This window comes from Neomonachus schauinslandi, chromosome 1 (genome assembly GCF_002201575.2).
Source record: "Neomonachus schauinslandi chromosome 1, ASM220157v2, whole genome shotgun sequence".
Classification (NCBI taxonomy): Eukaryota; Metazoa; Chordata; class Mammalia; order Carnivora; family Phocidae; genus Neomonachus; species Neomonachus schauinslandi.
In genome coordinates this window covers 10,230,853-10,302,406 of record NC_058403.1, presented here as the reverse complement: position 1 = coordinate 10,302,406, position 71,554 = coordinate 10,230,853, and the positions used below count along the sequence as shown (strand labels likewise).

General features: G+C 46.4%; 1 protein-coding gene across 1 annotated transcript; it reads left to right on the top strand.

Annotated features, from left to right (window-relative positions):
• Positions 1-11,921: 11,921 nt before the first annotated feature.
• Positions 11,922-53,217, top strand: CLIC6 (chloride intracellular channel 6). The gene is made up of 6 exons (XM_021677975.1): positions 11,922-13,031; positions 46,665-46,774; positions 47,380-47,505; positions 48,133-48,239; positions 48,793-48,974; positions 52,716-53,217. The coding sequence occupies exons 1-6, from the start codon at positions 11,922-11,924 to the stop codon at positions 52,875-52,877; spliced, it is 1,797 nt and encodes a 598-aa protein (XP_021533650.1). The 3' UTR covers positions 52,878-53,217.
• Positions 53,218-71,554: the final 18,337 nt, after the last annotated feature.

Here is a 71,554-nt window from a genome sequence, read left to right as displayed (position 1 = left end):
TTTGTGAGCTCTGAGTTTTTATTGAAACATGAGCCAGTATGATTCTGGGAAAATTCAACTTCCTGGTGTAAAGACAGGCTTAGAAAACAGCTTTCAAGTTTGGTGTATATCGAATGCTCCGGCACTCACCCAGGTGGATTTTTTCAGATGTAATGCACATAAGTGCACCAGAGACATGGAGACCAGTAATGTCTTATAAACCACTGAGATTTACAAGGAAGAATAATTATATCCAAAAAATACAAAATCTTCTCCAAATAAGGTTGCTTTGAAATCTAGCTGTTTACCCTTTTTCTCACTCCTTCAAACAATCTAGAATTCCCTCTCCCTTTGACTGCCGTATGTCTACATTGCTTTCACACCCACCAAGTCCCTTATTCACTCCTTCACTATAAACATCCATATGACCAACATATACCTTCCTTTTATTCTTTCATCAAAGGTCCCAGGTGGGTTAACTTCAGGGAACTGTCAAAGACTCTCTACCTGAAAAATAGTTTCTCACTTGCTCTTAACATGTTCATGGGTGCAAAGCTTTTATTTCCCAAATAGAGGTAGGGACTTAAAGTGTAAATGCTCTTTGGTGTGGTAGCTCATTGACCCAAGTTCACACGAAGGAGTAGATGTGTGATCCTCAAGGCGGTCTTCCCAAACCTGGAAGAACGTGAGACATTCCTGCAGAAGGAATGGAACAGACACCAGGGCCTCCAGTCCGACCAGTTGGATAAATCATTTCTGGAGACAGGGCCAGGGGACCTTTCATTCTGACACACGCCCCGGGCACCCCTCCTATTGTGATGCACAGCTGGGGTTGGGCACCACTGCCTTTGAGCACTGATGGTCTGCTGTCAATGCTTTACCTTGGTTATGTCCACAGTTTCTGGTTTTTGTTCACACAAACTTCTTGTTTGGTCCCAAATAACCTTGTAAGGGCAGGGCAGGGACCACTTCCCAATAGTAAGGTTGGGAAACTTGTCCAAAGACACCCAGAAACCAAGCACAAGTAAAAGAGGAAGAAAGTAGAGCTGGTCTGCCCTTGGCTTATTTTGAAATTTTGTTTAAAGACAATCTTGTATGTTAATAAATGCCATGAGTGTCATCTGTGAAACCAGGGACTTAAATATGAAATGGGCTTTTAAGAAAAGCCTGCTTCCATTTGCAAATGGAGTCGGGAGCCCTCCAGAGGGAATCTTTCAGCTGGATGGTAAGGATATATTTCTTTTTCTTTCTTTCTTTCTTTTTTTTTTCTTGGCGAGAAAGTTGCCATCCTTGTCTCAGTAGAGAAAGGGCCGGTCAATTATCTTGGACTCTCTTGATTTTTGGGTTACAAATAATTACAAGTATAAATGGGGTTGCGAATGTATACAAATAAAGAAAAAAGTTTTACGAAGTATTTGAATCCTCAGATAATGAGGATCGGCTATACTTTGTACAGATTGACTCATAACACCCCTAGTAGAAGGACCCATTTTCTTGCCCCAAGTCAGAAAGCTAGGAAGAAGGAAGCCAGGGCTCCCCAGAGCCCCACCTGCTGCTTTCGGATATATGAAAAGTGCCAGGTGCCACGGAGACCCTCCACTCCGCCAAGAACACCTTGGGCACTGGGATCTTTCCAGAATATTTTATGGGTTTGGGGGCTACGGTACAGAGTCTGAGGAAGGCACTTGTGCCTCTCATCACTGCTTCTGGTGGGGCAATTGTTTATAAGCTAAAGAACAGGAAGGACCTCACATTCCCGGGCGCTAATTGGCCCTATTTTCAAGAAGAAATAAACAAGAGAACAGAGAACAAGATTTAGCAGCAGTGTTGGGAAGGCTGGTAGGAATAGGGGTGGGATTTGGGCAGCAACCTTCATGGCGAGCCTACAAGAAGGAGGCTGTGGCCTGAAGCCAGCCACCTGCATGGAGAGGGAAGCAGGTTCCCAAAATAGAGTTGCACATTAAGGAGGAGCACAACCTGACTGATACATAGAATCTACAAAAGCTGAACTCATTGAGACAGAGAAGACATTGGTGCTTCCCAGGGGCTGGGGGTGGAGAAATGGGGAGATAACTGATCATAGAGTACAAACTTACAGTGATGAGATCAGTAAGTTCTGCCAAGCTAACGTATAGCTGGGCGATTACAGTTAACAAAACTGAAATATACTTGAAAGTTGTTAAGAGAGTAGATCCTAAATGTTGCTCACCACACCAAAAAATGTTAATTAAGTGAAGTGGTGGAGGTATTAAGTATCCTTGTTGTGGTCATCATCTTGCCATATATATGTATGTGCATCAAATCATCATGTTGTACATCTTAAATCTTACACAATGCGATATGTCACTTAGATCTCAATAAAGCTGGCGAAAAAAGTGGAACACAATGTCTTATTTCACGACTGCCAAGGATGATTATTATGATTATATTTTTTATACAAGGGCCTGAAAGTGATCAAGCTATCCTCAGGGGAAATATTTCAGAAAAAAAAATCATTTTAAAGAGTCAAATTCACAACTCATAATTTAATCCAGTTCAATCCCATCTCATTTCACTCTGTGGCATCCCCTATTTCTACTCCGGGACAGTGACCACTTCTCATGGTTGATGAGATTATTAAGTGATTTAAAATAATGTATCGTGTATAAAGAATGCTCTGTATAGCGGCAGAATGCATAACAATCTATTTAGAAGAGGGAACTAGACAGAACAATCTTTAAGGTCTTTGATCTTGCTCTCAGTAACCATACTTGCAATAGAATTATGGAAGAATTTTAAACCTAATTTAGACAGTCATAAAGGAAGTATAAAGGGCAGAAATTACCGTGCCATGTAAATTTCTAGTTAAATTTCGAATTGGTACTATAATGCTTTATTTGCAAGATGGATAATTATATAATAAGTAGTTATATATAATGTATGTATATTAAATCACTGTACCTAAAATATTTAAATATGGGGCTTTTTTCCAATAATACTGTGCCATTTCATAAATAAATATAATAAAATAGAACCAAATATCTATATTGTTTTTCCCCAACACACGCAACCACCAGTCTGCTTTTGAGATTTTGGTTCACTATTCTGTACTATGTGCTAGGCATATAGGGCTCTTCCTTCCTTTCTTTCCTTCCTTTTCTCCCTCCCTTTCTCTTCCCTCCCCGTCCCCTTCCTTGGGTTCTTCCTTTCTTTCTTTCAATCAATAAGTCATTTTCTTGGTTCATTTGAAATAAGGAAGTAAACCTCATTGCTAACTAAGACTTAAAACTGTAAGCACTTTTTTGCTTTTAATTTAAGCATTTTGTTTTCATGAAGATGACTGCTTCAGCCTTCCTATTTTGCTGTTTGTGATGTGTTCTGGATCAAGACACCAGAAAATAGGTTAGATTGAATTTAGGATAGAATCATGGGCTTGGAATGAGAGCTCAGTTGCTCATCCTTGGGGAAACACTCACACTTTAAGAGGCAAACTCAGTTATATTGTTTTTGGCTCGGGGAGACCTTTTCTGCTCACTTCTTGATTCTCAGCTTTGTTCTGCTCTGATTAGTGATTTCCAAGTATGTGAGATGTTAGATCATAGATTACAGATTACAGAATTGGAGTACTGAAGTAACCCCACAATCATCTGATTCAAGGTTCTCATTCAGGATGATGTCCCATCAAGTGAAAGGGGCTTCCCAAGGTCACCGAATTCACCACTCTCCTGATCACACCCATGCACCTCTGGGGAGAGTGTGCCCACAGAGCTGAGGCTCAAGTAGACCCTCCTTCACAGGCTTTATCTCTTTCTGGTCCAATCAGATTAAACTCAACCAAATTAAAAAGGAAAGCTCAAATCTTGGTAAGATTTGGGGGGTGTAACAGTCATGAGCTAAATGATCTCATTCTAAGTGTGCTGAATAAATGAACAAAAATACATTTCAAACATTTGACTCCAAGTTTTTAAGAAATGTGTTTCAAAATATGAGCAGCAAAAATATTTTTACAAAGCATGGCCTTGGCATATTTGAGTTTATAGAGTGTGGTTAAAGATCTTCAAAATAAACAAATGCGTAATCAAAGTTATTGAGGAAGCATGGCATGAAACACCAGCAATGAGCCAGCATGAACATCAGCAGGTTTATACTGTAGTAAGGTTTTTCCACAGCAGGGTGGGACACTTGTTCCATTTGTGTTTATTTCTCCAACACTAGCTGAGTCTGTGCCACAGAAAGGTCCTCAGAAAAAAACTGTGGTGTGGTGGATGATGGATGGATGGATTGATGGATGGGTAGGTCTTCTCAAAGCTCACTGTGAGTAGAATGGAAATGGTTTTTCTAAAGGACAATTTCATGACTATATTATACAGAGATGATAACTTAATTTTGTGATGTGGTGCTCACTTTTTTTTTTTAAAGATTTATTTATTTATTTGAGAGAGCGAGAATGAGAGATAGAGAGAGTACATGAGAGGGGGAGGGTTAGAGGGAGAAGCAGTCTCCTTGCTGAGCAGGGAGCCCGATGCGGGACTCGATCCCAGGACTCCAGGATCATGACCTGAGCTGAAGGCAGTCGCTTAACCAACTGAGCCACCCAGGCACCCCCGCTTTTTTTGTTTAAAGATTTATTTATTTATTTGAGAGAGCGAGAATGAGAGAGAGAGAGAGTACATGAGGGGGGGGAAGGTTAGAGGGAGAAGATGTGGTGCTCACTTTTTCATGAACCTGTAGTTAGGTAAAATGATAAAAACAAAAGATTTGAAAGTCTCACAATGGCCAGCTTGTGCTTTACCTGGCCACTCAGAGCTTACCTGGTTCCCGGCAGATGAGAGGTATTTTTTGGATATGTGGGAACAAGGCTTGCTTTAGTATTATCTTTTCTCTTTACCTCCATCTTTTTTCACTCTGACAGATAACTTTTTCCCCCAATGTTTCCTATAAGGAATGGAAATTTAAGAAACTGAATTTTCTAAGCCCTTACGTGTCAATGGATGCCCAGGGCCATGAAAGCTGGCTTTTTGACAAATGTCAAGGGATTAATATTTTAGATAAATGTCCTGTGTTATAGAAGAAGTCCATTCCAATATCTGGACAGTGAAAAACAATCGGACCAGCCATTGGACCACCACCTGAAGGCAAATCAATATCACTTGGCGATTGTGCAGAAACATCCAAGTTTACAAAACACTTTACACATTATCACTTTCAATGCTCAGAGGAACCCAGGGTGGTAAGTTTATCACCAAGAAGTGGCTCGCACAATACAACACAGCCAGTTAGCAGCAGAATTAAGAGTTGAGCCTAGACTTCTAGATGCAAATCTCATAATCTCTCTATCCTTTCAAAGAGCTTCTCATCAGGATTCATTAGTAATCATCTGTGAGGAGATGTTTCGAGGAGTGAACACCCCCCCTGACACAACACAGCACCACCTCATCTACTGCCCCCAAGCTCCTGGTAGAGTCAATATAAGAGATGAAGTAATTTTCTATGGAAAATCCTGTAATTAGGGGGCCGGAGGGAGGCTGGTCTGCCTCTCACCCAACAATTGAGGTTATGAGCTGGTTAATTCCTGGTGGTTGGGGGGCCGTCCTGTGCGTGGGATGAGGTTTAGCAGCATCCCTGGCCTCTGTTCCCTAGATGCCAGGAGCAGCCTCCAATCAGGACAACCCAAAAGTGTGTCCAGACATTACCAGATGTCCCACGAGGGGCCTAATTGCTGCTATTTGAACCCAGTATTCACACACACCTCCATCCATTGCCGTAGATTCCAGGGTTCTGGAGGACTGGAGGGAGGAGAGAGAAAACTTGGGAGTTTAGAGTTAAAAGAAAAGTGAGTTTCTACAACATGTAGAGAGCAATACAGAAGATTGGACAGTTCGAGGAAAATGCGAAAATGCTTAGGAAAAAAAAACTTTAGAGATAGAAGTGGCAGGTTTAAAACTGGCTGTCAGTCTTGAGTTTTAGTATTGTTTTTATCTGCAGTGGGATTGTTACTGCTACTCCTGGGCTCAGAAGGGAAGGTGCTGTGAGAATAAGAGGCTCTGCTCCCAGGAGCCAGGTTGGCACAGGGGTCCGCACCCCTCCACCCCTATCCTTCTCCCCAGACTTACCATGAGGCCTGCAACACGGCTTCGTCTTTTCCCTCCCAGACTGTAAGCTGCCTTTCCAGAAGGGCTTTCAGAAAGTGGTTTGTAATACAATTTTGGAGGCTTCTCCCCTACTTTCCCTCCCACTCCTCCTACCCTTCCTTCCCCCCCTCTTTTTTGTCAAAAATCTCTTCTCTCATCCAACAGGTATTTGTTCCAAATCTCGTTTGTTTTGAGAACAGTGCAAGATCATGTGGAAAGAAAACAGAAAAAATCCTCACTAGCTAGGTGAGTTCATGGTAGGGTGACCATATGATTCATTGTCCAAACTAAGATGCGTTTGTGAGTGACAGGAGGTGCTTTTGTGATTATGCTCCTCAGTCAACAGGATAACCCAGGACTGTCATGGGCTAAGTGGGATGAAGTGTCGTGGTTTTTCCAACACTTTAATACACTGTTCTATCACGATGTGTCCTCTGAGACGATACTAACAGCGAGGTCACAGTGTCAACAACAATGCTGTGCTCAGTACGATACGAACATTGTCTGACTTATAATGGCCATGGTCCTATTACAACATCTTCTGTTCTGGATAGTATCTGTGCTCCAATCCTTGCCTTCTAGTTTAGGCTGATTTTCAGCAATAGCTGTCTTCTTTCTCTTCTTCTTTCTCTTCTTCTTCTCCTTCTCCTTCTTCTCCTCCTCCTCCTCCTCCTTCTCCTTCTTCCTTGTCTTCTAGATTTTATTTCTTTAAGTAACCCCTCACCCAACATGGGGCTTGAACTCACAACCCCGAGATCAAGGGTCGCATGCTCCACCGACTGAGCCAGCCAGGCGCCCCAGTGATAGCCTTCTTTTAACTGAAATATACCTTTGCAATTAACTGGGTAAATCCAGGGAAATTAAGGCAGGTTTGGGGCCACTCTAAGGTGAGGAGGAACAGTTGTTTGAAGAGAAATCAGCGCAAGGGGGACTTTCGCTCAGTCATAATGCATCCTGTGATCTGAATGTTATACATACATTGAAATCCCAAGGATCCTTCTGAATGGAACAGACACCTGCTAGAGAAAGAGGAGATCTCTATGGACGTGAGCCCATTCGTTCTGGAAAAACAGCAAAAGGACAAATCTTCACATTGTTAAGTTATAAGCCCTTGAGTTTTCCCTCGTTAATCCCTGAGTTATCCTACTTCGTGATTCCTAGTAATATATGGTAGGCAAGCTCTGTAATTACTAAGAACTACTTGATTACCTGTACATTTGTCTCTTGCATCCCAGCCTCGAATCTGTCACCTCTGTCTAACCCTCCTTGGTATTTAAATAGCTAATCTGGTGCCGACTGCTGAGTTAACGATGTGCCAACCTCTAAGCACCTTAACCTTGACCTTCACAATTGTGTTTCTTTGGTATTTCCTTTTGTGTTTCTGTGTATGAACTGACTTGGCCTTTGCTAATAATTAAAAGTATTCGCTGAAGTATTCACCAAAGTCAGTAGATAAGAATTTCTGTGGACAGTGTCTGTGACATTAGCTTGTCCCCCAAAGTATAAAACCAACTGAGGTGAGTATTTTTGAAAACTGGTTGGAGTCGATACATATGTATTTGAAAGCATCCATGTATTCATTACTCAGTAGGTATTAGGCTTCTGCTATGACGTGCTCAGTCCTGTCCTAGGCACTGACAACAAAAACCCCTGGCTCATGCACCAGCATCCTAGTGGGGTGGGACTGGGCAGACAGATAATAAAGAAGCAAAATACATTATATGTCATGGGGAGATAACAACTATGGGAAAAATAAGGCCGAAAAGGCTGACAGGGAGTAGGAATTGAGCTTTAAAATAGGATGCTTATCCATTACTCACAATAGTCAGGATATGGAAACAATGTGTATATCTCTTGATGGATGAACCGAGAAAGAAAACATGTTATATACACATGATGGAATATTATTCAGTTTTTAAAAAGAAGGGGAACCTGCCTTTTGTGACACCTATGGGACATTCTGTTAAGTGAAATAAGCCAGATACAGAAAGACAATACTGCATGACCTCACTTATATGTGGAATCTAAAGGGTCAAACTCATATAAACAGAGAGTAGAACGGTGGTTAGCAAAGGCTGGGGAGGGGAGGGCCAAGTAGGTAGAGGTTGGTCAATGGCACAAAGTTTCAGTGATGCCAGATGAATACGTTCTGGAGATCTAAGGTACCACAATGTCACCATAGTTAATATCGTATTGTATATTGCTAAAAGGGTAGATCCTAAATGTTATCACCACAAAAATAAGATAATAAAGTGAAATAGGGTGCTTAGAGGAAATAGCTTATGAAAATCTCAACAAGGTAAGGGGTGAGCTACACAGATGTAGGGAGCAACCAGGCAGACAAATGCCCAGCAAATTCTGGCAACAGCAGAAAGGCTGATGTGTAAGAAGCCAGTGAGACCAGAAAGAGATTGGGGTGCCTGATTTTATAGGATACATACTTGATGGATAAGGACTTGACTTTTTCTTGGTGTGAGACAGGAAGCCTTTGAAAGGTTTCAAGCATAGAGATGCCCAGCTTGCTCAGTCGGTAGAGCATGTGACTCTTGATCTCAGGGTTGTGAGTTTAAGCCCCATGTTGGGTGTAGGGATTACTTAAAAACAAAATCTTTAAAAAAAGAAATAAAAAATAAAAAAAGAAAGGATTCCAGCATAAAAGTGGCCTGGTGGACTCGTGATTTCGAGGGGGGTCATCTGATTGTGGGGTGGAGAACAGACAAGAAAAGCAAGGGGAAACCAGGACCAGATGGGAGGTAATGGTGGCTTGGTCCAGTGGGGAGCAGTGGGCGTAGAGAGAAGAGGTTAGAGTCTGGATATGTTTTAAAAAGCAGAGATAATAGGATTTATTGGCAGGTTGGATGAAGGGTGTGAGTGAAAGGAGTTAAGGTTTTCAGAATATGCATGTGTGAGTATAAGAGTGTAAGTCTATATAAAGCTGAACATTATCCAAAGGTGTCTGGCTTAATTGCTTGCTTATTTACTTTTGCTCCATCCCAAAGCCCTGCAAGGCTTTGTTCGTTGCTGTATGTCCAGTGTCCAGAATAGTCTCTCTCTCTCAAAAATGAAGAAACTATTTATTATGAGTAATGGAATTACAGAAAAATTGTAAAGAGCTCTGTTATTCTCTGTCTTTCCAATTTTTAGCTTGGAGTATTTAATGTATTTAAAAATAATACATTTGTTTAATTATAGAAAATAAAAGAAATTTGCAGAATTATGTGATGTAAACATTTAACAATTATTAAGATTATGATTAAAATGTGAAAGAGTCTACATTCTACAGATGGCCTGGTGTTATTTTGAAAGCCAATGTCAATGTGAGTAAATGAATCTAAACAGTATACAGGAATAAATCCTAATCCTAGAGAATAAAACAGCTTTGTTGGATGTGCAGGATCAGTTGCTAGGACAGAATAGACTTTTTTATTGCTGTTTTTTGACAAGGACACTATCTGGGGCTAGCCTTCAGCCAGCCAGTCAACTGTACTGAGTTTGTGTCCATGAGTTAATCGTCTCTTGATTATCGCTTGATTCAAAAGGAGGTTTTTTAGAGATGCCAACCTTCCCATAACCAGGACATTTCTATAAACCTTGCTTGAGTTAAGGCTCATGGAGTATTGTTACTCACATACGTAAGTGCCTTTAATTTGGTTCTTTGTGAAAACAGAGCACTGGAGACAGTTGGTTTGTTATTAAGAAGCAATGTATAGATGTAACTAATCTTGGATGTTTCCAAGTAGAGCAAATACACCTAGAGCCCTGCAGTGGGTCACAGGACCACACTGCATGTTTACATTCTGAAATCCAAAAAACTCTGAAAACTGCCAGCTTTTGGGGGGACCTCATCTGGAAGCAAAGCCAGACTGACCAGAACTCATTTGGTGGTGAACTTGAACTGCGGTCCCTGAAGCTATGTATGGTTTTTACATATTGCATCTAATGTGAATTGTGCCACTGCAGAAATAATAACATGTCTGATCACAGGGTCATGTACCGCGTTACATAATATACACTGGAAAGTATAATATACACTCTGCCATCTTTCTATTTCGAAGAATTCTGTTTTCTGAAACACATCTGGCCTCACAGGCTTTGCATTGTCCTGGACTGTGTTTGCTGTCTGGGGCTGATGGCGCTGACTTTGTCCTTCCTTAAGAAATAAGGCTGTCTCGCTTTGCAAATGCTGCAGGATTTTCCCGGCGACTGGAGCATTTGCAAAGCAGGGTCTGTGTCTGACAGTTCTTTCTAGTTTCTATGTGTGCATGCCGTGCTTTGTGGTGACGAAGCTGCCGGCCCCTTCCTTTCCCGATAGGGCACAACCTTGGAGAAAGGTAGCACGAATCTAGGTGACACTGGGCTCCTGTCTTGTCACCTGTCAGTGATGGAAAATGAGTATTAGAAGGAGGCATCCTGGTGGTTGGCTAAATGGGTGACTCCAAACCATATCAAAAGATACCATCTGATCTTTTAGTGATGACAGAGCCCTCTGTGGACGTGATAGACTAACGTGTCTCAGGGCAGTGTCAAAGCCATTAAAAGCCTGACAACTCAAATCAGTCTTGAGTTGGGCTCCCTGCTCCATCACATTTAGACTGGGTTTTCCCGGGGCAGTGGGGTCCTCTCTGTAACCCATGTGATTCAGCCTAACTCATAATAAACTTACTACATAATTTTCATCATAACTTCCTTTTCTTGGGGAAAAGGTGTCCAGTCTGGGATTCCGGGAGGTTCCTAACCTAGTGAATTCCACAGCTCCCCTCTTTAAATCTTGTATTTTCACCTCCCTATCCCCACCTCCCCAAGCCCTTAACACACACCTCAGGTTAAAACACTAGCCATGGGTTTAGAATACCTAGAATCTGAAAGATAGACTCTTAGAGTGAAGGATCTAACCTTTCCCCAGTATAACGCCCCCATACTTGTCATACCTTGAGGAGAGGGCCCCTCATGCACAACAGAGCCCATCTCTGGTCAGAGCAGCTCAACTGAACCCGACTCCTCTTGCTTCTATATGGGGGCCTCAGGAACTTGCAGGAAGGGCCTGCAAAAATTGGAAGGTGGTTTCCCTTTCTCCTTTCTTCCAGGATTTACCCCACTTGCTCTTGGACATTGAGGGAGCACATGGGCATCTGCATTGGGTACCAGCTGAGAAGCTTAACGCTTGGGTCCCTGGGGGAAAGTGGTGATTAGGTCTTTGGGTGTCCAGTGTGGGGTGTTTTGGGGGGGGGGTGATTTAAATGGCTCTGGAACTTGATGCTGTTACAGAAAACACCCAAGCTGCCAATAGAACCAGGATCTTTTCACTGAAATCCAAAGGGCCATGAGAAAGGCTGTCATTGGCCAGGCTCCCAGGCCACCCGAACAGGGAGGGAGGAGGGGGTGCAAACCCCGCCCAAGCCCCAGGGGGATGGCATTGGCACGGATGACTTCTGGTCAGCCCCAGGACGGCAGGCCAGGCATTTCAAAGGGTGCGGGAGCTAAGAGGCCTTCCCCAGCCACGCTCTGCTCCTCCGTGGCCCGCGCCACCAGGGAACCCGGGTCAGAATTAGAGTCCGGGTGGGAAGCAGACGTGTAACCGGGGAGACGCAGTTACGGTGGAGGAAGATACCAGAAAGCTTAAACCGGGCGAACGGGCGCAGTGTCTTGGGGTCGAGCCCATTTTGCCCCCAGCGCTCCGCCCCGCCGGGCGGCCCCCTTTCCCCGAGCCCAGAGCGGGGCGTCCTCCTGGAGCGGGCGCAGGGGGCGCCTGGCACCGAGCTCCTCGCCCAGGGCCACTGGCTCTATCAGCAGTGTCAAGGAAGGGTCTCCAGTGGAGGACAGGGATCTGCGGCCATGGCCGAGGCCGCGGAGCTGGAGGGGGCCTCCCCAGATCCCCAGGGGCCGCCTGAGGGCCCCGCGCCTCGGGCGGAGAAACCTGGCGAGCTGGGGGCCGCGGGCCAGGAGGCGGAGCGGGAGGAGGCCAGCGAGCGCGCCGCGGAGGCGCCGAGGAGCGAGGGGGCGGGCGCAGCCGCGACGGCCGCGGTGAACCCGGCGGAAGGCACCGATCCCGACGGAGGGTGCGCGGGCGAGCCGGAGCCGGGCGCGGACAGTGGCCCGGGGGCCGAGACGCAAGGCGCGAGGGCAGCGCAGGGCGAGGCGGAGGCCGAGGAGGACGCCCCAGGGTGCGCCGAGGTCCCCCAGGGAGAGGAGGCGAGTGGCGCCGAGCAGGTGGAGGAGGCGAGCCCCGGCTGCGGCGCGCAGGGCGAAGCCTCGAGGGAGGTTCAGGGGGAGCCCGGGGAGCCCGAGGCCCCCGGGGAGAAGGAGAAAGCGGAGCAAGGGCCGGAGGAACCCGGAGGCGGCACGCCGGGGGCCAGCATGGAAGCCGCGGGGCAGGCGGGAGGGGCGCACGGGGCCGAGGGTGAACCCCGGGACGGAGGGGACCCCAGCCCCCAGCTCCAGGCCGAGGCCACGGAGGCCGCAGCGGCGGAGATTGGGGGGTGCGGCCCCGGGGAGCTTGCAGGGGAGCCTCGGGGTGCAGCGGCGGGCGCCGCCGCCGACGAGGCGGGGGCCCCGGGGACAGAAGAGTCGGAGGAAGTGGCCCCGGGGGACGCGAGGGCGGAAGCTGTCGAGGACGGGGACCAGGGTGGACCCCAGGAGGAGATGGAGGAGGCAGAGGAGGAGAGGCAAGAGCGCGGCCCGGAGGAGTCAGGCGAGCAGGCCGCAGCCGGGGGCGAGGAGGAGCCCCCAGACAGCAGCAGCGCGCCGGCGGAGGCGGCCGCGCCAAGCGGGGCCGCGGAGCCGGAGGCCGAGCAGCCGGAGGCCGAACTCAGCAACCACCTGGCGGAGGAGGGCAGCGTCGAGGGCGGGGACGAGACCGCGCGGGTGAACGGCCGCGGGGAGGACGGCGAGGCGTCGGAGGAGGGGGCCCCGCGGCAGGAGCACGACATCACCCTCTTCGTGAAGGTAAATTGAGCCGTCCCCGCAACTCGTAGCGCTTTTTGAGCCTTGGTCTTCCAGGTGTCCTGATTGTCGCTTCTATTCACAGCCTGGGGGTCATGGGGGAGTTTCAGGAGCGTTTTGGGGAGACAGGATGGTTTGGAAACAAAGAGGTCGGGTAAGGGTCGTAGGGGAAGTGGGGGTGCGGGTCCAGCATCCCACTGTCCTTTGTTCTGAAAATCCTAACTGGCCCTTCTAGTCCGGAGATTACTGAAGAATCAATGAAAAAAAGCAAAAAAGAAGAAGAGAAAAAGTGACACGCCCTCTTGATGTTCAAAGCAATTCATGCCAAAGGAAGCTCTAATACTTGAAGTGGGAAAAAAAAATGCGAACAGGTTGTAATGTGAGAAGTCTCCCCAGGACTCAAATTTCAGAGGCCCACAGTTGGCCAATGTTTTCAGCTCCAAAAAAGTATCCCTCCTTAGTATTTGGAAGGAAAGTGGAAATTTATTTAAATATTATAATATTTGTTGAGCATTTTAACATTGGTTTTGGAAGAACACGAGATGCTGGGTGACTTGAACATCATCTGCCTTTATGTCATATTTCAACCTCGCTTCAAATGGGAAGAAAGCAATGGTTTTGTTAAAGAATCTGTAGGACACGACTGAGGAAGTTTGGAGTTTAAAGAGGCCTTTCTATAAGGCATCAAATATAAGGGGCAAGGTCCAGCTGTAGCTCACACACACGGGGATCTTTGTTTAAAAAAAAAAAAAGCGCTTTCTGAGGACCTTTGGCCAGACCAGGAGAGCAGCAGATAATAAGGTCAAGAATGTGCATTGCATGTTCAATCATAATCCTTTCAAAATACTTTCAGGCTTATAGAAGCCAGTTAGGACCTAAAGCTCCTTGACGGGAATGTAAGCAAATTCTAATAAGCAAAAAGAGAAAAGTTTCCAAAGTGATTAACACCAGAATTTCAAGAATCATTTGGGGGGCAAGGGAGTTAGGGAAGAGAGGGCATGCGTTTGTTTCTTCACTAGTGGGAAGGCGTTGTTCTGAGCATTTTTGAAGCCCCTGGAGCATATTAAGGTTAAGTGTTGGGATATAATCTAAGGGCACAGCCTCTAGGAAGGCCCCTGGGAGCTGGACGTCTGCAGGAAGGGCCAAGGGGAGTGGGAGGGGAGGAGGAAGGGCAGAGCTGAACACAGTGCTGCCTGTATGTACCCCAAATCTGCTCTTGATTTAAGCAATTCCCCGTTGCTTCGTCTCATGGCCACTTGCTTCCAGCACATCTTTGCAGTTTCTTGTTACGGTTTTTGAAATACAGTAACATCTTCCTACCTTGTCTTCTTGCTTCCATTTCCCAGCTCTCCTGGCTAGGCCCTCGGTGATAGCCAGTGAGGTAGGAAATGAGATCCGATCACTTTGTTTCTGAAAGTAAAATTGCACCAGTTGCTTATTGTAGACTTTCAAATGAGTCTACCCTCCTTAGCCAGGCCACAGGCCACTCACGATGGCATTTGTGCCTCTGCGGTATTGCCTGGGTGTCCGCCCCCGACTTTGTCACCCATGGTACCACCAGGCCAGCCATATTGAAGTAGTTATCATTCCTTGAGAGAACCACATTCTTGCCTGCCTGGAAATTGTGCAGGTGCTGTGCCCTCTGCCCGAATCGAGTTTCTTCCCCCCTCGCCCCACTCCCGGCCTCCTGCCTGGTTATCTCCTGTGTGTCTAGACTCAGCACAGGCCTCATCTCCTCTGGGGGGCCTTTGCCAACCCCAGGCCGGGTTGGGTGTCCCTCTGTTGAAGGTCCACTCACACATTGCATGTTTTATCTCTTCCCTTGACTGTGTGAAATTCATCTTCCATCCTCCATGTGGAGCCCAGGCTTGGAACATGATGGAGGTTTGAATGGGTGGCTGCTGGCACGAGGTGGTATATACCGTGGTAATCAATAGCAGGGACCTTAGAACCAGCGGGATCAAATCCTGGCTCTGCTACTTTCTTGCGGTGTGACCTTGGGCAAGCTACGTGACCTTTCTGTGCCTTTGTTGCTTATGGATAAAATGGGGATAATCATAGTACCTACCCCCCGAGGTTGTTGTGGGGATTCAAAAATTAGATTCCATAAAGCACTTAGAATAGTACCTGGCTTGAAATTAAGCATAGTGTAAATGCGCATTCTTGTCATTTTATCTGCTCAGCTCCCACAAACGTCCACTGATTTTGCACAGAAACAATCCCCTGCCCATTCCATCCCTGCCTCTTTTTTTTTTTTAAGATTTTATTTATTTACTTGACAGAGAGAGACACAGCGAGAGAGGGAACACAAGCAGGCGGAGTGGGAGAGGGAGAAGCAGGCTTCCCACTGAGCAGGGAGCCCAATGCGGGGCTCGATCCCAGGACCCTGGGATCTTGACCTGAGCTGAAGGCAGACGCTTAACCGGCTGAGCCACCCAGGTGCCCACCCCCCTTTTTTCTTAAGAGAAAATCTCTCTAGGTAGCTAATTGCCTCCATTCTCTGGGGATAGGAATGTTATGAAACGTAAAAATAAATTTTTTTCCTCAGATCCTGCTCAGGAGAAGTTTGTGTGGGCAGAGGCAAGGGGCTTGTCATGGACAGCGTATCCAGATTGTTCTTTTCTGACGTGATCCGCTTGGTGCTCAGTTGCCTGCTTCCACTCCGCCTTTTTTTTTTTTTTTCCTTTAAGAAAACAGATCTCCAAACAGGGAGACTGGTCTTTAAGCAACTGCTACTTGATATAAGGTCTGAGGGTCACTTAAGATGTACCTCGTCGGCTTGTTAAGGCACCTCACTTTCACTTTCTTTTTCTCCTACAAATCATTCCCCTTAAAATCAAAAAGACCCCAACGCCAAAATCAGGCAAAAACCCTTTAGACGCTTCTATCTTTTGCGTTTGTCGTACTTGATTTAAAATCCTTAAATTAGTTTAAAATAGGATTTCTTTGCCAAATTTAGCTTTCTTGAGGTTCCTTCTTTGGGCTCCACTTTATTTGGACCACACTCCAGAGTAGACATCTGACCTCCTGTGTTTTGTAAACATGTTGAATTTTTCTGTGCCATCTCTGGAGTGCAGAATTCACAGATTTGTTCTGTAAGGAGAAGTACTGCAAACATTCCAAACGTTCCCTTCGCCTTCATCTGACAGCCTAGTAAACACAGTTGTAACTAATTAGCCCCTATTTTATTTGTCAATTTTTAACTTTTACATTTCCCCCCTATTTTTTTAAATAAATACATCGGCCACAAATATACCACACAGTGATAACCTATGACCCAGCAACAGGTGCAAATCAAATCTGCTTCTACTTTTAGCCACCTGGTGGTTTATAGTCTCCATCTTTGTGGAAATTGTCATCTTACTAATTTGTCATTTTGTTTTATTCTGTAAGTATGCAAGAATGTATTCTTGTAAAAAAGTCAAGAACATACAGAATGCGCCGAGGAAAGCTTCCCTGGATTATTGTATGGGGAAATTAATTGCTAATCATGCTAATTCTTACTTTTGTTTTTTTATAAAGACGTATTAATTATTTGTCATCAAATTATAGGGTAACCCTGCAGTATATTGAGTAAGAAAGATTCTTCTTTACTCATAACAGGGGGTAACAACATAATAACATACCAACATAACAATAACAAACGACAAAATACTGACAACAAAGAATAAGGTAGGGACTTCACCAGCTGTGGGGATTCAGTCACTAAGGAAGTCTTGCTTACAGATTTGGTGCTTCTAATCCAAGAGTACCTGGTGATTGTGTATACTCTGAGGCAAGGTCTAGGGGTGGGATAGTCTAAGATATGGATTTCCTGGCAAGTTTCTCATGACCTAAAAAACTTCAGTGTGACCAATGAATAATCCTGGGCCAGAGTCTAAGAGTTTCTTAAACTAGGTTTTGGACACATTTAACTATTAACATGCAGCTACTGTGGAGCTCAAAAACTTGCATTTACCATCACATTTGGGTCTCTAGACAGGTGGAACTGGTGATGGAATGAAGTCCAACTCAGGAAAGACGTGACCTCTGAATAGGCATTGTCACTGAGAACTGCCCCCCAACGTAAATGAGTACATAAATGGAGCCAGCCAAGTAATGCCAGACCACGTGGCCATGGCAGGATGGGAGGGGTAGGTGTGTGTCCAGGAGCGGCAGCTGAGTGAATCCTGGTAGACCAGTTAGCTGCAGCAGTCCATGCACCATTCTCCAGGAGAGAGCATGCTGAGACCATTCTGTGGGGGCTTGGTGTCTGAGGAGCTTGTAAGGGAGGTGGTATTTTCATAACTATGTGTGGACTATGACCATGTGCTCTGAAGGGAAATGAGCAAAGATGCATTTCTATGACTTCTCTCCCTGCAAAATAACATTTTTTGTTATTTGTTTTCTGAGTGTCTTATACAACTTGCTTACAAACACATTTTTTAAATTTAAATTCGATTAGCCAACATATACTACATCATTAGTTTCAGATGTAGTGTTCAATAATTCATCAGTTGCGAATAACACCCAGTGCTCATCACATTACATGCCCTCCTTAATGCCCATCACCCAATTACTCCATCCCCCACCCACCTCCCTCCAGCAACCCTCAGTTTATTTCCTAGAGTTAAGAGTCTCTCATGGTTTTCTCCCTCTCTGATGACTTCCCATTCAGTTTTCTCTCCCTTCCTCTATGATCCTCCGCACAGTTTCTTATATTCCACATATGAATGAAACCATATGATAGTTGTCTTTCTCTGCTTGACTGATTTCGCTTAGCATAATCCCCTCCAGTTCCATCTAGGTCGATGTAAATCGTAAGTATTCATCCTTTCTGATGGCTGATCTTACAAACACATTTATGAAATCAGTAGAGTTAGTCGGGGTGGAAACTGAGGTCGAACACCATGTTCTGCTAACCTCTGACACACATGCGTACGCACATGCACACTGGGGGTCATGGTCCCTCTCTCCACGATGAGAGAGATCCACGTCGTAATTGCTTCTCCACATCGTGTCCTCCTTCTTTAGCATGGCGGTGGGTTTGTTCTAAGCTCTGTCAGTGCTTTTTGGTAATGATAGGTCAATAGCCAAATAGATGCATAGTCCAAGGTGACTCAGCTAGTGAGAAGCTGGACACAAACCTGTTTCCCACTGTCCCAGTCCAGCATCCCTTCTGAAAGGGCCTGAGCCATTCTCCTCCATGAAGATGTCTTGGCAGCAGGGCTGCACGATGCTGGAATTCCCTCAGGGCTGTGGGAATTTTTGGCTCTGCTTTGCTGGGTACACATATGCCACAGCTTCTGCCCCTCACTGGGCTGATGGGCCGTGTGCTCTAGACTCCTGGAAGTAAGTGAGCGATCATGCTTCACCCCCAGCATGAGCTCCTCCTCCTCACGGGGGGTCTCCTTTATAGCCTTGGTTTCTCAAGGTCAGCTGTTCTCCAGGAGGCCGCCTCTCAGATATCCTACCTCCCTGACTAGCTGGAGATCTGTAAGATACCTTCAGAAATACCACACTGGATTCTTTAAGCAGGTAAATTTACCCTTTAGTTTCATATACATAGAAAAATAAAACCTAGACTTTGAAGGAATGTATAAAGTACAAAGCTCTGAGCCATGGTTTAGGTTCAAGTGGGTCACAGGGCTGTAGATGAGTCTGTTAACTTAGCCCATGTGGATTTATCACCTCCTATGTGTTAGGCGCTGTGCTAGAGTTTGGGAACCCAATGTGAAGCAAGACAGACAGGGTCCTGGCCCTTACAGAGTTTACCATCTAGTGCAGAGGACGGAGACTGAGCACTGAAAGCGTGTGGTAGCAGAGACTGCAAAGATTTGCCCACCATTGTCCTCCCAACCCCCAGCCAGGGTCTGGCACATAGTAGGCACCTACTTAATGCTGGCAGGAAGGGGAGGAGGGAGCGAAGGTGAGTAGGAGGCTGTAGGAGTATATAGCAGAAGGACCTGCAGATACAGTGGTAGTCACTAAATTGTTATCAATTTGATTGTATTTGAGGAGACACAGAGAGTGGGACCCTCTGAGAGTCCCTAGTACATATTCTTCAAGATTTTTGAAAATAGGTTTCCTTTGCTCTAGCCACTCTCTGAGATCCTATGAGATTCAGCAAAGAAAAGTTTTCTCTGAGAGTTGGGGAGGTGGATGTTTAAATCTCCTAAACTCCTTTTCCATCATTAACGTCTGCTTTTTTTTTTTTTTTCCTGACAGAATGCTGATTCATAAACTAGGCTTTGTATTTGGGCATAGTTGGGGGTGGGGGAAGATTCTTTCTTCACAATATAGACAACTTCTAAAGACGTCAACATGTCTTCTGGCAACCCATTCTCCTCCCCATAGGGAGACAATATCCAATTCCATTTTCAGCTGGAGTCTGCAAACCTCAAATATTTATTGTCGGGCCCTTTAAGACAAGGTTTGCTGACCCATGGCTTAAACCTCCTTTGATTCATGACCTGGGACTAGATACATTGCCGCTGGCACAAAATTGGAGTTTTATTTAGCAAGGAAGAAGGGGAATGACTATTGAGGAAAGAATCAGCAGTGTCTATCACAGTGAAAAATATTTAAGACACTACACATCTTATACATGTTGTTGGAAATGTTATTTTTCTGTGCAGTCCCTGATCTTGATTTAGGTGAGATTGAAGTAAAATAGAGATTATAAATATAAAAAGATACAGTGCGGTGCAATGCAATGCAATGCAATGAAAAGGAAGTCTTTTTCTGCCCCTGAGGTCCATCCAGCCTCTCAGTTTTTCTTCCTGGAGACAGCCACTGCATATCTTTCCAGAGATATTCTGTGCATATGCAAGCTTACATGTAAATATTCTCACTGTATTAGTTATCTAACACTGTGTAATAAATTACTCTAAGACTTAGCACTCTAAAACAACAAACATTTGTTATTCACAGTTTCTCTGTGTTAGGAATTTGGGATCAGCTTGGTTGGGTAGTTCTGTCTCATGAGGTTGCAATCGAGATGTTGGCAGGGCTGTGGTCTCATCTGAAGGACTGGTTAGGGTGGTGGGGGGGGTCCACTTTTAACGTGGCTGACTCACATGTCTGTTGGCAAGAGGTTCAGTTCTTTACCACTTGGGGCTCTCTCCCTGGGCTGCTTTGGTGTGCTCACAACATGACATCTGGCTTTCCCCAGAGCACAGATCCAAGAGAGAAGAAACCACACACTGTCACTTCTGTCTTTTTTTTTTTAAAGATTTTATTTATTTATTTGAGAGAGAGAATGAGATAGAGAGAGCATGAGAGTGGGGAGGGTCAGGGGGAGAAGCAGACTCCCTGCCGAACAGGGAGCCTGATGCGGGACTCGATCCAGGGACTCCAGGATCATGACCTGAGCTGAAGGCAGTCGCTTAACCAACTGAGCCACCCAGGCGCCCCTGTCACTTCTGTCTTATTCACTAAGTCCAATACTCAAGGAGATCGAAATTAAACTCCACCTTTTAAAGGGAAAGTCAAAGGATTTGTGGACATATTTTTTTAAAATACCACACCCACCTTCTTTTTTTTTTTTCATATAAAGTAGTACACTGGAAATACACTGGGTTACATCTTGCTTTCTTTATTTAATAGTATATCTTAGAAATCATTCCCTATTGGTACCTGTAGCTCTATCAAATTCTTGTTAAAAATTTCACAGTTTTCTAGTGATGGGTATACTCTATAGTCAGTCTCCTACAGGTGGATGTTTAGGTGGTTTCCTCTTTTGGGTGTTAAACCATGCTGTAGTGAATATCCCTCAAACAGATATGTAATCACATATGGAAGCTCAGTTCTTAGAAATGACATTGCTATGGGAAAGGATATGCCTGTTTAAGATTTTGATAACCTTTACCAAATTTCCTCTTCAGAGGTTCCACCACATAATGTCCCCCTGACACAGTATGGAGGCCATGTTGATTTCCCCAACCTTCCCCACTCAGAGTTTTCTCAGAATTTTTGAAGCTGAGAGGTGAAAAATGATGCCCCTTGTCATTTAATTCACATCTCTTTTGGTGTGTGTGAGACTGAGTTTACTTTTATAGATCTAACAACTCTTGGTATCTTTTTTCCATGAGCAACTTGCTTATGTCCTTTGCCCATTTTTCAAATCTACGTTTGGCCTTATTCTCCCTGATTTTTATATTAAGGAAATTAGGCCATTGTCTGTCATGTGGGTTGCATATATTTTTATGGGACTATTTTGACTATTTGTACTGGAGTAATTTATCCTTTTAGTCTTAGTAACTTCTTGGAATTGATGCACGGGAAAACAAAACATAGGCTGTGACAGAGCTCTTAGAATCTCAAGCTTCGTTTACTAGAATCTTAAATGCTCTGTTTTACTTTATATTCTATAACTTCTTGAGTCCTGAGGGATCAGGTATTTCAAGTCTTGCCTTTCTCCTTTCCTTTTTAATTAGCAGGTAACATTTTTATCAAGCGCGTGCCCTTGGAGAGTTACATTCTTTCTTACATCGTAAGAATTCCTACTCAAAACAAGGTTTAAAATGTATAGATAGCAGGATCATTTCATGCCACTCTGCTCCATCTGAACAGGTAAGATATATCACTTTGATCTTGGTGTGCCATCTATTGGGATGAACTTGAGTCCCACAAATTAAAACTATGGTGAAAAGTAACCATATGTGGTGCAGTGATATCAAAATATTGCTTCTGAGGTTGTCTCTTAGCCAGATGTTCTACTTGTGCCCTCATCTGTTGAAAGAATCGACCAAAATTTATAGAGAATGATGACAAATCCTATTGTAGACATCCAGTGAATTGTGGAAGACTACCCAGAGTTTATATTTAATTAGTGGGAGGGTAACTGAAATACTCAAATACCAAAGATCATTTGGAGAGATACTTTGGCAGCTTCTCAGGGGATATTTCTATGGGCAACAGTTGATATATACTTATTCAGTCTGCAAAGGTGAGTCTAATATGATATGTGTGTGTAAGAAATCATCAGATTAGAAATAGTCTCTAATTCCAGATTTTTACTAGGTTTATGGACTCTACCCTCAACTCACTGTTTCTTCTCCCTTTTGGGCTTGGTTGGCCACATGAACGTTGAGTCTTTTGCTGTGGGGAGAAGTAAAAGCTGCATTTCAGTCTTCCAAACTCCTGAGCGATGTTTTGAACCCAAGTGGCTTCAAAACTCAATGTTGAGTTTTGAAGTGCCTGCCAAGTATCAGACATTGTGCTTGGGGCTGGGGTACAACAGTGACAAACAGTGATGAACACAGCCCCTGCTTTCCTAGAGCTTTCAGCCTACAGAGTGATCCAGAAGGAAATGGCTAGAGTGCATGGGGAGCACGGGGGTGGGGGTACTAGAATAGGTGGGGGGTGCACGATGGCAGGCTGTGCAGTGAGCCTTAAAGGGGGGAGGGGATTTGGCCTCTAGATCTCTGATAGCCTGGGCTCTGGCCTTCTGCTGCAGTCCCTTCCCTTTGGAAGATTGTGCCATATACAATGGATGGGAAAGTGAATGAGCAATGTACAAGCATGCCTACCGCATCAGGTAAAAAGAATTGGGTGGTCAGTTTTTAATGATGTATTTTGCAGAATGTAAATTTTATAATCTCATAAATTCTTTCCGTCTAAGTTAGCAATGCCTCACGCGTCATCACATTGCATTCACAGACCTTGGCTTGTGTCTGAGCACAGTAACTGAACAGCTGTTAAAGGTCTGAGCATGTTGCAAATCATCTTTGGTTTTCTGTTTCTATGGTGGAGACTGTAGTAAGGAATATAGTAGAAGAATAAAAAATGGGGGAGAGAGACAGAGGTCACTGAGTGGTGTTCAGCTGATGGATGGGCCCATCTGAGGGGTCCAAGGCAACTTCACGCGCTTGTCTAGGGTCTCGGCAGCATGGCTGCAAGGCTGGGCTCATCAGATGGAGCACCTACACATGGCCCCTCCAGCTGGTGGCCTCAAGAGGGTCAGTGAACAAGGCAGAGCTGCATAGCTTTTTATAGTGAAAACCACACAGCATCACTCCCACCATATTCTACTGGTGACCAGGCAGTCATGCGGGGTCTGGCCAGATTCGGAGGGAAGAGAGAGACTCAGACCCCATTTCTCAATGGGAGGAGGGTCAAAGAACTTGCAGCCACCTTTAACCCACCACATGATGATGGGATGTCAGGGTGTGCCGAAATGCTCCAATCGTCTGTTTATAGATCCAGTTCTTTACTAACTTGAGCTGATTTAAGAAAATTTTAGCAGTGCCTCAAAGCAGTGGAGTTATGTTTTTTATCCAGTGATGGGCAGAGCAGCATCTCTGCTGCATTTACCACAGCAAATGTCAATACCATATAATTACCGTAATTATAACACACGGGCAAGGAGGGCCTCGAGCTGAGATCTGGGCCACTCCATGTACCCTTTCTAGAGTCATTTCTCTGTCATCTCTACGAAGCAGCCATTTCTTCTTCTTCTTCTTCTTCTTCTTCTTTTTTAAAAGATATTATTTATTTGAGAGAGAGAGTGAGAGAGAGAGCACAAGAGGGGGTAGGGTCAGAGAGAGAAGCAGACTCCCCTCCGATCAGCAAGCCCAATGCAGGACGCGATGCGGGACTCAATCCCGGGACTCCGGGATCATGACCTGAGCCGAAGGCAGTCTCTTAACCAGCTGAGCCACCCAGGCACCCAGCAGCCATTTTTTCTTATGAAGGAGAAGAGACACTGTGCCAATTAAGTAGAGACTCGCCCCGGTGCCCCCTTTTGTTTCCGAGTGTGGGGGTCCAGAGCGGTCCCAGAGTCACAAGAGACTTGGGTCCCCTTTCACAAAGCTGTGTGATTCTGCTTTCTGGCCAGGAGGGCTCTCCCCTGGAGGGGTGGCCAGCCACTGTGGGAGGAGAAAACCCGGACCCATTCTGCCCAAGGCTTTATCTTTGTGTTTTTCTAACCTTCCTGGGGGGCTTAGGATGCTGCGGTCCAGTAGGAAGAACCTCCTTATGCACCCCCAGCAGCGCCCCCTGAGTGCCCCCAGCCCGGTCCCAGTGGGTGGGGGGAAGAGGACTCAGGGCAGGAGGTCATTGTGGGGGTTCTGATGGGGCCCTTCGGACAACAGCCACAGGCATGTCTGACGCACTCCGCACATCACAGACCTCATGTGCTTTAAAGGCCATGCAGAATAAAAGTGTTATTGGTTTGGAGATCCAGGGACACGGGGCTTTCTTCCTAAATGAGGGAAATTAACACTTTTTTTGGGTGCCTTGGGGTCAAGGAGGCAGTGAGTTCGAAGACTCTTGGACCGACTTATTCTCCACCCCAACTTTGTTCCCTTTGTTTGAGCTCCAGACGGGGATGCCTTTGACTCTGTTCCCATACATGGTCAGACTGGATGAAGTTTTGGGTTGCAACTCAATGGCTTCTTTGTGTCATTTAACTCTGCAGAGAATTTGATGCTTAAGAAAACTCAGAAGTATTAACACATCAGACATGAGCGGCACATTTTTTTGTTAACTGCCACTTTAAGCAATATATTATGACTCTGCGTCCTAAACATCAGCAATAAAGTAAGATTGCTCTGTCACTCTCCAGATATTGATATTTGCTGTAGAAAATGCCACGGAGATATCGCTCTGCCCATCACTGGATATAAAAAACATAACTCCACTGCTTTGAGGCACTGCTAAAATTTTCTTAAACCAGCTCAAGTTAGTAAAGAACTGGATCTATAAACAGACGATTGGAGCATTTCGGCACACCCTGACATCCCATCATCATGTGGTGGGTTAAAGGTGGCTGCAAGTTCTTTGACCCTCCTCCCATTGAGAAATGGGGTCTGAGTCTCTCTCTTCCCTCCGAATCTGGCCAGACCCCCCGTGACTGCCTGGTCACCAGTAGAATATGGTAAGAGTGAGTGATGCTGTGTGGTTTTCACTATAAAAAGCTATGCAGCTCTGCCTTGTTCACTGACCCTCTTGAGGCCACCAGCTGGAGGGGCCATGTGTAGGTGCTCCATCTGATGAGCCTAGCTGAGCCCAGCCTTCTAGCCATGCTGCCGAGACCCTAGACAAGCGCGTGAAGTTGCCTTGGACCCCTCAGATGGGCCCATTCACCAGCTGAACACCACTGAGGGACCTTTGTCAATGCCACGTGGAACAGAAGGGTCACCTAGTGGAAGGCCTTGTCCTGATTCCTGACTGATGAAATCAAGAGACATAAAAAAGCAGCACCCCCTACTACATTTGGGGTAATTTGTTACTTGGCAGTAGGTAACTGGGAGGTATGGCTTATGTCTCTTCTAATCTGAGTGGGTCAAAAGACAGGGCATGGTGAGAGGGACGGAAGGGTTTAAGGCCAGTCCAGGAGTGGGCAATACAAATGAAAGGAAGGCTCCCTGTGGCTGGTTCGTCTGTTTGCTGCATACATTTTTCCCCTCTGCGGTCACTATAGGGACTGGAATATTCTCAGCCTTTCAAGAACGCAAACCACCAGGGTATATAAAAACAGGCTGCATTATTAAGCAGGCTTTCCAGAACAAGATGTTCCTTTGTTGTAATAATTCCTTTTGAGAATTTTACAAGGAAATAAGCTTTTCATGTCCGTGTAAAAGCTTCAGTTGGTATCAGGCCATATTATTAAATAAGGATTAAAATAGCCCTGGAGTTTTTAAAGCATAATTCATACATGAGGATAAGTAGTAAGTTCCATTTTGTTCGTCTGTGTACTTCTTATGACTTGATTTCACCTACTGTGACGATGAATACTAACACAACTAAGCCTTTGGCCAGAATTTAAAGCTAAGAGCAGTTTGATTCGGTGATTAAGCTATGTGGGTCGGGGGGTGGTCAACCACCTAATCCATCTAATAATACATTGATTGTCATGACGGTTGGAAAGAATAAATACTATACATACTTGGGAATGTATTCAGGATGAATATTTTTTTGAAAAGTTCAGATCTATGTTTCAAAGTTTTAAGATCTAAAGTATATTTCTTAGGATGTAGTAGGTATAACGATGACTTAAATTGTTCTTAAGTTCAAATTATATGGAAGAGTGAGAAGCATGTTTCAAAATAGAGCATATATATATATATATGTATATATATATATATATATAGTGTGTGTGTGTGTGTGTGGCCTGGAGTGAGGGACTTCATAAACACAATATATTAATAAAGTACAGACAACGGGCCCATTTCTCCACTCCACTGGGGACGGACAGCCTAAACCATTGGATGGGCAAAGTCAATCTTGAAAGCGTTATCAATAGTGCAGGCTTGTATTTATTTAAGAAAAAAAAACACTCAATTTTTCTTTTCTAAACTAGGCTTTGCTGCACTTATGATACCTTTTTCCTTGAAAGGCTTACAAGAAGCGGGACACATAATCTTTGTGTCATATGCTAGTATAAAAATAAACTACCGGGGCGCCTGGGTGGCTCAGATGGTTAAGCGTCTGCCTTCGGCTCAGGTCATGATCCCAGGATCCTGGGATCGAGTCCCACATCGGGCTCCCGGCTCAGCGGGGAGCCTGCTTCTCCCTCTGACCCTCTCCCCTCTCATGCTGTTTCTCTCTCGCTCGCTCTCTAAAAAATAAATAAAATCTTTAAAAAAAAATAAACTACCAACAAAGATCTGAAAACGGGGGGCATAACGGTCTTTCTCTTCAGTCCTCAGAGGTGTGGGGAAAGAGAGTATCTCTCCGTTTGACTCCTGTTCTCCAAGGAACCTTACTTCTGTCCTAGGGTTTGTGGATTGTCGCTGTCCTCGCTGATCATCTTGCTGCTCCGCTAGATGGCAGAAGAGGGAAGGCACGAGACAAGACAATGGGCCGGAGGGCTGGTTTCCCGTCCAGTTAGCGTTCCCTCGGCCTTGGGAAAAGTTAAAGACCAGAAGCCTTGCAGATGGTCTCTACTACGCAGCAGTCATGGCAATGATACAGCTGGGATCATCGCAGTCATTGGCCTCTTGCCTGAAAGCTGCCGATACAGCCCTTTCTATTGACCTTGGCAGTTACCTTGGCACTGTAATCAGTGGTGATAACAGGATTCCAGCAGGGCACGGTCCGGCTTTCTGCTCCACTCCCCGTGGGCCCTCCTCCCTCCCATCTGCAGGTGGCCTGCTCCCCCGCCCCACGCTGCATGGCTCCATCCTGCACCAAGAGGTGGGGGAAGGACCAGTGCGGATTCTCCTTTGCTGGCACACGCTGTACAGGAAGACGGGAGGTGGTGATGCTGAGCTGAGAAAAGCTTGCACGGAATGTGCAGGCAACAAAATCGTCGGGCCTCCATAAAGGGCTTGTCTTGTGACTGAGATGCAGTAAGACTGGTTTCCCTTAGTTGAGGGGAGGCTCGAAAATAGGAATTCCAGCATTGGAGCTGGGGTATCAGATTTCTGATGGCTGCAGGGTCAGAATCTCCCCCAACGAAAGCAGCGTTCCTACTTCCCTTGCACCTTACAGAAATGGGGAAATGAGGCAAGAGCTTAGTGCATTAGGGACTGGTACTCTCTCTGTCGCATTTCTGTTGGTTTTCCCTCATGTCATCTCCGTCGCGCACTGAAGGGGCTTATATATCTTTTAGAATACTTTACCTTTCCTAGGATACTCCTTCCCCAATTTTGTGGTTGGTTGGGCATTTCTGTAGAAGTTGTTCCATTAGTTCTTGGCAAAGAAAATAATCTGTTGTATCATTGTTTCCATGGGAAAATCAGTCAATATATCAATTCAATTCACATCATCTTTCCCAGGAATGAAGTTTCCTTTTTTAAGAATGTCCTTCCTCCTAAAAGGAATTGGTGACTCCTATTTCAGTAATGAATTTTTTTTTTAAACGTGTAATCCAGATTTTCAGAACTACAAGCCTGTGACATTCCTTATTCTGACGAATTAGGTTGATGAGCTATTCAAGGTTTGTAGAGTATTATTAAGTTGTGACTTCCTGCGCCATAGCATCTGAATAAAAATGGAAAGAGTTAAAAATCCCCCTGAAATTATTCAACTCATTCCTCGAGAATAATGTGTGAAATGAGGTTAGAGCTCTGAATTTCTCACACACTAGCCATTGTAGGTGGAATTCCAGAATGTTCTCTCCACAATGGGTATCCAGAACTAGGTCAGGAGTAGGAGTCAAGCAAGCAACCCTCCAGAAGCTGACCCTACCCTGTTGGGCCTCTCTTCTCCCCCCATTGTCACTGTCCCCTAGACCTTGAGGATGTGTTGACAAGTTAAAGACACCGAATGCTTCTGTTCGCACTGTGGTGGGGTGCTGTCAGTGTGTTTGGGGGATCACTGATCTATGGATCGACTCCTGTGTTCATTCATTGGCTCAGCAAGCATTAAGCATCCCAAATTCCATAAAAGAAAATCTTCCTCTATTTTTTTTTTTCCGCAACTTTACCTTTTGGAAGGGGGTTTTGTGTTTTCTAGTTGAGGGCACACAGTGTTTGGTGCCATTTTTACCATTGAGCCTTACTTTGTCGAGTAGATCTTTCCTTTACTGAACAGACTGACGGGCAAGCCAGTGTGACATCAATCCCCTCGCGGGTCCCTCTTCTTCTGGCAAGAGTTGGAGGGTTGCTATGCCCGGGGTCCTGGGCAGTTAGTGTGGACTGGGAGAGAAATGGAGTCCAGGGAACCAGAGCAGGTCCAGTTTAGATGGTGCTCAAGGGTGAGCTGGGCAAGCTGGGGCATGTAGCCCACTTTGGGTCCCAGACCTAAGACCCAGCAAATCCTTCCCCACCTTTAATCCCCCGAATGCTCTTCTGTTTCTGTGTAGATTATTTCAGCAACAAGTGAGAGCCTACCCAGGGGCCTGAAAATAAGGCATCGGCTTTTATTGCCATAGGACCTTTCTTTCTGATAATTTCGGGCACTTTTATGTATTTATGTATTTATTTTAATTTTTGTTTTTTAATTTAAATTCAATTAATTAACATATAGTGTATTATTAGTTTCAGAGGTAGAGTTCAGTAATTCATCAGTTGTATATAACATCCAATGCTCATTCCATCATGTGCCCCCCTTAATGCGCATCGCCCAGTTACCCCAGCCCCCCCCCCCGCCCCTCCAGCAACCCTCAGTTTGTTTACTAGAGTTAAAGAGTCTTTTATGGTTTGTCTCCCTCTCTGATTTCATCTTGTTTTATTTTTCCTCCCTTCCCCTATGCTCCTCTGTTTTGTTTCCTAAATTCCACGTATGAGTGAAATCATATGATAATTGTCTTTCTCTGATTGACTTACTTTGCTCAGCATAATACCCTCAAGTTCTATCCATGTCATTGCAAATGGCAGGATTTCATTCTTTTGATGGCTGCGTAATTTCATTTATATATATATGACATCTTCTTTATTCATCTGTCGATGGACATCTTGGCTCTTTCCATAGTTTGGCTATTGTGGACATTGCTGCTATAAACATTGGGGTGCAGATGCCCCTTCGGATCACTACATTTGTATCTTTGGGGTAAATACCTAGTAGTACAATTGCTGGGTCATAGGGTAGTTCTATTTTTAACTTTTTTGAGGAACCTTCATACTGTTTTCCAGAGAGGCTGCCCAGCTTGCATTCCCACCAACAGTGTAGGAGGGTTCCCCTTTCCCCGCATCCTCAACCAACATCTGTCACTTCCTGACTTGTTAGTTTTAGCCATTCTGACTGGTGTGAGGTGGTATCTCATTGTGGTCTTGATTTGTATTTTCCTGATGCTGAGTGATGTGGAGCATTTTTTCATGTGTCTGTTGGCCATTTGTATGTCTTCTTTGATGAAATGTCTGTTCACGTGTTCTGCCCATTTCTTGATTGGATTATTTGTTCTTTGCGTGTGGAGTTTGATAAGTGCTTTATAGATTTTGGATACTAGCCTTTTATCTGATAAGACATTTGCAAATATCTTCTCCCATTCTGTCGGTTGTCTTTTGGTTTTGTTGACTCTTCCCTTTGCTGTGCAGAAGCGTTTTATCTTGATCCCAATAGTTCATTTTTGCCTTTGTTTCGCTTGCCTTTGGGGATGTGTCCATTTCTGCATTCTCCACCTCCACTTTGGTTTCCCGCCCCTCTAGTGGTCACGGTCAGACACACTCTTGGGAAGAAGTTGTCAGTACTCAGCACACAACCCAACACAGGTGTGTTGCAAGGAAGGCGGCTATCCGCAGGGAAGGCCAAATTAATTGGTGTTAGCAAGGATTTCACTGAAGAGGAATGGTTTTCCTTTGGGGATTGGGAGGTGGATGCAAAATAAAACCAGAGAGCGATTCCGAGGTCTTTATGTTTCAAAGCACATGCCTTGCATTGCACCATCCATTCTGAGTGTCGTTTTGTATGATCTTTTTCTGCCAATCCTCATTTCTGGCTCATTTTCTTCTATGGAAGGTGCACTTGCAAGCTTCTCATTTGGTGCATTGAGGGGTCTGAAGTTCTGCTACCTTTTTCTGCGAACTGTCTGGGGAGGGGATTGATGTTGGTGTCCCCTAGAGTTGGTTGGCACCACTCCAGGGGCACTAAACCCGCAGCATAGAGTATGGAGTGTGAATGTGTCCATAACTGCTGTGCTATGTGGCCGTCCACGGCCTTCTCTGGGGGTTGTGGCTACTAGAGATTTTTCTTTTGGGTCACTTCCCTGGGTTTGGCAAAAGCTTTTAGACCAGTCCGTTTGTTGGCTGCGGTGTTTCCCTAGTGCTTTTTGATTTTTGATTCACCTGCAGTGCACTGTAAAATGATGCTCCTTGGTCTCCCCCCACCCTCTGAACAGATGCCCATATCCCCTTTGAGCAGCCGCCCCGATTCATGACTCTGTGGTCATGGGGTGAGAGAAGCTTCTGCTTCCTTCTTCCTACAGAAGACTGTCCCCTTCTTTCCTATAAATGGATCATGGGAGCTTGTTTGGGGTTCCAGCGGGGGCATCTGGACCCTTGTTTGCTCCCAAAGGACAGACCTGGGGGCTGGAGCAGGGTGAGGGGCTACTCTGATCCTGCTCAAGCTTATGATGGGCGAGGGTGGAACATGCCTGGATATCCAGGGGCCCAGGATCGACTTCTGGTTGATGGGTGGCATCCGCCATATCACAGCCAGATCATCTTCCCACTCTGTATTCTTCCTGAAAGGGAGGGCACCTGTCTTCTTCTGTGTAGTTAATGAGCTGCAGACACCCTAGAGTGCAATATTTGCAAGTTATTCTATGCAAATAGGAGTATTTTGTTGCCTCCCTTTCTGAAGTCCAGTTTCCCAAGCCTTACTTTGGCCCTCAACATAAAACCGAAATACAGCAGTTCTTTTTCTTCTTTTTTTAAGATTTTATTTGTTTATTTGAGAGAGAGAGATTGAGAGGGCATGAACTGGTGGAGAGGGGAGAAGGAGAAGCAGACTCCCTGCCGAGCAGGGAGCCCAATGTGGGGCTCGATCCCAGGACCCTGGGATCATGACTTGAGCCAAAGGCAGACGCTTAACTGACTGAGTCACCCAGGCGCCCCGAAATACAGCAATTCTTAAGGAACTGGACTTGCCTAGTTTGGATTTAGGACAATAAGCGAACGTCTTTAGAAAACCCCAGCCTCTCCTCTTGTGTCTGTCTCCATTGGGCCGATGAAGTGACTCATCACCCCGACACTGGGTTTCGGAGGCCACAGTATGATTTGCAACAAATTAGGGACATCGGTTTCCTGGCCGCTTACCGTAACTGCCCCTTTTAAAACAGGAGCCTTGGAAGGGTTTGCTCCTTGACTGGTTTGTGGACAGCTCTGGGAAGCTGATCTCTGGCTCACTGTCTTTTTTGAGCTAAAGAGTCAGGGTTAGGGAATCCTGAAATAGAATAGGCCCCTCCTTCTCTTTTCCCAGGGGTGAGGGTGGGGAGGGAGTTACAATATTTGCCAAAAAAAGCATGTGGCACAGAAAAGACTTCCTTACAATAAAGCCAGGGCGTTAGCCTCAGCCATGGCCAGCCCGTTGGTATTTCTCCTTGTCTGGAGAGCAGCTGATCCCCCTGGCCTTAGGCCACCTGCCTTCCCTGTTGTGTGGGTTAGGCCAAGGCATAGAATATAGTCCTAGGGACTAATAAAGCCTCCAGATAATTCTGTGATGTCTGGAGCCCCCAAGTCTCCCCATTTAAATTATGAACATCTGTAGATCGGTACTGTGTGTCTCTGCTCACTGACAAAGAACTTCAAAGTTCAACACATTTATTATCCATGACCTAGGAACCCCTGAACTTGTATGGAGCTCATCAGAGCCTGCCAGGAAATGCAAAATAAAATCTAATTGTTACAACTGGAGCTGTTACCTTCCCAAGCATAGTTCCTGTAGCATTTTGTCATTTTACTAAATGCACTTTTTTTTTTTTTATTCTGACTCTGATTTTCTTGCTTTTGAAGCTTAATGCCAACCCTTCCTAACTTATACCTGATAGGATTTTGTGACCTCCTGGTTGATTCTTCTGTCTCCTTTAACCGATGCAAAATGATAGGCTGGTTTGAGTCCAAAGCTTGTGAAGCCTGGGATTTCTGTTTAGTAATGCAGGCTTACCTTCAGATCTCAGTGGGAAAACAGGGTGAGTCAGGGAAAATTAGCAAGTTGATGTGGCTCAGGTTTCTTATTAACCAGGAAGATACAGGACAAAGTTTACTAAATTCACATTTAAGTAAAAATACCATCCTACCATCCCATTATACCATTGATCTGGTCTGGGGTCCCATAGTGCGTTATGTAATCACCTCTCTCCTTCACGAGAAGTTGTGTTTTGTGCTGGGAGCTGTTCATTTGTTTGCTATTCTTGTTGCAGTGCAAAAGCCATTCAGGGATAATCCATTATTCCATTAGGCAAGACAACTGCAGGAGACACTGATTAACTAATGCCTAGAAATGGCTCTGTTCTGTTTGTCCTAGTTGGTACCCTCGGTTGCTGTTTTTCAGTATACCAGATTTTTTTTTTTTAATTATTTAAGTATAATTGATGTCCAATGTTATGTTAGTGTCAGGTGCGCAACACAGTGATTCGACAAGTCTATACATTATGCAATGCTCGCCATGCTGTGTAGTCACCACCTGTCCCCATACCTTATTACAGTATTATCGACTATATTCCCCACGCTGGGCTTTTCATCTCTGTGACTTATTTATTTCATAACTGGAAGTTTGTACCTCTTCATCCCCTTCACCTGTTTCGCCCACTAGTTCCCTATATTTAAAAGTCAGTTTTGTTTGTTTGTTCATTCGTTTTGTTTTTTAGATTCTACCCATAAGTGAAATCAAATGGTATTTGTCTTTAACTTATTTCGCTTAGCATCATACCCTCTGGGTCCATCCACATTGTCGCAAATGGCAAGATTACACTCTTTTATGGCTGAGTAATATTCCATGATAGTATACCAAATGACTTAATTTGAAATTTTGAATATCCTTCGGAACTATAGCTGTGGTAATGAATATGGCTTCTCAAAAGTGCCTCGAAACTTTTGGAAGGCGATCTGACAAGCATAATTTTACAAAATGACATTTAATAAGATGAAACATGGGTGTTGATCTGGTTTTGCCACTGGAGCAAACACCTGTAGGAAAGTGCAGAAAGGATCATCAAAGTGGACATTTTTGTGTTGTGTACGAGGAAATGGACAGTGTCAATTTGTGGGAAGGTTGGCGGTTGCTGGGGCCCGTGTCCTCCCGGGGAAGAGAAGAGTAACCACGACCACTTATCTTAACAGACTGTGGCTTTTTTTCTAGATGATTCTCTGAGATGTAGGCTTTCGTGGAAGGTTGATATGGGCATATTTAGCTAGGTGGGCTCTTCCAGATCTCACAAATCATACAGCCCAGGTGATCTTTGCCTTCCACCTGAAAAGGTAACCACAAAGCTTCTGGTTTCTGCCAAATATTAAAAGGAAAGCATCCTAAAATCCACATTCATCCTAAACTGTCTTTCAAGAATTCCCTCGGTAACCCTTAAGATATTTCTGATTTCTGATTCTGATTAAGATCTATGTAATTCCTAGTCCCCTTCCCTGTCTCAATCAATACAACTTTGATTTGTTGGTCATTGAAACCAACCTGAGTGTCTTTGAGGCAGTAAACTTTCTTCTTTGTAAATAGATGGTTCTAGGTCTTTGGCTTCCTTAAAACTTATAAACATTACAAAGAAAAATAAAGAGAAAACAAGTACCTCTTTTGTTTTTCAGGAAGCTACAGATTTCTAATGACTTTTGCAAAAGAGCTACAGAATTCTGAGCAAGTTGAGAAAGCTGAATCTGGACGCTTCTAGAGATAATTAGATTTTTTTTCATGTTCTGTTCTGCCCAGCAAACGTGACCCTGCTCTCCCACCCACTGTGCTTCCTCCCTCCTCTTTCCATTGTTCTTCAGTGAGAATTGAGAAATAATTTACGAGTTATAAATTGCTATTTTCCTAACATGAGCAAAGTACGCACAATTCAGCTGCTGATCTCAAATCAAGAGGCCTTTTTAAAGCCATACTGTTCAGGTCCCAGTTGTGTTTGCCCAGTGCCTAGGACAGAGAGACAATGCCCTCTTTGTTGGTTTTAACATGGGGTCTAAGAGGGAGTCCAAGGGCAGGGAGACCAGTGCATTGTAGTTTATCCAGGACTTTACTGGTTTTAAAAATCGAAAATCTAGGTAACAGGAAACCTCCGAGTCCCTGGCAAATCGGAAAGGTAAAGCCCCCTACAGGGGCTAAAAAAACGAACTTGTGACATTGTCCCCCAGAACTTAGGGATGGATGTGGTAAAAGTGAAGGTGGGAAGTCTGAAGGTGCATCTCAGGACCACTAGGGAGCGCCATCAGCCTCTTGAAGTTGTTCTACAGCTTGATGCTCCAAAGGCCTTTTGAAAAGGCAGGTTCTACAAACTACAGTAAGGAACCAAGATTATAAGAGGCAAAATGTCCTTGGGGGACCCCTCATCCTCTAGATATGATGATTTGTGACTGTGACCAGTTAGATTTTTGGCCGGATGATCCTCAATTTGGGTTTTACCAAATAAAAAATTGGGCAAAGAATATAGCCGGGTGAGTCCCAGTGGAAAACTACCTTGGGGCTGGTTCATCATAAGCTGTGACCCCAAAGGTGACATGGAGGAACAAGCAAGATTCCCCACCATTCAGGTCAAAGCACTATTGTCTCACAAGTCCATAGAGAGGAGCTGTGGTCTTGGCTTGGCTGTTAGTGGGTTCAACATGGACCTTCTTCAGATGGTAGCCGTGCTTATCCTCCTTGTGCCCATGGCCATCACGCAAATCCCTGGCAGATGAGAGGGGTGGCTCCATGCAGGAAGTTTCTAGGAATAGGCCGAGTGCCAATGCTTCAGGATTTGTCCCTCTCCATGACTGATTAGTTGTCTGATCCACTGAACTGTCTTGAAAAGAGGTTTAGCATTCTCATAAGGAACAGTTAACTGTTTTTGTTCCTATTGGTGTTGTAACCAATTACCCCAAACTTGGTGATTTCAAACAACTCAAATTTATTATCTTGAGTTTCACTGGTCAGAAGCTTGACCTGAGTCTCCCTGGGCCAAAACTAAGGCACGAGCTGGCCTCTGTCTCTTTCTGGAGACTCTGGGGAGAATCTAGGTCTCTGCCTTTCCTGGCTGCTAGAGACCACCTGCATCCTTGGCTCATGGCCCCTTTCCTCCATCTTCAAAGCCAGCAGCGTTCATCTCTCTGACCATTGTTCCCTTGTTAAATCTTTGCAGACCAGTCACATACCATATCTTGCAAGGACCCATGTAATCAGATTGGGCCCACCTGGTAATCCAGGATCACTTGTCCATCTTGAAGCCACAGCCTTGATCACACTGGCAGAGCTCTTTCCACCCCGGAAGGTAACATAGCATGTGGGCGTCCCCGAGGGGCCATTATTCTGTCCATGTGCACCAGTAAGTCATCTTAGAGTTTATGCTTCACCCTCTGTCATCATTGCCCTGGGCCATGGCCAGAGCAAGTTGTGGTCAAGAGTAGACCTACTTGGAAAGTTGGTTGGTGGGTACTTTCCTGTCTGCTTCTGAGGTTGTCCTCCTGGTCCTTAACCCACGCCTTCTCAGATTCTCCAGTGAGAAGAGCAAGTCTGAACGTCCTTGGGCTGCAGCAGGAAATGGTCTTGCTTCGTGCTTAGGGCTCTCTGCAGGTTTTTAATGAAGGCTGCTCATGGCCAAGATCAGGCATTTGGTTGTTATCTGCCTTAAGAAAATTCCAGATCCAAACTCTTTTGGCCATATGGCATGGGGCATGCTACATGGTCTGTGATGGAGTGGATTCCAATGGAATTGACAGGATCTTTTCAACGAGCACTTTGGCCGTGCCTGCCCTGCTGGAAGATGAGGCGGGATCATCTGCCAAGGTGCATGGCTTTGCAGGACTCCCTAGTTTCTGCCGACAGATGGCAGCCCTGGATGCGGTAGGGGGGTTCTGGTGTTGATTGGGCAGAAGGACTGTTTGTGTTCCAGCTGTGGGGATAGGGGCGCAATGTCAAACTCATTGTCACCTCGAGTTCTAGCAAAAGTTTCTTAGAGAGGGAACAGAATATGTAGCACATGGCCAGAGGGCACCCCCCCCCCCCCCCGGCCTGCAGCCCACTTGGCCGCCAAGATGTTCCCAGGATTGTCAAATGTCTTCTCCCCTCTGCCTCTATCCCTGCCCCAGCACAAAGGGCATGCATTTTTGGTAGCCTTAACCCAGCTCCATTTTCTGTCCCAAACACTGTTTGTCCTTTGCATCTGCTTGTAATATGCATTTTATTATACTTATGGATTCCCCAAGCCACCTCCAATCCTTACTGAAAAGAGATGGTGGTAAAACCAAGAGGCAGACCTTTACTCTGAGGAAGGACCTTGCTGGAGTTCCATTTAAACATAAGCCGGTGTCCAGAGTAGGATGAAGAGGATGGACTCTGGCTGATTCCTGGGTTCAAGTCCCGCTGGGTGACCTTGGGCAAGTTACTCTCCCTCTCTGTGTCTTAGTTTTCTCACCTATAAATGGAGCTAGTAATAGTACCTACATCTAATAGGGTTACTGTCAGGACTGAGTTGATATAAGTGAAGTGTTTAGAACAATGAGTGGTGGAGTGTAAATGCTAATTCTTAGTTGTCCTCATCATCACTGTTTTACAATATAGCCCTTCTATTCTCAATGACACTTGAAAAAGAACTGAGATCTATGATCCTCTTAAGGACTCAGGTGAATTATTTTGAGAAGATGCATCTAATTATGTGTCTTCTTGTTGGATTGACAGATGGGAGATAAATTCTAAGGTAACATTTCCTAATCAGTACTGATCTATCAACTCCAAATTCCCGTGAGGCAGATTTTCTCCCCAGCGGCTTCTGATATAGGGTATATCCGGAAAGTTTTCCTACTTGACTGGGATGGAGGTTCTTGCTGTTCCTTTTAATCCCAGGGGTAATAGGGAGGATTCGAGAGAAATTGTGGCCTTGGAGATCCTGGTTCCTGGCCCATGGTTCTGGGTTCCAGGGTCTGTGGTTCCCTTTGGTCTAGAGCATCCATCACACCCAGAGTTGGGTGATTCTGGGGTAAGTTTGCCACCCGAACCCCACCACTGATTTTTAACTGCTTTTCTTTCCCAAGGGCTCCCCTAGCCGCTAGGAAGGGAAAGGCTGTTCTTTTATTAGCTGGTGCTGCATAACTTGGGGCATTTGCCAGGCTGGTCGTAATTCCTACCTCCCTCCTGGACCCCTGCAGACCTCACCCTCTGTTTATTGTCCGCTCTTCCAGGGCACCGGATAGTTCTGAGCACTCAAGGTATCAGCTACCTAATCTGATCGGTCGTTACACTAATCTATGCTGATGTTCTGGTTAGGGAGGAGCAAAGCCCTGCTTCTAGGTCATCTAGGAGGACATTTATTATGTTTTTCCTCTCCTAAAAAAATAAGGCTCTCATCTGGGCAGATGGTATGGCGACCAGCTGTTCCAGTTTGCCTAGGGCCTGGGGGAGGGCGATGCAGAATTTCCAGCTTTAAAATCAGACCAGGATGAGTTTGTTACCCAGAGATAGTCATTTTGGGCGGGTGGGGAAAGGTGCCCCAGGACAGGCAGGCTGGGGAGATGCTTGAGGGCTGAGGAGGCTGGTCACACTGCTGGGTGTGGCGGATGTTCTCCTGAGGGAGAAGGCGGGGTTTCACTGGCTTTAAAGGAACTATAGGTGATGAGGAATTGCTAGAACTTTGCAGGACCATGGCCATTTGATCCACCATAGGAGTTTTTGTAAAGTGACTTGCTCAGGCCTGGCTCAGTGCTGTGGACGCTGTCAGGGGGTTAGGCAGGAGATGAGCGTGTTACAGACAGTACAAGGGAGCAGACAACCCCCTGTCTGGCTCAGAAGGCTGACACGGTCTGCCATGAAGGGATGCAACTAACAGGAAACACTTCGTCAACAATTCGGTGCTAAGCCAGGCGGAGCCATCTGTATTGAGAGCGGAATTCAGCAAAGGGCAAAAGCAATGCCCTGTGGACAGTCACAGAAAGGGATCTAGAATGGGAGTGCTCACCTACTGGTCTGGAGGCAGCAGTTAGATGGTAGTGAGGGGGACAGAAGGTCTTGTAGGAGGGTGACATGGGATAATTAAGGGCACAGCAGTTGGCCAGAGAGAGAACAGCATTTGAGGAGAATAACTGGTTTAACTGGCCTATAAAGTGTCAACCTCGAAAACAAAACAGCCAATTATTTCACCAGGAAACCTGGGTATATTCGGGAATGGCAGAGGGATCGAAATTTGGGACGTGCAAGCTGTGGCAAAACAGTAGGTAAGTCCAGAGCACAAAGGAGAGGAATGCTACTTTAGAGAGAAAGGAGGGACTTGGAGGGGCTGCTTTGAATGAAAGTCTGTCGGAGAAAAGTGAGAGTTTGAGGAGGTGACGGTTTCTCATTGGCTGAGCTGTGACTGTCTCTCATTGGCCGGACCATTGCCGGGTGAAGAGAAAATCTTCCTTCCTGCTGCTGGGATAGCAAAGCTGGCTTCTTCCTGTTGGAAGATGCAGGGGATGCTTCTTTCTGTTGGGTCCGCAGTGGAGTTGGTTGGGCAGGAGAACTTTAAATGAGGTTTCCTTCATTCAGTTTCACAAAAGGAGAGGAAAGAAGGAGGGAAGGTGCAACAGATGATCAAATGTTTCTGGGTGTCAGGCGTTGTTCTTTGTAACATCTAATGAATTCTCGTCCAACGTGGAAAGGTAGGTACTGTTATCCCTCCATTGTAAATGAGGACATTGGGGCCCTGAAGGGGAGGTACTTTGCCTTGGTCACAGTGTACGGAGAGCAGCCTCATTTGAATTTGCATTTGAACAACATTCCAGCTGAATGATCTAAGATATAAGGAAAATGGCATCTTATCTAGATGGTCCAGGATTTAGAAAACATCAGAGGGGCTAGCAACCCTAGGCTGGGAGACCCAGCAGGAGGCTGCTGCAGGAATTTGGGTGGGAGGCTCTGAGACCTTTATTGTGCTGGGGACAGACCAATGTTCAGGTAAAGACTCTGGTTTCTGTCTTGAGGACCTGGAAAGAAGCTGGGACCATTAACTGCATTCCATTTGGGAGAATAAGAGAAATCTTTATTCACCCAATCCTGTCTGTGTCTTTGGGCAAGTTGCTTAGCTTCTCTGAGCCTCAGTTTTCCCCATCTGTAAAATGGGAGTAGTTCTAAGGCATCTTACAAGAGTTTGAGAGGATTAAATCTGATTAATGGCTGTCAGTGGTTTAGAAACATATTTAAAATCAGAGCAAGTATTCAGTGACTCTTTGCTTTGAAAAATCACTGGTTTTGGAGGCATTTCCTTCAAAAACATTCTCATTCGACAAGAAAGGGATCGGTTAATTAATTTCTCTCCTCCTTGGTTATAATAACCTTTCTTCATGTGGATCTGCAGGTCTGGCGTGTAGACCTTCAAATCCTGATGGGGTCTCTTCCACAATGTGCAATTCACTCTCCCCCAGTGACAGTGGACACAAGACAGCCCACAACCGGTCAGGGTCCCTTAGCGCCAATGGCAAAAGTCAGAGAGGAGATCCCCTTCACTTTTACAAGCAGGGGCCTTTGGTGCCATTTCCTGGGAAGAAAGCAGTCCCCTGGGGCTTGTCAGCCTTGCCATCGGTCAAGATGCGCACAAGCTGTCCAGATGTTCTTTCCTCTGGACCTTTCCCCAAGAGGCTGGTGTAGCTCCCAGACATTAATGCCAGCCCAGGCCCTGCCCTTTTTTGCCTCCTGGTGAAGATGTGTTTGCTTTTGCAATTAAGAAAACGACCTCGGTTGTTAATTTTCACTTGGAATAGATATAGGAGGCGTTACTTTTGGGCGGGGGAGGGGATCTGTGGCTTTTTAAGGGTTTGGCACGAAAATCACACTAATTGAGCCTTGTTAAAAAGTTCCCTCAATTCCGTAATTGTCCGTTCTGGTGCCCTCCCGTTTGGTGGAGTAATGATGTTGATGCTGCTGATGGGGGATAATGACAATAATAACCTGCCTTTATTGAGTGCCCGGGAGACCCAGGTGTATCAAACCAAGATCCTGCAAGGCGTGGCTCTCCTTATCCCTGTTTTTAAAATGGAGAAACTGAGGCTCAGGGAGAACACGTGAATTGCCCAAGGTCACACACTGGTCGGTAGTGGGGCCGGAGTTCACACCGGCTCTCCCGGGCTCCACGGCCTGCGCTCATTCCCCTTGACCGTGCTGCCTCAAAATAGAAACTTCCATTTATCAGGCAGATGGAAAGAATTATACATTTTTTTAAAAATTCACAGAATTATTCAAAATCAGGAAGTCTCAGATCTACTTAAATATTGCATTTTAGGTCAAACCATTAGATTCAAGAGGCTTGGGGAAGACTTTATAGCCTGTAACTCAGGCCTCCCCACCAACTCCCTCTCCCCCCCACCTCCCTCCCTCCAGCCCCTTCTATTTTCTTCCCCACTGTTAACCGTCACTCTCCATGGGTGATATCTTAGTGGGAAGAATTTGGAGCTTCTGAAAGGGAAAAGTTCATGGAAGCTGGCCCAGAAAAGAAAGAGCAGGGAGGGGCTGGAAGGCACTTTCTTTTTTTTTTTTTTTTTTTAAGATTATTTATTTATTTATTTGAGAGAGAGAGAATGAGAGACAGAGAGCATGAGAGGGAGGAGGGTCAGAAGGGTCAGAGGGAGAAGCAGACTCCCTGCCGAGCAGGGAGCCCGATGTGGGACTCGATCCTGGGACTCCAGGATCATGACCTGAGCTGAAGGCAGTCGCTTAACCAACTGAGCCACCCAGGCGCCCTGGAAGGCACTTTCTGAGGCCAGCCAGGCTCCAGGTGTATGGAAGCCACTGGCCTCAGGCCTCTGGTCATTTTCCTGTGTGCCAGGAACTCTGCCAGGGCTGGTGGGAGTGGCCCCGATGAATGAAGATGGGTCCCTCCCTCCAGACACCCCCGTTTTGAGGGTTAGAGTGACCTGTTTCCAAATGGGAGCCGGAAGAGACCCAGGAGGAGTGCCCCCACCTTTCTACTGCTCCCCACAGGCCTTCTCCTTGGGGTGGGACGGTCTCCCAGTCCTGACCTGCTCCAAATGGCAGGTGCAGAGACAGGGTGGGTGCAGGCTGGGCGGCACGGGGAGCAGTCAGTGCTCCCACATTTCTCTGTTGCGAACCCCGGGGATTCCAGGCACCCCACGTCGTGGTCGATAACTGTTGAGTCCTCAGGTACCGTGAGAGGTGTTCATCAGACCCCAGAGTCAGGTGTCAGGAAGGGAGCCCCGGCCTTGTGGAGACGTCCAGTCAGTATAGACACACTGAACCTGCGAGGGGGCTGCCCGCGGCCTCCCACGTCACACTCGGCCTTCTGCCTCCTGTCCACCCTGGTCAGCTACTGTTTGTGTTCAGCCTGAGTGCCTCCAGCATGCTGGAAACAGGACAGCCTGTCATGACTCACTGATTTTCTCTCAATCCCTGTGACGAGCCAAATGAGCTGTTCGCCCCCACGTCCCTCCTGGTTTCCTGCGGGGTCGGTCTGGAATACTTCCCTGCACTTGGGATGCTGTCCTACTCCCTTGGGTGAAAGCCAGCTATCAGCTAAGGGACAATGAGAATATTAGTGATTTATTGCCTCTTCCTTTATCTTCCCTCTGCCCGCCCCAGTTGTCTTTCATTTTACATCTGGGTAGGGGAGGGGAAAAGGGCTTACTTTACAGAACGTGTTTAACCTTTAGGCCCCCATAGAATTTTCTAGAAAGAAGATAGAGCCAAGTATTTGGAGAATCAAGGTGGTGGGTGTGTGGCCTGCTCTGACGGAAAGGAGAGGGAGCGGTGCTGAGGAGCTGCCAAAAATGCCTTGAGGGGGGTTGTCACCCCAGCGTCAGGTCTGGGCCGGGATGCCAGGGGTCCATTTGGTCCCTCGAAGGCAGTGGCAGCACAGGAGGCGTTTTAGTGGAAGCTGGGGGTGGGGGTCGTGCCCCTTCCCTGTAACCCCAGTACAGCGCTGGAGAGGTCATCTGCCTGAAGCAAAAAGCAGTGAAAGGAAATTTGAAAAAAAAAAAAAATATATTTTCCCCACAAATTCTGAAAAGCTTGAGTGTGCAGAGGGTAAGTGGGAGAGGCTCTAGTTTGAAGAAGCCTGAGGTGAGGAGGGACGCCAGGCTCTGCGGTGACATGGGGACCCTTCGGCCTTGGGCCCCGGGGGGCTCTGTGTGGGGCAGGTGGGTGCAGGCCGGGACCCACAGAATTACAGCCCCCTCGAGGCCACAGCTGCCCTCCGTGGCAAAAGGAATGCCTCGGACCCTGTCGGAGGCATTTGTGTTTTCCTTTCTAGAATTACCATCACAGGCCCTCAGAACAGTTGCATTTGAAAGGCAGACACGCAATTCTGGGTTACCCAAGCGTCTGGGTCTTCACTGGAAACAAGACACTGATCGCTCACCCTGCTTCATCTGATTTTTATCAGAAATGTATACATACAGAAATTTCCCCCCGTGGGCTGAGAAACTCTGCTGAGAAATTTTAGCCCAGAGTGTAATTAGCCTGGGAGAATTATCAGCAACGGAAAATAAAACTTGGTACCATAAAACATCTCAATTATGGCGACGGAGTCAGTTATTCACTCCTACCGTATGAGTAGGAGTGGGTAATGAACATGACCAACACCATCCCCTCCCAGTGTTGCTCAATACCGGGCTGTGGAGACTGCCTAGCTCCGCCTTTATTTTTGCTGGCGTGTCCTAGCACTGAAAGCACATTAAAGTAATCAAACCCTGCAGCGAGGCATCCTCGGCGCTCCCCCCCCCCATGTGTTCCCCCGAACCCCTCATTTACAACAGACCGCGAGACGGGAAAGTGTTTTCAGAGCCATTTAAGATGAGGCAACACCGAGTATGTAAATCCTGCTTATTGGCGGCCAGCGTGGCTGGCTCATCCTCGAAAACGGACTCATTCTCGAAAAGGCCGGACAGCCTCCAGCCTGCTAGCCCCGCTGGCTTGCAGTGGTCCTGTTTTGGGGCCACATGGGGGGGACGTGCAGAAGGCAGCTGTGACTTTCATCCCTGCCTTGGGAGCTCCTGGCGTCCTGGCCTGCAGGCCGCTGCGCCATCCTCTGGCCACCTGTCTCCGTCCCTGTTCCAGAAAGGAGCCTGTTGCCAAGTGTCTGTGTCTGCAGAGCTGGGTGGCAAAGGCAGGTTTTACTTTGAAAGGACGGATTGCTCCTAACCCCTTTATTCTTCCTGGAGAAGTAGTTTCTCCAGCATTCAGGAGGTGGCCTGAAGAACAATTTGGGGGTGGGGGGGACAGGCCCCTTCCCAGACCTGGAGTTCTTTGTCAAGATGAGCTTTTGTCGATGCCCGTCAATGCAGACACACACGGGCTCTGCGGGGATTTGGCCACGTTCGGAATGAGTTATGACAGGATTCCCAAGGCTGCAGAGACAAGGGAGAAAGAGAAACACTTGCCCCACTCTGCAGAAATTATCTTAGACTTGACTGTGCTTAGTGTAACCACTCTAAAAATAAGAGGTTTAGAAGCTGCCAGCAAGTCAGGACTGGCCAAAATATGTGGCTTTCTGTCCCTGTGCTTTCGGGGCCCCGCCCCCTCTTCTTGGCTTGATTCTGCCCCAACCTGCAGCAGTTAAGAAAGCACCGGGACTTAGGAGGGGTCCTTGCAGCCAGCCGCCTGAAGTTTTATGTAACTCAGCTCTGCTCTTCTTGCTCCAGAATGGAGTGAGGAGGAGCCCTGGTGGCTTTCAGAATGGCTGGGAGGGGGTGGACCCTGGGGCAGGGGATGGCCTCAGGCGGCCAAGCAGGGTGCTGTTTCAGGGCCCATCTGCAGGGGAGTTGTAATGCCCACTCAGTGCGGGGGGGGGGGGGGGGGGGGGTCCTGCTTGCCTACCTCCCCAACCCTCCAGCGCCGCCAGGAAGCTTCAGACTCCAGCTGGGGGAGTGCTCAGCCCCTTCCCCCTGCTGGATTGACAGGCCAGCACCTGCCTGGGGGGTGGGGGAGGGGTTGGAGAGTTAGAGGGGGTGGACGGGTGTGCAGCAAGGGCCTGGAGCTTCCAGGACTCTGAATCCAGTTCTCGAAGTCCGTTGGTGCCTCTTGATGTGCATTAAATCCACCTTCATGGGTCTCTGGCCACCAGTGTGACATCACCTCGGAAGAGCTTGTTAAAAATTCATATTCTTGGGCCCCAGGCAAGACTTACTGAATCCAACTCTCTGCAGTGTTTTAATTCAGATTTTTACCTTTTTTCCCCTTAAGTCATGCAGTAACAGAACCCAAACCTAAGACTCTGCCGCTTGAATATACCTGTGTAGCCACCATGGAGATCAAGATCTAGAACATTTCTGCTACCAAGAAGCCTTCCTCCCATCCTTCCCGGATAATACTTGACTTTCCAGGGAACAACTGTTCTTCGGATTCCAGTCACCCAGAGAAGTTTGCCTGTGTCTGAACTCCTATGAGTTTGGTTTCTTTCTCTCAACACCTGTGTCTCTCGTGCCCCTCAGGGCTCCCTCCCGTCGGGCGTGGAAGTGGCGTGCTGTAGGGTTTATGCTTAACTTTGGTAGATGACAGCCAAACACGTCTCCAGAGTATTTGTGTCATTTGCCCTCCGACTGCAGCGAAAGGCAGTGCGGTTGCTCTGCATTCTTGTCCACACTTGGTATCGTCAGAGCTTTTCGTTTTAGCCGTTTTGGGAGGTATGCTGTGGGATCTCTTTGTGGCTTTAATTTGCACTGCCCTGCTGCCGAATGATGTTAGGAACATTTTCCTGTGCTTATTGGCCATTTGGATGTGTCTTTTGTAAAAAGGCCGATCAAATCTTTTAAAAACTGAGGCTCTCTTACCCTCTTAATTTCTAGGACATCTTATTAACAACCCCTCCAGGGGCGCCTGGGTGGCTCAGTCATTAAGCGTCTGCCTTCGGCTCAGGTCATGATCCCAGGGTCCTGGGATTGAGCCCCGCATCGGGCTCCTTGCTCTGCAGGAAGCCTGCTTCTCCCTCCCCCACTCCCCCTGCTTGTGTTCCTGCTCTCGCTCTTTCTCTCTGTCAAATAAATAAAATCTTTAAAAAGAAAAAAACAAGAAAAAACAACTCCTTCAGGTGACTTAAGGACACTATCTCTCTGAAGGTCCAGTTTTCTTGGGATCTTTTCTCGCCTTTCTTCAGTTCCCAAGCCAGCAGCTCGCTTCCTGCCTCATGTCCTCTGAGGCCGGTTATAGACACGGTGCTTTCCCCTCCGGCTTCTCCTAACTATGTGCGGCTGGATTAATTGTGGCTGTTTCTGTCACTGAGGTCTGGCTGGGTGTGGTGCTTGCAGTCTGGAGATGTGAAGAGCATGTCCAAGCCACCTTCTTGCCTTTCCAGCAGCATCTTATTTGTGCCACAAGCTTGTCAGAGACATGAGGCTTGGGGGCAAGATGGCAGGAGAAAGAAACATTTGGGAGCTTTCTTTGTTGGCCTTGATTCTACTGCTCCATTTCCTAGGGGGTGTGTAGCCCCCCCTCTCCTCTCTTCCCCATCACCTGCCTTTCCCCTCTGCCAGGAGCCCACGAGAAGGACGTGTGTTTAGTATGGGTGTGTCTGTGTTTGGGGGAGCTGTGTGTGGATGTGACCTGCTTTGGGTCACCAGGGAGGAGTCACCCCCCCCCAACACCAACTGTGTAATAATCCCCCTTCTCGGTACAAATGCCCCCCAGCTCTCCACCACCCCATGAATCAGATGAGGGGACATCCAAGTTTTATAGCGTCCAGGGATCTAGGATGCAGATAAGGCAACGCTCTCATTCTGCAGACAGGCACCGCAGAGACCATGAGGGCTGGTGTCTCAGGGGGAGAGTCTGCTGGGGTGTTTCTAAGCCTGCTCATCCTGGAAAGAGGTGTGTTGTTTCTGTAGAGGATCTCGAGACAGAGGGAGGGAAAGAGCATTTCTTGGGTAACAAAGGGAGTTCCCACTTGCCGATCTTTCCCTGTGCGGAAGCCGTGCAGAGGCCCAGTGTGGCAGGAAGTGGTGAGTGGTGGGAAGGAAGAAGGAAATGCTCGGTGCAGCCCGTCCCTGTGTTTCCCACACTCTCACCCCAGTGGAGCTCAGCGGCTCAGTGAAATGGCCCCAGAAGGGTATTTACAGCGTCATGACCATTAACACAAATCTCTAACGGTTTTGTGCCGGCGCGGTGTGGAATCTGGCACTTACAATTGTGAGGCTGGCTCTGATAAGGATTCCTTTTTCCACTTAGGCTGGTTATGATGGTGAGAGTATTGGGAATTGCCCGTTTTCCCAGCGCCTCTTTATGATTCTCTGGCTAAAGGGCGTTATATTTAATGTGACAACAGTGGACCTGAAGAGGTAAGATGCACTATTGAAATAACTCTACTTGATTCCAGGCACACCCATTCATACCCACACCCAACTCACAGCCACACTCACACCCCACACTCATATCCCCCCCCCACTCATGTAACACACCCACACGTTCAAAACTCAGGCACACTCACATGTGCACACACTCTCATGCACACACTCCTAGGACCCACGGGCGATATCATGGCACATCCATCCTCGGTCAGGACTCTGAACTGAAGCCCAAGTCTGGGCTCATCAGTAATGACAGGATCGGATCAGACGTGATCAGGGAGGAGTTGGGGGCACCATAAGGAACCTGCTCCCCCCCTACCCCGTTCCTGGTCAGCGGAGAACCTCTCAAAAGCCTGTGTGTGCACATCTCCTGTGAGGACACTGGGGAGAGTTCACTTTCTCTCACCTCTGCATCCAGAGAAGAGCCACACTTTCGTTGTCAGTAGGACATTTTGTAAACCCACGATCACTTTTGACATTCTCAAGGGTTGCTCCTTGTAAACTGGGGAGGACCCGGCTAAGCTTTGGAAATGAGTCTACACCTTGCCAACTATTTACAAAAGCTGCTGTTCACTCCCCCCCCCCCCCCCCCCCAGGAAACCTGCAGACCTGCAAAATCTGGCTCCTGGAACAAACCCTCCCTTTATGACTTTTGATGGTGAAGTCAAGACGGATGTGAATAAGATCGAGGAGTTTTTAGAGGAGAAACTGGCTCCCCCGAGGTAGGCCTTATAAAACCAGCACTCACAACCTGATTGTCACTTTTCCCCCTTCACAGACAATTTGAAAGCTCCTGGCTTCGTGTATTTGGTTTTCCGTGGCCACGGCACTTAACTTCCTTTGCTGTACTGCGGTGTGCCACAGAAAACACAGAGCAAGATCAGAAGCCTTGAGTGATGATAGGCCTGGGTCTCTCTGCTTTGCACCTGCAGGTTGGCAATTACGGTTTGATGGCAGGAAGTGGGGAGGAGGTGGGTCGATGTCTAATGGGTCGGCCATTTCTTAGGTCCACTGCTGAAAGGTAAGGTGTGCATGTTACCATGGGATGTTGCAGAGTGCCGGACCTGGAAGAGAACCTTCTAGTGCACCACCTTCATCTTACTTGAAAGGAAACTAAGACCAGCCGGGTCCAAGGTGTGCCAGGATGAGAACAGCAAGTGCTTTCTCCCTAGACTGTTGCTTCCAAAGCTTGGAGATAAAAAGATTAGGAAAACATTCAAGGGGGAAGTTTTTTTCTTATATATCCTCTCAGAGAAAGACCTGTCTCCCCCCCGCCCACCTCGCCCCACTTGTATGAGCCCAACTCAAACATTGCTTATCTGTGATACTCCAATCCTAAATTTTTCAAGGTACCCTAAGCTGGGGACCCAACACCCTGACTCTAACTTTGCCGGAAATGATGTGTTTGCCAAATTCTCCGCATTTATAAAAAACACCAAGAAGGATGCAAACGAGAGTGAGTACCTGCCATCTTCCTGTTCAGTGTTCTCCACTTGGACTGCCCCTTGCTCAGCCTCTGGTGTGGCTTCTAAGATCCTGGGAGTTCTGACTAATGTCCCTGGGAGTAGGGACCTGTATCTAGAAATAAGGAAAAAGTACCTCTAGTGTTGAATCTGCATGTGGGTTTCAGGAGATCGAGATTGGGAGCCCAGAAAAGAACATTTTGAGGGGAAAAGAATCCCCACCAGGAATCGCCTGCTGCACCATGGGAATCAGTTTCAATGACGCTCTTGCCAGTGCTTACTTCCTTATGGGCTTCCCATAAATATTTTTGAATACGTGGATGAGTTCAAGAAGGAGCAGTGTTGTGTAGACAGCAGAATTATTTTCCAGGGAGGAGTGAGTCCTCTATGCAGATCTTAGAAATTCACATCCTTCCCTCCAGTTCCCCGGTGCTGCCCAGCCATGTGCCATGAGGGAAAGGTGATTGACTCCTTCCTTGATATCTAGAGAAAGGTGACATTAACTCGTATGGCTTATCTTAGTCATTTTCTGCCTTTGTGTTCTAGTTTATGAAAAGAACCTGTTGAAGGCCCTGAAGAAGCTGGATAATTACTTAAATAGCCCTTTGCCTGATGAAATCGATGCTTACAGCACTGAGGACGTCGCTGTTTCTGGAAGGAAGTTCCTGGATGGGGATGAGCTCACGTTAGCCGACTGTAACCTCTTACCCAAGCTTCACATTATAAAGGTTTGATGTTCCTCCTGTTGCAGGTGCTGAATACACGAATGGGGCTTTGTCTTATTTTGGCCAGACATCAAAACAATCTAAAATGCAGACTCCTGAATTAAAAAGTCAGTTTCTTTTTTTTTTCCTCTTTGAGGCAGTCGAATCCCCAGTCTCAGATACATGGATATTCCCAGGTATTCTTCAGGTGGTCTCAAGAAACATTTGGGAGCTTGGCTCTCACCCCTCCATCCTCACTGCTTCTTGTTCCAAGTCTTACCCCCACAGCCTAAAGAAAAGTTATGGCAAGACAACTTGAGGGCGACAGTGACTATACCTGGCATTTAATGCTTGAGGCTTGGAGACGATGCGCCGACTCTGGGAGTACGGCAGTGTGAATTCAGTCAGTTGTTGGTGATTGGCGGGGGAAATGGCTCTGCATAGGGATGCAAGAGGTGTGTCTCCTCAGCTCTTAGTATTGACCCCCTATAGCTAGGGAGGAGCTCCTTGGCTGGGCCTCTGCCAGGTTTGGCATCATGTCTTCCCAGATAGTTGAATGGGAAGTCAGCATCATGCGTCATATATTTTAGGGTTTAAAGGCTCTCTAGACCACTGGTTCTCCAGCATTAGTAGGCATAAGAATTATTTGGGGAGCTTTTTAGAATTGTAAATCCCCCATCCAGCCTCTGGTCTCCTAAATCAGAACTTCCGGGGGTGACCCTGGGGGATTCCAAAGTAGATGGCCCTACACTTGGCCTCCGGAGTTATGGCTTGCTCTCAATGGTGCCCCCAGCCTTCACGTCACTTATAGGTGTTAATTGTTATCATTATTACAACTGCAATGTTCTTGGCCCTCAGTAGCCTTGAAGGCCCCAAGAAGAAGGCCAAGCCTTGTTCTGGGGCACTTTTATGATTAAAATTCCACCAAGTCCAAACCTAGGTCCTTGGTAGAAGGATAGGGGAGATGGGCAAAAAGGCACAGGGAAGTCCAAATCAAGGACCCGGTGGTCTAATAAAGCATGTCATTGGCATTTAGAAATTTACAAATTAGGCTCACCTAATCTGTGTTGCTGATACTCCTACAGGCTACCAGCTACCCCTGGTTGCTCCTCATCATTGCCTTGCCTTTCGTTTCTGCATTTCATCTTCCTTCCCAATTCCTTTCCCAATCCTTGCCCCATTTCTCCTCTTCTCTCTTCCCCAGTGTGCTTGAAGGATACTAACTTGAAATCCAAGCCTTGAAAATGTGTCTGAGCCCTCAAGTGAATGTTGTTTTCAATAACTTTGCCAGTTTCCCAACATCTAAAATGTAATGAAAGCATTTCAACTCATCAAAACCTCCTATGTTTGGGAGCCATTTTTCAACAAGATATTTATGTAGCTGTGGGTGGTTTAGTCCCTTCAGTGGATGTGTTGTAGTCATTGCCATGACCATTATATGGTCATGGAGGTTGGGGAAGGGGTACATGGAGGTTGGGGAAGAGCAAGAGAAATGCCCCAGCCATACACCATCGGTTGCCACTTGTTTAGCTCCTATAAGAAAAGAGTTTTTTAAATTTCAGTAGATGGGGTAAACTTCAGAGTAAAATAATGCAGTCCCTGGCTCCAATATAAGACCGGAGAGCAAATTCTTCAAAGCCATTGAGCACTCAAAATGCCAAACAACTTAATAATCTTTCAGAATGGAGCACCTTCGGAAGGGAAATGAGACTCGGTCTAAAGGAATTTATGATAAAAGATGAGAGAGTAAAGGAATTTATAAACCCACCATATGAATGATATAATAATTTGAATGATATATAATTTATGATATTTATGATATGAATTTATGATAAAAGATAAAAGATGAGAGAGTAAAGGAATTTATAAACCCACCAAAAACAATATGAAAAAATAGAGTAAAGCTTCATCTCTCATAAAACCAGAAAAGGACAGAATACCAATTCGAAGACTAAGAAACTTTGTCTGGTGTGTGGTGTCACAGAGCCAATGCACGCTTCCCTGTATGTTCAGCAAAGTTCAGATTTCTGTAAAAGTAAATAGTACAGTCCTGAAATGCCCAACACCAAACTTCTTTGAGGACTGGGGCCATGAGAGGAGAATCAGGGAACAGCCCCACACAGATCACTTCTGGGCTGAGATCTCTGGGGAGGGAGAGTTGAAGGAGGAACCATACAGAGGCGCCATCTTTGTATTCTGGCACCTGTCCCTTAATCTGAAGGAACAGGGAGGGGAAGTGGAGGGAAGTGATGTGGCATTCTGCTTTGTGGCTACTGAGTAGAGAAAAGAAGCAGTCCTTGAACCAGTCAAGAGAGAGACTGTAAATTGCTTGGGCTTCATTTTTAGCCATGGTGACCTCTTGCCTAATCTGTGAGCCTCAGAGTGGAGGATGCGCTAACCCTAACCTTGACTTTTTGCAAACAAAAGGAAAGCAGAATTCTTAACATTAATAGCAGTAAGGTTGAATTAAGGTAAAAGAGGTCAAACAATTTAGGAGGGTTTCTGACAGTGGTATTGTCTTGTTTTGCTGCATCAGTGGCTTCTGGCCTGCAAGATCTGAGTGATAGGTCCCAAAGATCTTCTAATTTGTGTTGTCCCATGTTCACTTCGTCCAGACAACCCAGAAACCAATGCAATAGGAGGCAACAAAGCAGAACTGACCTTTGTAGTCCTGGGTCCCTGTTAGGGGATGAATTGCATCCCCCCAAATTCGTATGTTGAAGTCCAAATCCCCAGTACCTCAGAACATGACCTTATTTGGAAATAGGATCTTTGCAAATGTAATTAGTTAAGATGGGTTGTATTGGCGTAGGGTGGGCCCCCAATCCAATAGGACTGGTGTCCTTATAAAAAAAGGAAATTTGGACACAGACACACACATAGGGAGAATGCCATGTGAGGATTGCTGTTATGCTGCTGCAAGTCAAGAAACTCCCAGAAACTGGGGAGAGAACAGATCTTTCCCTAAAGCTCCCAGAGGGAATGTGTCCTGCTGACACCTTGATCTTGGAATTCTAGCTTCCAGGGCTGCGAGAAAATAAATTTCTGTTCTAAGCCACCCAGGTTATAGTACTTTGTTACAGCAGCCCCAGGAACCTGATAAAGTGCCCAGCAGAATATATTGTCCTTTCTGACAAATTCCTCACCGACGCCCCTCCAGCCAAAGGAAACATCTCACACTGTTGTGTTTCCCATGAAGTTCACTCTCAATTGCCCTGTCCTCACATCCACCATTTCCATGAGGATAAGGATTTGTGTTCCTTTGTTGACAATGAGGTGAGCTCTTCAGTGACAGAATGATGGAAATCTGTAGGAATAATATACACAGATATCTGGGATTTTAGGAGGTGAAGCTCAGCAAGTAGGAAAAAGAGAGCACTTCACAGTGAATCAGGCACAGTCTAAACTAAAGATCCTCATGAATCCTTAGGCACCAAATAACACAGCAGCAGAACACACAAAGCCCGAACTGCTGGCAAGACAAGGAGAAGTCCACCAAAGTAGAGACCAAATTCATGCCCAAGATCTATCTAGGATAAATTGATGGGCAGGATTGTGTGGAGCCACTCTTGAGCCCAGTACTTTCATGAACTTTCCTGTTGCAAAGTTGAAGTGAAATTTGGGGTAGCCTGGCTGGCTGTAAGAAGAATACTTCAGGACTTGAGAAAGAGAATATATTACACACCTTAAAAGAGTGGATTGTCTGATCTGATTGTCTACATTCGTGGGCTTTTCCTTTGCTGATTATTTCCTCTTGATTTTCAGATCGTGGCCAAGAGATACAGAGATTTTGAATTTCCTTCTGAAATGACTGGCATCTGGAGATACTTGAACAATGCTTATGCTAGGGATGAGTTCACGAATACATGTCCAGCTGACCAGGAGATTGAACATGCATATTCAGATGTTGCAAAAAGAATGAAGTGAAGCCAGAGTGTTTTCAGTCTTATTTCTCGGTTGTATGAACTAGGCTATGATGAGAGTGTGTTCTTTGTGAGTGTGTACTTTGTATTCCTTCCAAAAACCATAATGCCCATATTTTAATAATACTGTATCATAGTGAGAGCCACTCAACACCAAATGGTACATGGCCTTGTGATTTGTCAACTCACTTGTGTAACTGAATAATACCAATATCTATTGTGACACCCACCACTTGTCCAATTGACTTCTTAATTTACTTCTTTGGCATTCACGGACCCTGTAAACCATGATATTAGGACATGTGCTTTGCAGTTTAAGTTTCAAGACAAATTAGATTTGAGTTCAATTCCTCCTTCAATTAAAAAAAATTCGTCTGTCTCTGATAGTTTTCATAATCATCATATACAGCTTATTTTTCTCCTCTAAAATAGTTTTTTTTTCAGAACTAAAATACTGTTTTTATAGTCACAAAATGATTACATGCCTATTTTAATATTTTAAAACAATGTGAGAGAATATAAGGAAGAAAAAAAAAACCACTACCTAAAATTTCACTCCACCTAGATAATTGCCAGTAATTTATTGGTGAACATCTTCTCCTTCCTTAGTCTCTCACAGACGTTCACACTGCACACAACTCCATTCCTATGAAATCAGTGAGGGGGCCTGTGGGTGAAGCCTTGATGATCATCCATAGAGGATCCAAAAAGATCCGGCACTGCAGAGCTAGAGGCTGCTTGCGATCAGGTTTCACAGGTGGAGAACTGGAGTCCACAGATCCGCAGGGACTTGCAGGGACCACAGGGGCTGGGAGCTATGGGAGGTCCCCTCTCTGCCTCGTTACCACCTTGGTGATGGCAGCTGTCTCTGGATCCCAGGGCAGGCAGCGGAGGAGAGCGCACATGGCCTTTTGTTCCAGCTTCCTTTTGGATGCCTTCTCTCACTCCCTCCCCTCTCATGAGACTGTGCCTTCCTGTGGATGCTCAACATCAGCTGCATGTTGGAGGATCCTCCTGTCTTGTGGTGAAATGTGAACCAAGCACACTTTGATTCCTTCTAAGGGCTGCCCTCTCTAAGACCCAGCACTGTGCTTCTTCAACGATGATGGGGTGTGGGACTAGCCTGGTTCTTGTTGCTTCTCTGGTCAGGCAGGGAAATTCCAGGGGGATTGAATTCATGGTGACTACTCTTGGGCGGTTCTGGTAACCAGTCAAGTTGGGGAGGAACTGGAAACTCAGGCTCGAGAGTTTTCTGGTTTGTCTGTGGCTTCCCTGCCACCTCGCCCTACAGCCAGCCTCTCGTCTGTAGTGCGTCTGGGCTGGGCAGCCGGGCTCCAGCTGAAGGCATGGGAGACGGTGTAGAAGGCTGTGTAGATACGCATCACGACCCTTCTGGGTTTGAGCATTCTCGAGCATTCTCGGGACTGCATTCCTTTGACGTTTACATACATCTTATAGAAACCCTCTTGTCCATTTGGTGGTAGCCTGTGGTTGATGCTAAATGCTCATTTAAAAAAAAATATGCATTTGCTCCATGGGCATTTATTTGGAAAAGAGTTTATTGCATTTTTTGGAAAAGAATAAGATGTGGGGCGCCTGGGTGGCTCAATCGGTTGAACATCTGACTCTTGGTTTCCGCTCCAGTCCTGATCTCAAGGTCGTGAGATGGAGCCCCGCATCAGGCTCTGCGCTCAGCAAGGAGTCTGCTTGAGATTCTCTCTCCTTCTCCCTCTGCCCCTCATGCTTGTGCTCTCTCTCTCTGTCTAAAATAAATAAGTAAATCTTAAAAAAATAAAATAAAAAGCATTAACAGCAACTCTTCTGGGATTTAGTGAGAAATGTCCAGTAAGAGAAACAAAGTCCACTATATAGTGGCTACTTTGTATTCCCTCTTACTGGAGGCTCCAGTTTCATGCAGGGGCTGCCCACCCAGCAGTCTGCTCTCTTTGTTAACTCTTTACATTTTTGGAGGTTATGTCTAGCATTCCCCATCATGCATGTTTCACATCTGTTTTGGAGTCAGATTTTCAAGTCTCTTGTTATAATGGTACATCTACACGTGGTCAATGAATAGACTACCACTTGTTACTAGTGCGAACTTTGTATTTTTAGATGTTGACATGATCTACATAAACTCTGTGCCATAAAAATTAAACGCATAAAGATGTTTACACGAAACCAAGATCTTTAATTTTTTTCCACATTCCCTTCCTCACTTAGATTTAAAGGAATAAAATGAACAGAAATGGCTTCCTTTAAAACAACAAGAGCAATGTCGAAGCAGGGATTATTGGTAATTGAGTTAGAAATAACCCATATTTGAATTGTGAGCCACAAAGACATTTTAATGGAGACTTAAAAGAGGTCAGAAAAGACCTGTCCTTGTGTGACCTGTCCTTGTCCAGGTGGCTACAGTAGAGGTCATCAGACTGTTTTTTTCAGTTTTCAGTGTGGTTGTAGGCAAGTGGGTGGTCCCTGGCCAGCCTCACCCTGGGGTCCCACCCTTACATCCTGTTCACGGGCCCCTAAAAGGCTATTCCTTTGGCGAAGGCAAGAAATATTCCAGGGCTGTTCACTGGCTTGAAGTCTTTATTACAGCACGGGTCTTTGAAACAAAATGTGTTTGTTCTTCAAAACATACTGTATAGGATGCAAATACGGACACTCAGTGAATGAATCCCCGCTTTGAGGCTGGCTGAGTTTTCTCCAGGTGGAGAGGATCCCATTCTCACTTCTGGTTGCCCAAGAGGCCCTACAATTAGAAAAAACAAAAAATCAGCTTTTCTTCTGAACACAGAATTTCCACCTGTAGGCTGGAATGGATACAGGAGTGTCGCAAAATTGTACTTTCTGGGTACTGCCCAGGGATTGGGGATGGAATGAGGACATTCAGTCCAGGAAAGGGATTCTAGAGACCAGAGGTCTCAAGAGGTAATTTTTGATCTACAGGGTCCATCTCCAGGCATTGAATGTATGCCCAAGCCCTCTAGACAGACAGACACACACACTCACGGACGTACACAGACTCACACAATCACACACACACAGAAACATGTTCACATAAAACGCTGTTCCAAGCACAAACACACAGACACACATATAACGCAATATGCTCACACATAGGCACACACTCACATACATACACACACTGTGGGTGAGGTCAACATTGTTCCCTTTCATGTGTCCTTCAGTCAGTGACCATAACATCTCTTATTACCCATGCCTCACTCCCCCCTCCAGTGGTTCATAATTAGGCTTTGGAAGAGTTTTAAAAGAATGTCTTTTTTTTAAATAAGAAAAATCCACCATTTATTTTACAGTTAAGAGAACCCAGGCAGGCATGCATCATCCCGAGAATATATAATTCACAGAACCCTGGATACATACAATGGATACATTGGGATACATTTGTTTGCATTCCAAAATAATTTCTCTTTCCACACAGAGCTTTAATTCTGAGTTTTTCGATATGGTCAGTTTCCCTCCAGACATTTACATTTTGGTCTAATGTGTTACCACATTTCAGGGCACGGCCACTTGATAAGAGCAGATGCACACGTGTGGCCCCTGCTCCCAGAGGGACTGTTGATCACTGCGACTCGAGGTGGCGTTTGCAGGTCAGGGGGACCCTGCTGCTGCCTGCCTGTGTGCTCAGGGACCTGGTGGGGCAGCTGCTTGCCTCTGTAGCCTGTGCCCTGACAATGTCATTTTCCCCATCACGGAGGGTTTGTGCCGAGTCTCTGATGACCTTTGCCCTGGAGAAGGCCGTTGAGTCAGGGAGTGACCCCAGAGCTGCGGTTTTGGGGTCCCTGTCATCGTCCACGGGAAATTGTGTTCAAGAGTGGGGAGTTGCAGATTTGGGGGTGAAAGGCATCTATTTAGGAAGTCAGGCCTGGCAATGGGCCACCTGTGGCCCAGTGATTGGGGATGGGGATCTTATTCCATCTGCTGTTCATTTCTTCCCTTTCAGGGACACTGTCCACATTGTCCTGTCTCAGTGCCTCTCCTGCGGCGCCTGAGCATTTAGGGGTCCTAACAACCCTCTGGAAGAGAGGCCAGTTTCTGGATGACACTCCACTCCCATCTCTTTCTCCCCCCACTTCTGTAATGGGTTCCCTGCTGTCCTCCTGGGGGGGTGGACAAGGACAGTGGCCATCAGTGACTGGCCTGGCGTTACCCACAAGTCCGCTGACCTGCTGCTGGACTCCGTCCCCTGCAAAGCTGCCTTTCCAGGGCCTAATGCTTGGGAACCTGAGTCAGGCCCCTTTCTGAAGCCCCAGCCTTCGGCTACTACATACCTCACCAACACCACATGGAGTCCTGGGAAGCCGGTAAAGCGTACACATCCCTTCAGGGTCCAGGATAATCGTACCCGGAAGAGGGTAATGGCCATTGCTCAGAACATTCCTTGGTTTTGTAAAAGGGAGTTCAAATAGCATTAGGGTTTTTGTTTGCTTGACTGCTTTTCCCTTATCTGGCATTAAGTGCTAACAAGTTAAACCTGTTACTAGCCTCTTCCCTATGAGGACCTTTGAAACAGCAGGGATGTGAAAACAAACTGGGGGTTCTAGAGGGGAGGGGGGGTGGGAGGATGGGTTAGCCTGGTGATGGGTATTAAAGAGGGCACATAGTGCACGGAGCACTGGGTGTTATACGCAAATAATGAATCATGGAACAGTACATCAAAAACTAATGATGTAATGTATGGTGATTAACATAACATAATAAAATAAAATAAAATAAATAAATAAATAAATAAATAAATATACAGAAAAAAATAAAAAATAAATAAATAAACCAAAAACCAAACAACAGCAGACGCTGGGTCCTAAGTCTGCCCTCGATGCCTCTGACACGTCTGAGTAATCATTTAATCTCTCCGAGCCTTGCTCTTCTCCTCTGGAAAACGGGAACACTATCTCATGGTCAGGTAGAAATCGGTGTACTTAGCAGTTCTCTGTGGCTGGGTGCACACACGTGGTTTTTGCCTGTATTTGCACTTCTTATATGGGTCGTGTCAAAATGGACAGGTTTACAGGACCACGAACTTTTCTCCAGAAGTGGAAGGCAGTTAAACCCTGACCTCCTGTTTCCCCGCCATGAAGCACCTCCTGGGGGATGGTGGCCGCTAAATGCTCTGCTGTCCCCTCTGGTGGGGTCTCTGTGGGCGGGGCCAGTCATCTGTCACGCATCCTGTGAACGGACAGGCTCCACAGTGGACCGATGCCTCCATCGGGACCCCTCCCATCTGGCTTGGAGACACAGTTTTCAGTTGTGTGACACGTACTTGAGGCTCGGAGACGTGGGAAAGCAGATGCGTCAATGTGAGTGGTGTTCGAGCCAGAGCCCGAGGCCCCCCGGGGCCCAGCTGTCCTTCTCCCCACTACGTGGCCCTTCCTTCCATTCCCTGAGGTGCGGGGGCGTCACCCCACCTTCCGCAGGTAGCAGTTGGCTTGGCAACAACACCCCCCGCCGCTGCCCCACCAGGCCTGATGCCGATTCAGCTTCAGGGCTTCATACAAACCCAATCCGGCCTCCTTGGTGTCGTTCAAGGTCAGCCCACTTGTCAGAGGATGGCTTTTCAGGGCCAGAGAAGCAAAGCCTAAAATGCTCCTGCTGGTCTCAGCCCAGATTCCAGAAGGCCCCCACCGAAGACGGGCTGTATTTTCTGATGGGCTGCCGGCTGTCCCTGGTGGGGCTCCCACTCTCTCCTGTGGCTTTCTGTCCGGCCGCGGGAAGTGCCTTCAAGGACTGGAAGCTCCTGGTCAAGACTACCCCTAACCCAACTCAGCCACTTCCTGTTTGTCAACCCGGACGGGGGTGGGGCAGGCACTGCCTGTGGACTTTAGGAGCTAAGAGCCCTTGGGCCACTCCTTGGCCCCTTCCTTTCGGAACCCATGAGCCCAGCGCACCCTCCTGGAGCCCAACACACTGATGGCTCGGAGACGCATGAGGGCTTCCTGGACAGGGCAAGTTCCTGGATCCTGAGAAACCTGGAGCATCTGGAGATTTCTGCCTCCTCTTCCCACGAGCCTTGGCTCCTGGGCCCAGCACAGCTCCCTGAGCTGCTCTGGGCTCTGCTCGAAGCCCCAGGCCTGGAGGAAGGTGGTCGTGGCCGGTGGGGAGGCACTGTCTCTCTTCCATCCTGTGTCTGTGTCCCCACAAACTTTTTGACCCCTTGCCTGGCCCAGAGGGTGGAGGGGCTGCTCACTGTGGGGTCAGAGGAAGGGAGAAGAGGGTCCTGCTCCTGTGAGGTCGCTGCTGGTTGTCCTCAGGGCTGGGATGGAGTCTGACAACCTATTTAATTCTTCCCCAATCAGTGGCCAAGCACTCGATAAATCCATCCATTGATGTCACCATAGAGCTAGATCAAAAAGCAGCCCCGTGGTGCTCACCTTCGACCCTCACCTTCGACCCTGACCGAAGCCCACCTCTTTGCTGGTTCTTTTTTTGCATCCTGGAGTGCTGACTTTTCCAGTGCGTTCCTTAGTAAAGGAAGGACAGCCTTTCATCGGCCCAGAAGGCAGCTTCCTCAGGACCCCACAGGAAGTGGACCTGGATGATTCTATCCACATCTTTCCGCTCAGAAAAAAAATTAAAAAGCCAAAATAGAGATAGACCTTGGATTTTCCTGGAAGAGGCCTCAAAGAAAGGGAGAAGGGGAGGGGAGGAGGCAGGTGGAGGAGGAGGGGCAGGGGCAGGAGGAAGAGGAAGAAGGGGAGGGAGGAGGAGGAGGGAGGAGGGGCAGAGGAGGGGTGGAGGGGGGGGACTCCCCGCCTGGGTGGAGGTGACTGTGGCTTACACCACAGGTATGTAAGCACTTTCTGGTGCCTGAAGGACCTTTCAGGAAGGCCATGGAGTAGACACAAAAATCGAGTGTAGCCGCACTTACAAATTGCCTGGAGTTGAGGTTGGCGGGTGGCACTGTGTGGCCTGGGGATTTGGGGCAGTGGCAGCCAGCCGACCGCCAGGCCCTCTCCAGTCACATCATGTATCAGAGTTTTTGAGATGTACGCACATCGTGGTCTTCTTGAACATGTACACACACTTTCCCCACAGTGTGGACTGAACTAAAGGAGTAAAAGAAAAATGTAGGTTATTTTGACAAGGATCTTTGCCTCTTGGTTCTTAAGTCTGTGCCAGGCTGAGGTGTTGAGGCCTGGTCACATCCTGTCATGGGGTTCCCTTTCCTCGTGGTCTGGGGTTCTCCCAAGTTTGGAGCCAAGAGGAAGGAGAAAATGGGTTAGGGAGGGATCTAGGATTCTAAAGGAGACTGAGCAGCAAGACTGGTCTTGCCTCCATCTGAATCTTTCCATTTCTATTTTATTTTATGTATGCATGCATGTATGTATGTATTTAGTGCAGCTCACAAATGATTCACTGTTGCTGAAAGAGAATATTGTTTGAAAGAAAATCTTAGGGTCATGTGACAGTGGTTCAGGTGTTGGGAGGGCCCTGGTGCATACTTTGGTATTTTTTGCTGGCTCATGCAGAGGAAAGAAGAATTTGTTGTATTGACTGTGATACTGGAATACACAAAGATTAAAAAGAAGTAAAAAAAAAAAGTTTCTTGCTTTTAAAAAATGTGTAGTTACAATGAGAAAATAGAACCATGGCCAGAAAAATGCCCAAGAATACGTATAATGGAAACCAAGTGGGTAAGTGAGCAAGGGATACACTTAAAGATTTTTACAAGGTTGCTGAGGGGATGCTACCACAAATGAAGTAATAGGAGGGATTAGGCACGTTGGTAGATCACTTTACAGTTTACAAAGCCTACACAAGTGTATGTGGTCCCGTAGGCCATGGGTGTGAACTGTGACAGCAGTGAGGTGGCCGCCATCTTGCCTGGAGGTCCTGGAGGAGCCTTACTTGCTTCTCTCTGAGTGGAGGGTGTGGACCACCACAGAGACCTTGTTCTGTCAACTTCAGGGCCTTGGACCATCTAGAGGGGGCGGGACATTCCAGTCAGAGAATTGGCAGGTTTGGAGATAGCAATAAATGGAGGAGAGGGCCATAGGTAAATGTCTGTCTGCTCTAACTCTTCACCCGAAAACTAAGCAGTTGGGCTAAATTGGTGGGTTTTCGATCTTGACTGCATATTAGCATCATCTGGGTAGCTTTAAAAATTATCAACGCACAAGCCATACCTCAGACCAACTGAATTGGAATCTTTAGGGTTAGGCTTGGACATTGGTGTTTTAAAAATATTCCCAGGCAATGGGGCACCTGGCTGGCTCAGTCAGTTGAGCGTCTGACTCTTGATTTTGGCACAGGTCATGATCTCAGGGTTGTGAGATGGAGCCCTGCTTTGGGTTCCATGCTGAGTATGGAGCCTGATTGGGAGTCTCTCTCTTCCTCTGCCCCTTCCCACTCTCTCTCTCTCTCTCTCCAAACAAACAAACAAACAAACAAACAAACAAACAAACTTCCCAGGCAATTCTCTTGTACAGTCAGGATTAACAGCCAGTGGCTAGATGCTCCTTGAGCTATTTCCAGCATAAACTCTCTCTAATTTCTGGGTCTGGGTTATGAGTCCTGGTGGTGGTGGGTGAGGGAGAGGAGTGATGGAAAAGGTTGCACATACAATCTATCTCTACTTTTAGGGCAGTTGGTTGGGCCAGCTATGGGCATACATATAACACCATGTACCGGGTTGAATAGCGTCTCCCCCAGATTCATACCCACTCAGTCTCAGAGTGTGACGGTATTTGGAAAGGCAGTCTTTGTAGATATAATTAGTTTAATTAAGATGGGGTCTTATTGGATTAAGGTGGACCCCAAATCCAACATGACTAGGGCCTTTATAAGAACAGAAGACACTGAGACATACATAACCAGAGGGAAGGGGCCCACATGAAGATGAAGGCAGAGACAGGAGTGGTGCAGCCACAAGCCAAAGGATTGCCAAGGCTTGTCCACAGCCAGCAGAAGCTGGAAGGGGCAAAGAAGGGTGCTCTCCTAGAGCCTTCAGAGGGAGCACGTTTCTGCTGACACCTCGATGTCAGACTTCTGGCCTCCAGAACAGTAAGAATAAATTTCTGTTGTTTTAAGCCCCCTACTCTGTGGGTCCTGTGTTGCTGTAGCCCCAGGAAACTTTACCTGGTGAAGTTTGGGTCTTGGAGTGACTGAGCCATTTCATCCTCACTTAGGAGCAGGTGATTCCAGAGCTGATTGTGCAGCTAGGGTGAGGCGAGTCAGCCTCGGCAGAGCTGGCTTCATGCTTCCAGCAGAGCAAGGACAGCTAGGTGCAGACTGAGCCAGGATCTATTTGAGGGAGTTGGTGGTTTAGCCAACAGGCAACACTTGCGTCATTTTGTGCTGGAGGACGGGGGACCAGACGGGATATAGTTGAGAGCCCTGCGTGTTGCTCTTGCCCTGCTGCTTCTGGCTGGGGTCTCAGGAAAGACAGCTAACCTTCCCGGCCTCGGTTTCCTTATCTGTCCAATGTGGGGATGGGATGATAGGTAGTTCCATGTAGTTTCCCACTACTGAGTTGTAAACCTGGAGCCAGGGAGGCAGTTAAGCACTGGTAACAATGCTTGGGAAGAGCCCCCCCCCCCGCACGGATGAACATCACACTTCCCGCAGCCCTCTCACCCCAGGGCTGGTTCTAAGCTCAAACCCTTTTAGCTGCCTGCTTTGGGGATTTTTGTTAGATGTTTGCTTTCTGGCAGAGCCACTCGCCCCATATAGGAATATCTCTGCAATCTGAGACTAAACCAACAGTATCTAATCATCTGATCATGTAAGATGAAGGAATGATTAATCACCCACAATGGGTCTAATGAGCTACCTTTTCTCAGAATACATTCTACACCATCAACCAGACTTTCTGTAATCCAAACCAAAGCCCTGACTTTGGACATTTACCTTGACAGGGAAAAGGGGGCACAGAAAACACAGGGATGGAGAAACGATGGAGAAAATGTGGTCCCATTTCCTCCCTGGAATTCTAGGGTAATGTGCTTGTTTTCTCTGCTGCCAGCAAATTACCCCAAATTCAGCAGCTTAACGCAGCACATGGTTACCATGTCACAGACTCTGGGGGTCAGGAGACCAGGCACACCATAGCAGGGTCCTTAGCTCAGGGTCTCACAGGCTGAAATCAAGGTGTCAGGAAGGGCTTTGATGCTTATTTGAGGCCAGGGTCCACTTCTAAACTCACCAGTTGTTGGCAGAATTCAGTTCTATGCAATTGTAAGACCAAGGCCATCCGCCTTGAGGGACCACCCACCATGGCCCACTACATGGCCCTCTCCTTAATGTGGCTGTTTGCTTCTGCAAGGCCAACAGAAGAATGTTACTGCTGCTTGAGATCCCTCTGACTTCTTCCAACTCTGACCTCTAGTCCTTCTCTAAAGGGGCTCATCTGGTTAAGTCAGGCCCACTCAGGATACTCTCCTTTTGGATTCAAGGTAACTGATGAAGTCAGGCCCACACAGGATAATGTTCTTAAGTAAAGTCAACTGATTGAGGCCTCTAATGATGTATGCAAATCCCCTTCATCTTTGCCATATAATGTAGCCTAATCAGAGGAGTGATAGTCCACTGTATTCACAGGTCCTGCCCCCCTTGAGGGTGGGGGAATTATGCAGGGCACATGGGGTCTGGGGATACTGGGGACTATTTTAGGATTCTTCTGTCACTGATGAGTTGGAGAATCTATAATGGCCATTCCAAAGGAAGTCTGCCTCAAGGTACAAAACACACGGGTTGGAGTCAGCTGAGATGATATTGGAAAACATCTTAGGTGGCCCCAAGCCACACCATAGCATTAAACATCTGCTGCATATGTTCTTGGCAGGATTCCCTGAGATACTTCTAATCCTTAAGCTCAAACACCCATGGAGCAAGAAAGTACAGCATTTCAGTGAAGTCCGTGGACTTGATTTCCAGGTTCCTCTGACAAAACAGGAATTTTGTTGACCTTCAAGTTCGGGCACCAAATGTACCTATTTACTCAGGCTTTTGCCAAAGGGCGGGGAGAGAGGGCGAAGGAAGGATTTGCAATTGGTCAACACCGTGCTTTGTTATGATTTTGCTCTGTGTTGCACAGGTGGCCAAGTGTCCCACATACAAAGCAGACAGATTTGTCCTCCTTGGCTTTCCCTGCATGCAGCTCCAAAGCCAGTTGTAAAGATTAAAAATAAGAAAGAAAGAAGAAAGAAAGAAAGAAAGAAAGAAAGAAAGAAAGAAAGAAAGAAAGAAAGAAAGACAGACCATGGTTCCTCCTATGTTAGAGTTATCTTTAGAAAGAAACAAATAGGAGTTCCTGGGTGGCTCAGTCGGTTAAGGGTCTGACTCTTGAACTCAGCTCAGGTCCTGATCTCAGGGTCATGAGTTTGAGCCCCATGTTGGGTTCCATGCTCGGTGTGTAGCCTACTTAAAAAGAAAAGAAACACTCTAAGAGCAGTTGCAGGGAGTTTGGAAAAACAAAACAGAAAACAGCCAATTCTCTTCTATTCTCTTTTTGAGTTTCATCCTCTGCTGTTTGTCAGTGTCTGATGGTTACAAGTCACAATCCAGGTATATTGTCTGTTTCGCTCAGGGGTGCTCCTGGCTTGTCTGTCCAAATCAGGCAGCCTTTCAAGGGCCAAGGGTTTCAGGGGAATGGATTTGCTTTCTCTTGCTTGTGTTGCAGGGTCCTCAGGAGTCCTAGGCCTGTGGACTCGAATGGGAAGGGGAGCTTTCTGCCAAAACAAGAATGCTGAGTTGGGGAGAGGAGGAAAAAATGGCGCTCTAAGCTTGTGTACACATGAGGTTCCAGGGAGGCCTGGCTCAACGGAAGGTCACCAGAGCAAATGTTAAGTGGCTGGAATGCTGGTCCTCAGGCCCCGGGGTTCTTATTGCCAAGAGAGGAATTCAGTCTATGTAATCTCCAACGTTGTTTTTAGCAGTAAAATCTCTGATTCTGTTCAGCATACAGTCCTTCCCGTAGCCTGGTAACTACGGCCTGACTTCCCAGCTTTTACAAGAGACCACCTCCAAATAAATCCCGGATATCTCACCCCTTGGAGGAGCTGCAATTCAACCGGCTTTCAAGTTGGGGTTGGTTGGTTTGTTTCTCCTCATGAGAGATGCTAAACGACATAAGGTTGTTATGTTTTTAAATTTAAATTAAAATTTAAAAAGTATTTTTCACTTTTCTTAGTCTCATGTTTTTCTGTTCTAAGAACAAATATTTTTCGTTCTTTCTTTCTTTCTTTTTTTTTTTTTTAGAATGACAAATACGAGCAGGGCATGCTGATTTTGTTCTCAGGAGCTACCTTCTTCACTCATGTTAAATGAGATAAAAGCAGTTTCCCTGGTAAGAAATGAATATACAGTTTCAACCACAATGCATCTTCATAGATGAAATGATTTCTATCTCTATTAAGAAGCACATTTTTGGAGGGCTCTGGGCTTCCCTGAGGATGTGATCTTCAGGGAGGAGCATGTTCCCTACTTGTCCTCAGGACCAGACCCTGTGAATACTATCCATGAGCACAGGAGGGATTTGATTTTGCTCTGTAAAACTTTCCGGAGAGTGACGATCACTAGAAATGCAAGTGGCTACAGGAGACAGGACGTCTCCTCCCCAGGAGATCTTGACAAAGGAAACTTCTTTTCTCTGGGAGATATCTTTGGGTGGCCCCGTCTGGCAGCTGGGAAACCGGCTAGATCATCTATCAAAGTACCCCAGATTTCAGCAATGTTACTTTTCTATTTAAAAAATTTTTTTATTATGTTCAGTTAGCCAACATATAGTACATTATTAGTTTTTGATGTAGTGTTCAACAATTCGTTAGTTGCGTATAACACCCAGTGCTCATCCCAACACCTGCCCTCCTTAATACCCATCACCCAGTTACCCCATCCCCACCCCCTCCCTTCTGTAACCCTTAGTTTGTTCCCCGGAGTCCAGAGTCTCTCCTGGTTCGTCTCCCTCTCTGATTTCTTCCCCTTCAGTTTTCCCTCCCTTTCCTTGTGGTCCTCTGAGCTATTTTTCTTACATTTCTTACATATGAGTGAAACCATATAATTGTCTTTCTCTGCTTGACTTATTTCACTTGGCATAATCCCCTCCAGTTCCATCCATGTCGATGCAAATGGTAGGTATTCATCTTTTCTGATGGCTGAGTAATATTCAACAATGTTACTTTTCCATGAGAGAGGTTCTGCTTGGTATTCCTGAGAAGTCTGAAGATCCATTTCCATTTCTAAGGAGGAGACATTTTTGAAATGCAACGACATTCATAGGTGAAATTTGTGTGCTATTCTGTGGCGACCACCCCTTCAACAACACTCTGTGGGGAATTTTAGCCCCTGGAAGACTGCCCCAGAGGCCCTGTGATGTTTGCCTGGTGGTTCTGGGCCAGGTGGTGCAGCAGTGATTTGCCACCCCAGAAAATTCTGTCCTTCCCCGCCACTGCCGGAGTCAAAAGAGGCCTTCCCCTGTTTGCCCCATGAGGGCTGGCCAGGCCCAGCCCTCTGGCACGCTGTGCAACAAAGAATAAAGGAAGTTCGCATCTAGAACCCAGAAGGATTAACCCCGAGGCTCCTTTCTGTGGAATATTCCAAGTAATATCAGGAGAAAGGCAATTCCCGGCTCCCCAGCACTCCTCCCTCAGACCCCGTGCCGAGGCCTCCTGGGCTACTGTTTGGACGGATTCGTGTGTGTACGGCCAGATCACGCAAATGCAGATTTCAGCTCCTCATCTTCCGAGGAGGCATAGAGAAGGAAGTTGAAGTGGATGGAATCAAGGAACAGGGCGAGGGTTTAGAATGGGTGGGAGCAGCATGATTACTCAACACTTGAGTTTTTAAGAACAGTATATCCTTTGTTGGGCAGAAAATAAAAATGCGAAACAGAAGCCAGTGGAGATTTAATAAGCAGAGCCATCAATAGGGTGCTTTAAGGAGGATTTTGTCCCAGGGACTGTTTGAGCCCTGTGGAGATGCGCCTCCGTGTTGGCTCTGTGTGGGTCTCCCTTGGCACTGTCTTAGACTGGCCTGGGAGCCAGTGCTAAAAACTTTGGGTTAATTTGGACAATTAATCATTGCAAGCAGGAGACCCCAAGATTCATGTTTTCAATGAACTTTTTTTTTAATGTTTTATTTATTTATTCATGAAAGTCAGAAAGAGAGAGAGAGGCAGAGGCAGAGGGAGAAGCAGGCTCCCTGCCCAGCAGGGAGCCCAATGCGGGATTCAATCCCAGGACCCTGGGATCATGACCGGAGCTGAAGGCAGACGCCCAACCATCTGAGCCACCCAGGCGCCCCTCAGTGAACTTTTAAGAAGATAGAAAATGTTTTTCAGGGACAAAGTGTTCCCCCTTTTTAAAATGCTTTCAGAAATGACTCCATGTACTTGGGTGAGGAGCATAGATGTGACCCGGTGAGGGGGGGCGGGTGGTGGTGGTGGGCTACTGAGATGACCAAGCAGTTGTAGATGTTTCGGTGAGACCAGTCTCACACCATTCCCTGTCAGCCTATCCTCGGTCTGCGGTTTCTTCCTACACCAGCCCCTCTTCCTTGTTTAACTAGGACTTCAGATAACTGAGTAAAAGGATTTGCCTTGGGCAAGTCCTCTAACTTTGCCGAGTCTCATGTCGCTCATCTGTGAAAGGCTTTTTTTTTTTTTTTCTCCCAGCTCTTAGAATAGTTATAGAAAGTATAGGACAGTGCCTGAAAATATGAGAAGCTAGGTGACGTCAAAGATTCTTATTCTTTCTTCCTGGCTATTGGGCTGGGCCTCAGAAGGTAGAGCACCCTGGTGACCAGGTAGCTGGGCCAGGTGTCAAGTCTCTTGTTGGTCAGGAGGCCTTGATTAAGTGCCTTTTCCCCCCTAAGGCCAATGAAAGTCACACCTGCCTTTTTGAGGCTACAAGAGGAAATGGCAGTGAAATCAGTCTGACTTTGTCTTAAAAAAATGGCGTTAAGGGGAGCTGTATCACTCCAAAATACGTTTCTTGTTAACTGCCTAGCTTGGTCCCAAGTGCCCTTTGTCCCTGAAACCTCCTCAAGAAGACTTTGACATGCAGTCCTGGGAGTAGGTCACCTCTGGGTCCAGGTCGTTTCTGAAGCCATAACCGAGCAGAGGGCACCCACATCCAGTCTGATTCACTTCCTCTGGTGGAGAAAGCAAGCAAAGCACCTTGTAAGGCATAAACCGTGTTTCAGGTTTCCTGCTTTTAGCTGGTCCCATTTTGTCATCTAGATTGTGAGCCGCCATTAGGCATGACCACAAAGCTTTAGAGAAACCCAGTCATTACAGAGCAGCCGGGATTACACGAGAGAACTCATAGGAAAGCACTTTGAAAACGGCAAGTTGCAACACAAATGCTCATTATATCGATAGTTATTTGGTCAGCCACTTTCTAAATTACTTTGAGAAATTTTTAAAGCACCAGAGGCGAGATGAGTGGTGTCTAAGAGAGAATGTTGACAACAAATGAACAACTCTACTTTAACTTGCTCACTGATTTGCTTATTTATTTGTTTTGAGAGAGAGAGAGAGAGAGAGAGAGAGAGAGCCTGTGCAAGGTGGAGGGTAGGCAGGGGGAGGGGCAGAAAGAGAGGGAGAGAGAATCGCAGGCAGGCTCTATGCTTAGCGTGGAGCCCAATAAGGAGCCTGATGTGGGGCTCGATCTCATGAGATCACGACCTGAGCCAAAACCAAGATTCAGACACCCAACTGACTGAGCCACCCAGGTACCCCTAACTTGCTCACTTATAGTTGAGAACTAAACCACACTCCCCTCCCAGGGGTGTTTATTTGAAAATAAGAGCTGTTCCACAGTGTGTTAGGAGCTCCAGTCCTGAAGGGTGCTACCTTTACTTACGAAGCAAAAGCGGCAGGTTACTCAACGGCCAATGTCCAGGGGATGGCTGTATCAGAAGCTCTGCCATCTGAATGTTGATGAGTCCTCTAGGGAATTCTGATGCTTGCTGCAGTTTGAGAAGCACTTTCCGTGGCATGCCAAAGCAAACCTTTTGGGGGGGGTTGTCAATTCAAAATTTTTCATCATGGGTGGAAGAGTTGAGTGCTGAACAGTGATTTTTATCACACTTTCTTTTATTCATCTGTACATTCATTTTCTTTCTTTTTTTAATTTAAATTCAATTAGCCAAGGTATAGTACATCATTAGCTTTTGATACAATGTTCAATGGTTCTTGCAAGACTGTTGAATCTCAGATCTCTACCTCTGAAACAAATAATGCAATATATGTTAAGAATAAAAAAGAAGAAGAAGGTAGCAGGAGGGGAAGAATGAAGCAGGGGAAATCGGAGGGTAGACGAACCATGAGAGACAATGGACTCTGAAAAACAAACTGAGGGTTCTAGAGGGGAGGGGGTTGGGAGGATGGGTTAGCCTGGTGGTGGGTATTGAGGAGGGCACATTCTGCATGGAGCACTGGGTGTTATGCACAAACAATGAATCATGGAACACTACATCTAAAACTAATGATGTAATGTATGGGGATTAACATAAGAATAGAAAAAAATAAATAAAAAGAGTTAAGGTCTAAAAAAAAAAAATGTTCAATGATTCATTAGTTGCATATAACACCCAGTGCTCATCGCACCACATGCCCTCCTTAATGCCCATCACCCAGTTACCCCCTCCCCACCCACCTCCCTTTCTGCAACCCTCAGTTTGTTTCCTGGAGTCATGAGTCTCATATGGTTTGTCTCCCTCTCTGATTTCTTCCCATTCAGTTTCCCCGCCCCCCCCCCAGCCCTATTGTCCTCTGCACTATTCCTTATGTTTCACAAGGAGTGAAAGCATATGATCACTGTGTTTCTTTGATTGACTTATTTCACTTAGCATAATACCCTCCAGTTCCATCTACCTTACACCAGTGAGAATGGCTAAAATTAACAAGACAGGGAACAACAAATGTTGGCGAGGATGTGGAGAAAGGGGAACCCTCTTACACTGTTGGTCGGAATGCAAGCTGGTACAGCCACTTTGGAAAACACTATGGAGGTTCCTCAGGATGTTAAAAATAGAGCTACCGTATGATCCAGCAATTGCACTATTGGCTATTTACCCCAAAGATACAGATGTAGTGAAAAGAAGGGGCACATATACCCTAATGTTCATAGCAGCAATGTCCACAATAGCCAAACTGTGGAAGGAGCCAAGATGTCCTTCAACAGATGAATGGATAAAGAAGATGTGGTTCATACATACATTCATTTTTGAGTGCCCATTCCCACATCAGGCACCATATAGATCAGAGGGACATATTGGGCATACATCCTTCCTTCAGGTAGCTGATGGGGAGTCATGGCATAGACAAGGGGAACTTTTCTATTGAAATGTAAGGCAGAATGTGATTGAATCCTTGAATGCTACAGACATCAAGGCAGTACTATGAGTTTGGGAACTCCTTGAGCTGCACAGATGAGGTTGGAAACGTCAGTGGGGAGAGAGAATTAGCAATCATGTGGTGGAAATGGGCCTAATGAGTTCTGGAAATAGTAACAGTAACCTGAGACTGGTCAGGTTAGAGGAAAGAGCTTGTGCTGGAAGTTATATGATTGAATTTCTCCATTCAGTTGAGGACCCCAAAAGTGTTGACCTTAATGACTGAGGGGGCTGGGTGGTTGGCCTTAGGTGCATTGCTCAGTGATTGACTCTGAAACCTTCTATCTGGGAGGTAGGGAGGTACTTTCAGGCTTCTCTACAGTACAAGCCTCAAGCAATTTGACATGACTTCGGTGGTTGGGAAACAACTGTGCTCCCAGGACAGCCTGACATGTCACTTGAGCAGCCTCCTTCATCTGAGCTGTTCTTTTTAAGAAAGAGCTTTGGGCTGATTCTGAACTTGGAAGAGACTCCAGCAAACAGCAAGTGGACACAGAAGTTTGAATCACGAGTGCGTACCTCATCAAGGCCAGTCTTGCCTTGCAAGCATGAAGCAGACTACAGAGTTGGACTGGGTTCTTCATTCATCTGCGTTTTCAAATTGCAGCAATAAATTCTCTGTGGTCCACTTCCATTCCCTGGATCAGTCTATATACCTGTATGGCTGCACATCTGCATGAAAATTAAATTGGTATTTATAGTGAGGTGCTATTAAGTTCCTGAAGGCTTTCTGGATTGTCCAAGAAAATGTCTAGTTGAGTATCCAGCTTCAGGGTATTTTATTGTGTTTTGGAAACATAGTAATCCATTGGTGTGAGATATATATAAATTTAGTTATCTAGTTATCAGATTTTTTTCATTAATCAGAAAACTTGGTTACCAACCATGCTAGATAATAGAGAATTACGACTACTCTTATTTTTGAAGATAACATTAGCTAACATCGATTTAGTATCGGATCAGTCATGGTACTGCTGTTTTAAATTCATTATTTTTTCTGTCATACTCACACTTATGCTAGGAAGTAAGCATTATTACTGTCTCCAGCTCACGAGTGAGCAAACTGAGTCACAGAGAGGATGGGGTATCCTCAAGATTCTGCAGTAAACAGCATCACAAGTGCACACACACCATGCACACCCTGCACTCATAATCCTGGTGGGAGATAATATCACATCTTAGAGAGAGATAGGGATTCACGCGAATACGTGGTAGTTGAGTTCTGACAGGCTGAGCAGCTTGGGGAAGCCACTTTTAACTCTCAGAGTACTGGTTACCTGTTTGCTGACATGGAATCCCTACCTCACAGCTTTGTTGTGA

Coding starts and splice junctions, on each gene's coding strand:
- CLIC6 (XM_021677975.1), top strand. CDS start 11,922: ATGGCCGAGGCCGCGGAGCTGGAGGGGGCCTCCCCAGATCCCCAGGGG. Junction 13,032..46,664: donor ACATCACCCTCTTCGTGAAG/GTAAATTGAGCC, acceptor TTTTCCACTTAG/GCTGGTTATGATGGTGAGAG. Junction 47,506..48,132: donor GAGAAACTGGCTCCCCCGAG/GTAGGCCTTATA, acceptor AAATTTTTCAAG/GTACCCTAAGCTGGGGACCC.